The 66,245-nt window shown below is 35.8% G+C and overlaps 1 protein-coding gene across 1 annotated transcript; it reads left to right on the top strand.

Annotated features, from left to right (window-relative positions):
• Positions 1 to 14,230: 14,230 nt before the first annotated feature.
• LOC308563051 (transmembrane protease serine 11C-like) lies at positions 14,231 to 64,934 on the top strand (the record flags this gene model as incomplete). The annotated part of the gene is made up of 9 exons (XM_081149724.1): positions 14,231 to 14,286; positions 20,427 to 20,545; positions 35,103 to 35,221; positions 37,861 to 37,928; positions 53,229 to 53,423; positions 56,402 to 56,536; positions 60,291 to 60,550; positions 61,683 to 61,825; positions 64,773 to 64,934. The coding sequence occupies 9 exons, from the start codon at positions 14,231 to 14,233 to the stop codon at positions 64,932 to 64,934; spliced, it is 1,257 nt and encodes a 418-aa protein (XP_081005850.1).
• Positions 64,935 to 66,245: the final 1,311 nt, after the last annotated feature.

Genomic DNA, 66,245 nt, shown 5'->3' with positions numbered 1-66,245 from the left:
CTTGATTACAGAGTGGAGATCAATAGCTTAAAATTTTATTAAGCCCCACTATGTTCCAGGCTTTCTACTACATACTGATGAAACAAAGATAAACAAGACACAGTCCCTGCCCTTAAGACACTCAGAGAATGGTGGTGTTGACAAACATATAACATAATGGAAGCAACAATAAGGGGTAGGATATTTATTATAGAATAACAAAAGAAGAGGGAGGTCCTAGAAGACTCAGAGAAAATATTTTATAATAATATCAAAAGCGAGTCTTCCAGAGCATCAATTTGCCATGAACCATGCTAATTACTCTGTGGTTAGAGCGAAGGGAACTAAGAACTTAGATTACTTTCATCTAAATCTGGCACAGGCTCTTCTTTACACGATGCAATCCCCATTTTCCAGTTTGCTAAATAATAAATGGTCTAAACAGATCCAAATAATTTTCTTTTTATGTTTTTCATATGTCTACATAATACAAATCTCAAAACCCAATCCTTTCCATATCTAATCAGTCAGTTTGATTAATCTCCAGTGGGGAAAACAGGTCATTTCCCCCCACATATTTCTAGTGATATTTCTAAAAAAAAAAATCAATTATCTTTTAAAGAAACAGGACCTTTATCATGGGAGATATTTAATCAAAAGCTGGATGATCTCCTCTAGAAATACTTTGTAAGATTTCTGAAATGGGTCAGGCCTCAAAGCAGGTCATTTCTATGGTCCCTTTCTATCTATGATTCTCCCCATGATACACAAATAGTTTTAAGGGAACATAAGATCTATGTGAGAAAGTAATTTCAGAGTATTGGAACACTTGTTTGCTTGTTTAATCTGGTGCACAACCATGAAACAAATCATCAAGAGTAAAGAAATCAAGCCAATCAGAATTCAAATTGAGTAGAAATTCATTTTGGAGAAAAAGGCACTGCATGAAATTGAAGAATTAATTTCAAAGTAAACAGAGCTCACAGGGCTTTTTCCAGGGTTACCTCTACATTTAACCTACCTCCAAAGATAAAAATTAGACTGAAATTACTAATGTAATAAAAAATAAAACATTTAATGTGTTAATAAATGTTCTTCCTCTGAAAAATTCACCCATCTAACCAGGCATTCATTTCTTTCATCCTTCCATTTGTTTATCAATAGCTTTATAATGCACCAGGCAGTATTCTGGAGTAGTCAAACCAGTTCTAAAGAAGAGGAAGCCAGGCAGAGGAAGAAGCAAGGCTAAAAGTCCTGAGGTGACCAGAAATCTGTGGGTTTAAAGAACAGTAAGAAGTCAACGTGGCGGGAGCAAAACTAATGAAAGAGAGACTGGTTAGATGAGATTGAAGAGATAGGCATGTAGGCCAGATGAAGAAGTTTTTATTTTATTCTAAATTTGAGACAAGATTTTGTGATCAGTTTTCCATTTTCTAAAGATTTATCTGGCTACTCTAAAGAGAAAGAACTACAAGAGTACGAAAGTAGAAAGGAGACGAGTCAGGGGACACAGGAACCAGAAAACAATGGGACAGACTTGGATTGAGGAGTGAGCAGTGAAGATGGTGAAAACCAGTTGAATTCAGGAAATTTTTGTAGAAAGGAACAATAGGAATTTCTGAGAGACTAGATTTAGGAGCTAAAGAAAGGGTGAGATCAAGGTTGACTCAAATTTTGAGCCTGAATGACTGAAAAAAAAAATTGGGGAGGAGGACTGGATTTAAGGGTAAGGAATCAGAGTTTCTTTCTGAATCTGGTACATTTGAAATGTACAAGCCAGCAGGTCAAGCAAACAACTGGAGCTCGGGGGAAGGAGTGAGGTGGGAAATGTCACTTTGAAGGCATTTACATTTTCAAGGAAGTAGGGGACAAAAGTCATATTGAATGACTAGAAGAAAAAATGGGAAAGGTAGCTTTTAGAAAATAATATAAGAAAATATCTTGGTGACCTCAAGAAATATCTTGGTATCTTAAGAAAGATGAAAAAAATGCTTTTAGTATCACAGCAAAAAGAAACTTAAAGAAAAAATGTTATATTTGAATTTATTAAAATTAAGAATTTTTTGTCATTCAAAGGACTCTATTAAAGGATAAAAAGGCCAAATGAGAGAGTGAGAGAAAATATTTGTAATACGCATAACTAACAAGTAGCTTATATCTGGAATTTATGGGAAATGACTACAAATCAATAAGGGGAAGACAGATAACTTGATAGAAAAATGGGCAAAAGATTGAAACAGGTACAGAAAAGGGGCTCACCTTATTACAAATAAGGAAAGTGAAAAATAAAGCTCCTATTATATACCACATTCACATACCAATAAATAAACATTGAAAGTCTGACAATATCAACAACTGGCAAGATGGGGAAGTATACACTGTTTTAATAAAGTTGGGTGAAAACTGGCATTATCTAATAAAGAATCTCATATGTGTATCCTATGACCTAGCAATTCCACTTAAAGTGAATAGTACTCGTGAAACGGGTGCACATGAGCAAGAATATGCAAGGCAGCATTATTCATAATAATCAAAACAGTAGAAACAATCAAACATTCAGCAGCAGTAGAGTAGGTAAATCAACTTTGTTATATTCGTACAAGAGAACATGATGCAGGAACAAAAATGAATGAACTAGAGCCTCACTTAACAAGGATGAGCCTTAAAAGCACAAAACCAGACAAAAGCAGCCAGTCCCAAAACACATGCTGTACTATGTACAGGGATGTAAAGTACAGCACAGGGAATATTGTCAATAATACTGTAATATAGCTATGTAGGTGTCAGGTGGGTACTGGACTTATCTGGGTGACCGCTTCCTAAGGTATATAAATGTCTAATCACTATGTTGTACACCTGAAACTAATATACTGTATGTCAACTGTAATTGAAAAATACCTTTTTCTATTGAAAATTACATTTTTAAAGGAATTATTTAGGAATTCATTCATACTCATGAGAAACTATAAAGAAACAAAGAATTTTATTACCAAAAGATACAGGACAATGTTTACCTGCAGGGGTGCAGGGCTAGAATTGTAATTGGGAAGGAAGGGCACAGAGCTGCTGCTTTGCTAGCAGACTTCTATGGATATTTGCTTCATGCTAAGTCATTAAGTTGTACATTTACATTATATATGCTTTCCTGAATGTGTGTTGTTTTTCACATCTCTGATACAGAACATTTGTGGGCATTCCCAGGCACTGTGAGGGGAAGCAATCAATAATTCTCAGGTCATTCAAGAAAGAACCTTTAAATATATGAAACTCATTTTTTAAAAAATATATATCATAATGGATAGCAGGAAAGTAATTTTATTCCTATTTATGATCAACATTAATATTTAATAATTATTTTCATCATTTAATTTTTATACATCTAGTAGGAGTGCCTATCAATGTTAACATTGTTAGTATACTTCAACATTTCTAGTTGCATAGTTCTATTCCAATATTAGGTTCTGTTTCTTCCACAATTAATAATTTTCCTAAACTATAAGTTTTTAAGGGCAAAAAAGATACATATAATCCCATTTTGTAACAAGAGACAAGCTGAAATGATTCAGACACTGTTCAACAAATATACTTGCAATAATAAAAGTGAAAATGTTTTAAATCATACAATGATGTGTGTGTTTGTGTATGTTCAAATAGAATACTTGAAATAACCTTTAGAAAAATAGTTAGGGAATCAATGTTCCCAGGTTTTCTTTGCAGGCAATTTTCTACTTTTCCATTTTTATTCTCTCTCTGTGAAAGATATAAAATTAAGATTAGCATTTTACAGCTGTTATAATTTGCAATGCTTTTATAGAGAAAGTCCTGAAGTAAACATCCTTTAATATTCTAAACATTTCCATTTTTGTAACCATAGCAATTTAGTTTCCTGTTTGGGTTCTACTAGTCAGGAAAATGTTCAGGGTTTGCTACCAGCTATTTCTTTATTTGATTTTTAATTGGGAAAGAAAAGTATCAAACTTAGTAAGTAACCAACTCTATGACTTTGAGATACTAATATATGTTCAGAAGAGATAAATTCAGTAAATCCCTTGAAGATTACTAGATATTTATATGTTTATACTAATAGTAGAAAATTTGAGAAATTTTACATAAGCTTCCTATTTCATCTAGTTTTCTGGAGTGTAATTGACTCATAATTTTTTAAAAGTTGGTTTTATTGCAGGTATCCACCCAAAAAAGAAACTTGAACACTGTCAGAGCCTTACAGATGAATTTTTAGATGGTAACGATATAAAGATAAATTTCATAAACAGCAGTGATGGCTATTAGTGTAACTATGTTGCAGAGTTGGATAACACAGGGGTTGGCAAAAGTAGGTTTGCAGTTGTGAGTATGCAAAACAGCTTATTCTTGTATTATTATTTACTTATTAACTATTGCATTATTAATTATTATTAATCTATTTTTGCCCACCCCTGTATTTTCACATTATCTGATACTTTTGCATATTGTTGTTTCTAGAAAAAGAAGGCATAAGGAAATAAACTCAACTCATAATATGATCTAATGATCACATTTAGTTGAAGTAGTAGTATTTTCCTTAAAAGTTATTTAAACTATGCAAAAGTTCAGAGAAGTTAATTGATGTAACCAAGTTCACACAGTAGGAAAAGGCAGAAAAAAATTCAATTGCTGGTTAGCTGATTCAGCCCAAAGTTCTTCATCACTGCCACCACCTCTCTAGCCATTCACACTCTCCCGCTCACCATGCTTACTGAAGGACCAAGGTGGATGGTGCCAGCGTTTCCATTTCCTTTTCTGTAAAGTGTCACGACTTCACAGGGTTTTACTTCACATAAGTGAGGAAATGTGAACATTTTATATAAAATAAAAAATATAAAATTTGGTATTACCAAAAAAAATTTTTATCGAATAACTGAGCCAACAAAAAAAAAAAATTTAAGTGGGAATTTTTGCTCTGAAGATATACAATCGGGTAATTTATTTCACAACCAACTATGCAGTCTAAAATTTTATTTTATATTAATCTTTAATTTCAATGATAATAAGACATCTTTTTCTAAAGATCTAAATCACTCGGAAAAGAGGTGCCATGCTTTAGCAGAAAGTACAATTTCATCTCGCATGTGGAGGATCCAGTCCTACTAGGCAAAGGATCTCGGTTACCTCCAGTCTGTCTGGGTAGTTTCATAAAGGCGGTCTGCTTTTTTGAATGATTGCACTCACAATTCATTCCACACAAAATCTGATCAGGAAACATTTAAAGTGCGAAGGCTTCAAAGTTCATACTCTCTTGTTAGCAACATTTACATTTTCTTGTTAAGTGAAGCTAACATTAAATCTTTCTTTTTACACACACAGATCAAAGTGCTTTCCTTAAGTTCGTGAGGGGAAATATAAGTTCTCATAAAAATGCCTTCTGGTTCTCTTTCTTTTATAAAAATGAAGCACACCTACAATATTATAAAGTGAACTTTTTTACATGATTACAAAACTCATTTGGATAGGACTCATAAAACAAACAATTTCAATGAATTCTAACACTAATATATTGAAAGTGTGGTAGTTAATATTTTCAGGCCTACCCTACTATTAAGCCTATAAATTATATAAAACTTCCTCTATCCTATCTGTTAAAACTTGCTCCAGATAAAACAGTTTTATAAGGATATCTGCTTTTACTGGCAGTTTTGCTAGCATACTCCCACATAAGCTGATTTGTTGGGTGCCTCCAGTGTAAACTGCTTTGTGTCTTCACCTGACCAATTTTGAAGTTATGCTTCAGCTAATAAAATTTATTTTAATCTAAAACTTAAATTTCCTCACTAGCTGTTCTACTTCATTGGGAGTATTTGTCTTTGGAACATAGAAACCATGAAAGCAAAAATTGCCTTTTTCCCCAGGACTTTTTAGGAAAATAATGTATGACAGTGGGCTAAGCAATGGTGACTGATGCTCTAATGTTGTTTTTAATCATAGCCTAACAATACTCAAATATATGACCAAATCGGTCGGGTTGCTTCCCACCATCAGGCAGCCCAGATATGGCTTTTGCTCAGTAAAGAACAGATGACTCATTCATTTCCAACCGATTACTTTGCCAATGTGTTCCCACATACCAACAAAGCTGTATCTGCTTAATATTGCTGAATATTTAACTCCTGAGATTGTTTTACAGTTATTATGAATAGCTGCTAATTTTCCCTTGAGAGACCATTTGTTCAGGTGTAACTATATATGTCATATATGTATCACATGCTAAGAAATAAAGTACAAAACTATGTAATAAAAATTCTCATTAGCAATGAGTAAAAGAATAAACAAATTTCATACCAAAAAAATCATGTTTTCTTATAGATCAAAAACCTTATCATTGAAATAATAACCTGAAATAATAAGAGTAATGATAAGAATGATAGTTATAAATAGTTGATACTTATGAAGCATTTGCTAACCACCAGGCCCCCATGGAATAATGTCAGGACAGATACTATTATTACAACTATTTTTAAGAGGAAAAACCTAAAGCTCAAAAAAGTTAAATAAATATCTAAGATCACAGGACTGACTGGTAAGTTGCAGTTAGGATTTCCAGGCAGGTTTTCAGATTCTAAAGGACTGTGTACTTATCCTTCAGACACTAATTGTTACCATAATTTTAATTTCTTACATATAAATGCTATTTTTATTTTCCTAACCCCATGAGTTTTCAAACTAAGAATCAGACCATCTAAATACAATTTCCTCTACATTATAATGATAGTCATATTCTCACAACTGCCTTCCACATTATGGGAATGACTATGGTCTGATGATCTAGATTTTCAAGGGTTATTAGGCATTTGCATCCCTTATTATCAACAAATATACACTGGCTTTCATTCAAATTGGAGCCTGCAGAATAATGACACTCAGATGACTTAGTAAATTTATGTTCTTCCCCATTTCTCTCTAGACACATTCTCACTCTTAGTGTGATCGTATACAACTTATGCCTTTTGAACCATGTTGCTCCCATCTGTAAGTACCACATAGAACCTGGCTTATTTTCCTCCCTTTCCCAGCCTCAAATATGCCCAGATCCTGTGCCCATGAAGCCACTCATATGTATAAGCTCACCACTGTAACCACCTGGCTTCCACATCCAGGCAACAAATGCTACCTGTGAAGATTTCCTAAACTTCTAACCCTTGGGAATGGTGGAGGTGTCTATGAAGGGGCAGAAACACTGGCTTCTCCCAAAGTCTGTGCCACACTTTTTCAACAATCATTCAACAATGAAACAGTTCTAAGGTGTCCAATGATTCAAGAAAGACCTCTTCAATAGTTCATTGAGCTTGTCCTAATCTTTCCTTCCTTAAAATCTCACCAAACTCATTTTAATAAAATGTTCTTCTGTTCTGAGCCTTGACCCCTCCAACTCTAAGAGCTGACAGTCCCAAAGACCTAAAGCATCCCCTGCACTCCCTCTGGCCACTGCCACCGATGCATAACTGATTCCTCTGGAGGAAAGAAAACTAAAGTTTCCATACCTATCGATGTGATGAAAACATATGCTGAGAGGGAACATAGGATGAAGGTGTGAAGTGTACTGGAAAAGGCTTCTGGGCTTTAAGTAGTGTTCTACTGTAGTTTTTAAACTACTGTATGTAGCTTTTTCTACACACGTGGTTAACTGAATCAAACACTATCTACAATTCTGAAACTCCTTTCTGGTTTCAATGCTGTCCTAACTTAATACCATTCATACTCATACCCATCATGGGCCACCTGAGAAATCCTGACTTGTGATCCTCTTGTGATGATTTATGCATCTCATAGTATGAATTCCCTGACATTGTGTTGGTCCTGAATAGGCTTAGGGTGCAACCTTGCTTCTTTTCATCTTAAATGTACCACTTTCTCCACACTTTTGAGAGTCAGAGCAATTGAATGAGAAAGGTATAAGTTTGAATGAACTGTCAAAATCATAAGCAATAAAAATAGGATTATAAAAAAACAACAATAGCTCCAAAGATATGTTCATACCACCTACTTGGACGAATTTAAAAAAGACAAACAAACAAACAAAAAAAACTAACATTATTCTACGATTTCATGGTCTATAAAATTATATTATTCCGGTAAAAAAACAAATCCGTTTGGTTTGTAGCTCTTATCAGAAGGTAACTCTTCTTCTTCTTCTTCTTCTAAAACTCTGAAGCTTTTTACAATCCTTTCTTTAAAACTTTTCTATTTAGAAGACTTGTCAAACTTGTTTTATATAAACTGCCTGTAACTTCATTTTTCTCCAAACCTGGCTTAGGAAACATCGATTGCAACATGAAATGCCTTTAATTTTACGGAAACACTTAACCCATAGTATGAGATTAAAATGAAGATTCTTTTTCACCAATTTTAGATACCCAGAGGTAAGTGCGACTTTCTCTTCTTTGTAATTTCACATAATCTGGGGGATAAATGCTAGTTTAAAAACATGTAATTGTAGGACTATCCTCAATGGCAAACATTTTAAAAATTATAAAATAAGAATAGCTCTCTAATAAGAAAGACCTTTCTAGTTAGAGAGATTCTTAAAACCTGCCTCCCAAAAAAGTGAGACTTATTATGCTCCTATAAAATGTTCTTAAATTTTAAAAGTAAAATTTAAAAATATTTAAATAATTTAAAAGTGAACCATATAAAAAGGCTCTGTAAATGAGACAAAAAAACTAGAGAAACAAGAACAAAAGCACCTAAAATCTGAGAATATTCTTCATGATAATGTTTGCTTCAAGCAGACTTGAAATTGTCCATCAATTAAAATATTTACTGAAAAGTGAGTATATATTTTAAATTACATACATATGAAAAAGTTCAATAGAATCCTATGTTTTGGCATACTGAATTTTAATTTTTCAGGGAAGATTTTAACATTTAAGAAAGCAAAATCTATGTATATGTATTTCAGGTTAGGTTTCTTGTGGAACTCAACAATATTGAATGATATAAATGAAATAATCATTATTCAGAAGACAAAAATATATGGCAATCAATGTTATGACCAGTTTATATCACAGCTTTCCAATGAAATTTACATGATCACACAATACATGTATACAAACTTTTCACTAACTCCTTATGAAATTTAAATTTTCAATAAATTAAAATATAGTTGACTTTTATCTCAGAATTCCCACCATGATGCATAACAGATAAAATACATTCAATGAATGTTTGTTGAATAAATGAATTAATGAAGTTTTAAAAATTGTAATGGCATTAAAAGGAAAATTAAATTTTTGCTCACAGTGGATGGAGATTGTAACCACAGGAAATTTTATCATATATGCAGCCATTTGTTATTATGACTTGCAAAATCAAAATACAGGAAAAATCTAGAATGTATTTGTTCTAAACTTTATTAAACTTTCTTTCAAATACTTTTTCTAGCATACAGCTTTTGTTGTTAAAGGTTACAGTGTTAATGGGTCAGTTAGGTACATACAGAGACACACAGACACGCAGAGACACAAATACTTTCAAACACATAAAATTATGAAACTTAAAGGAATTATATATACACTTATAAAAACAATTATACACACATCAACCAAAAAAGAATCAAAGAGAGTATTCTCAGGTAAGAATAATTAGAGAATTTAACCAATATTAGTTTTTGTAAGTTAAGCAATTTTTACGCAAATAGTTAAAGTATGAATTGTCAGCACTGAGTATACATATGTTCATTAACAAAATCCATAATACTGTTTCTCAAATTATGAATTGTATGTATTCCAGGATTACCTTTTAAACTAACTTTTTGGTATTCTAAATAAAAATGTTTACATAGAATAATGTCCTCTTAAATAGCTTACTTATTATGTTTAAAAACCAATATATTTCTTCTTTCCTAAGGGCCCTTTTAAACATTAAAATATCTTTATTTTTTATCCTTCGTGGTTTTATAAAATTTCTCTTCACAATGTTTCCTACTTGAAAACTAGATAGGAAAGTATATGACATATTTTACACTTTTAAAAGAGATCTATTTTAAGTTTTCATGTGAAATGTTAAAAGTGACTTTAAATGAATGAGCCAAAAAAATAAAGTTTCTTCATTTTAAAAGAATGAATTGTGTCAGCGATATCATAAGAGTGGGAAGGAATTCAAAGCTTTTAAAAAATCAGTGACACCACCAATAATCAACAGTAAGCAATCTTCACTTTCTTCCAGTTCACATCTAAATATATAATTTTACTTAGTTTATAATCATAACCGTTGGTTCGCAACTTGGCCCTGTACACAGAGGGCCAGGAGGGACAGAAGACAGGAACCACTCCAGATTTGTAGGTGGTGGATTTAATAAGCAAGGAAACTTACTTATGAGGCTTGGTTTGAGCGGCAGCAATACGAAGATCGCCACGCTCACCGCCAGAATTGTAAAAGTTTATCTCTTACCTGAGTTCAGTCATGTATTCAGTCTACATGGTCTCAACACACATTGCTCTCTCAAGGTCGCGCCCGTGAAGATGGCTCCCACCATGGAATGGTGGGCAGAACTTACATCCCAAGGACAGGGGAGGGGGTGAGGAGCTTCTGATTGCTGGAGTCCAGCTCGTGAGTCAACTCATGGTCCTATCCTCTCAATGACATCCTCCAACAACAGATAAAACCATTTTGTATTCTGCTTTATTCACTTTGTTTTAATGTCATTTTATACTGCTTCATGATATTGTCAAAAGGCTTCAAGTTCAGTTTACATTTCAATATATCAGTAGTTAATATTCATTTAAAAATTAGCTTTTAAACCTGTCTCACTTGGGACCAATGGTTGGTTGTTTGATTTTTAGGGATAGCTTTTAAAGTAGACACTTAGAATTGTAATAAGAAAAAGAACAGGAAAAAAAAGTAAAATATAGTTTACCCTTGAACAACACAGGTTTGAACTGAACAGCCAGGTTCATATGCTAATTTTTTTCAATACATTTGGCCCTTATATCCTCAGGTTTCACATCTGTAGATTCAACCAATCTAACAGTATTTTCAAATGCACAACCATAGATTCCTTACTGCAGATTGAAAATATGGTTGACCCTTGAACAAGGTGGGAGTTAGGGGGTGCCAACCTCAGAGCAGTGGAAAATTCACATATAACTTTTGACTCCCAAAAACTTAACTACAATCAGGCTTTGCATCCGTGGATTTAACCAACCATGGTTAGGAAATCACAGTTGTCAATGCGAAAATACTGTTTTCTGTCTGTCATTGGTTGAATCTATGGTTGCCAAATCTGCAGATACAAAGAGCCAACTGTATTTATCAAAAAAGATCCACATATATTTGAAACTGCACAGTTCAAACCCCTGTTGTTCAAGGGTCAACTACACTGTTTTCAACCCAAAGTTGGTTGAATTCATGATGCAAAGGGCCAACTATAGTTAAATTTGGGGAACTGAAAAGTTGTATGTGGATTTTTGAATGGAGAGGAGGCTCAATGTTTCCTTTGTTGTTCAAGGGTCAACTATACTTTTAGTTTTTTAATGTATTCTAGTATACATTTTCACAAATGTTACACATAAAATATGTCTCACTTTCAAACATAAAATTATGGAATTTAAAAAGAAACTTGGAGTTGTAACTTCAGTATAACCTCTTTGGCATCTTTCTTCTATATAATTTCTTAAAGCTATCATCCTATGTCTTTCCTTCATACCTCTAAACATCTTGTTGCTTAAAAACTAAAACTTTTATGACACCCCCTTTTTACATAACTTAAAAGCTACCTCTTTTTTAAGCTCATACTCAAACTTGCTGCTCTAGTTGGTATTATACATTCTTGCCATAAACTCGAGTATGCTCCCCCTCAAAAAGTAATTTTCTTAATTACATCTTTCTTTCAAATCCCCATTCTGCCTAATGGTGGCACTGTACACTCTATTCTTGGTAGATGCAGTCATTTCAGAATTTCTTTAGACAGTTTGGGGTTTTCTCAGGCAAGTTACCATCTCTCTCACTTATCTAAGTTCCAGGTGACCTAGCTAACATAGTGCCAAAGCACTGGGGCTGAGGGGATGATCTACAGTCATCATATATCCAGACTGTCATCCCCTGAGAGGCACATTGCCCCATCTGGGGTGCAGGCATTATCAGCCTCCATCCTGTCCTCTCAGAAGTCGGGTGCCCCTCTTGTCTCCGACTCAGATTCAACAGATCATTCTAACTGCTGGCACAGTCCCCAACAGGTCAGCCAGCTTTCTCACACATTCATTTCTGCACACTTCTTAGAAGTATAGAATAAATGGACTGCTATCCCCCACTACTCTCAGTTCCCATCAAACTCAACAAGGCTGCCTCAGGGCCTCTGCCTCAATACACTGTGAAGTCTCTCTACCCAAGGGCTTAAGCACCACGATGGCACAAGGCACTCAGCAAGGTTGTCACTTTCCCACTTCATATGTGAAGGGGGACATGAGACATCTCTACTCTCAGATCCCACTCCCCCATACTTATTTGAATTCTATTATTCCTACTCTCCATGACTAACCCTGAATTGAGGGAGAAATATGAGAGGGGTTGAGGGGTCACAGGACTTTTTCTTAGGCTCTCGGTTTAGTGCTTCCTTCTGACTCTCCATTCCCTCTTCCAGTCCACAGAACTTTATGTAGTCTAGTCAGGTGGGGTAAAAATTTGCTCTGAACATTGAACTATTTTTTTCAATTCTACAACATAAGGTGAGCATCACCTTAAAATAAGAGTACATTTTATGTCTGGTGAAATAATATAGTATATACAAAAAGTAAATAATATATTGCTATAGAGAGTTTAAGTTCCCTCCATGTCTTTCCATGGTTTGATAGTTCATTTCTTTTCAGTCCTAAACCATATTCTCTTGTCTGGATGTACCACAGATTACTTATCCAATATATATTTTTATCAATGAAGGAATAAGGTATCCAGTATCAGAATATTTTGTTTCTTGATCACCAAATACCACTCTAAGACGATCATTTAGAAATTTTATCATTTGATGCCTGGTCTCATGTACCCCAAATTCTGTGTAGATTTTGTGGGAGATCCCATGAGTTTGTGGGCTTCTGATGATAAAGCGGTATATTTTGAGAGGCTCATATGGAGAAAGTAAGAATTAAGTTAACTTGGAAAGCTAAGTAGGATTTACAGACAAATGAGAGTGAGAACAAACTAGATATTTTCCAGACAAAGGTAAAAGCAGAGAGTATGGAATGATCAAATAAATACAATTAAACTGGAATTTTTTAAAGAATGTAAATATATCTGATCAAGGTCTTTTTAATAACTCATACAAGAACTGACATTATGATTCTTTTTTGTTTCAGTACAAATATTATTTTTCTGATTATCTTTCCTTTTACATGTTTTGGGTAGAAAAAAGATTGGATAGGTAGAATAATGATTCTACTTGATCAAACAATAAGATTGAGTCTCTTTAACAAAGACTGTTACCCATGGAAATCTTCTCTCCCAGCAAAACATGATTCTCCCTTACTACTGGTCTCTGGCCCCTGGCGAATTCTCTCTTCCAGGTGGCTAGATAGGATGTGTCCCATCTAGTCTCCACACCAATATCTAAGTTGGCTGCCAAGAACCACAATACTATCCAAAACTTTGAAAAATTACTAGTTAAACCTTTATTTTTTTAATTAAAAATCAACACCCTTTGGATTTCAGGGAATGAAATTTTTTTTAATGAGCACTAGTTTTAGGGTCACTGTAAAAATTTCAGGAAGGAATTCATCAAAGGATGATATATGGGTTGAAAGAGTCAAGAGAATTATGAGTTGGAGAGCATTCAGATCCTAATGGAAGGTTAGAACTTGGACAGCCATTGGCCTTCCACCAAAAAGCAATAACAAAACTGCCAAAATTTTTGGAAGTAGATTCAAAGGACTGAAAACAGCGGCTGCTTGCATACAAATTCACAAAAATGTAAAAACTGGGTGGGTGAAGGCTCACTATCCTTCTCAAACCAGGTGACCCCATTGCTTGGCCACTCACAACTGAGAGTTTTAAATTTTGCCTCCACTTGGGTCATGTGATTATTTATAATTTATGGAGCAGCGCCTACACAGCTCATGTTTTACTAATGTAAAATTAATTAGCAAATGTTCAGAAAGCACTTTGAAGATGAAAAGTTGTGTGACTGCTAAGTATTATCATTATACTATTATCATAAAACACATAAAAGTCACAGGATCTCGTAAGCTAAATAGATGGAGAATGACTGTGCTGCACAGCACTCGAGGAGAAGATGGCAAAGGAGCAACCTCCACGGAGGGAGCAGACATGGATACCCCTGCGGAACAGGTGGGCTTAAGGGGGGGGGGGGCTGCAGGACGGCCTGCCGGTGCTCCTTGGGTCAGCTTTCTGAAGGGACAACATTAAAGTAGCTTCATTTGTATTTTAAAGATTTTAAAAACAAGGTTACTCTCAACGTTTTTATGGAAATAAGAGTTATAAATCACAAAGGAAACGCAGGAATGAGTAAGATTGATAAGCTTTCATTATTAGATTGTTTTGCTTGTGAATTTTTGTGAAAAATCTTTCCATCACAATTAGACCATTCATGAAAAGTATACATGTAATTGCTGAAATTGCTGAAGTAAAATTGGAAGATTTTATTTTTAAAAAGATAATTTCACTTAGAAAATGTAAAGAATACAAGATAGTTACATCTATCTATTTCTAATGCTGTATGTTGATATAGAGACAATATTTGTGTTTATAATATGCTATTTTACCTATAGGAAGTGAAAGAGAAGAGTTTAGGTCTTAATTTTTAATTACTGAAGCACTGCAATGCTTCACTGCTACACAGTTTTACTGGTATGATTAAACATTGTAGTTGGAAACAAGAACAGCAACAAGAAGAGAGGATTTTATTTCTTTTTGTTAGCGGTGCCATATGTCCAGATAGCAATTGGCTTGAAAGTCAAGGAAGCATGTTGACTGGTGACACAGCACACAAAGATGTGTAAATAATTTTCATGTTATGGTTCTTAATGTAATCAAACTAACTCACAAATATAAATGTTCACATACACATTACAGTCCTTCCTGTACTCCAGCAAAATGCATGCCTTGATAAACCCTTTGAGCCTGACCCATATTTTTAATAAAAATTTTAGACGACTTTTTGGATTTTGATATTTTTTCAATAAATCAATTCAAGGTAAAGAGTATAATGTTGAGCAGAATGTAACTTCTCGATAAACAGTTTGAATAATCATTTTACACATTCACATTAATATTTAGCTTAATCTACTATAAGAGAACCTCTGAAATCTTTTACATCCAAGTTATAGTTAATCCTTTTATTTGATTAACAAAATATCTAGTAAAAATATCTAATCTTGGTTTCCAAGTAAGATGTCCTATGTCCTTCATGTTAACTGGCTATGCTCCTTTTGTTCCATAAACAATACATGAGAAATCAGACCCTGGTTTCATCCTTTGAAGGAATTTGTAATTTTTTAAGTACAACCAGCAAAGCCACTGTTTCTGAAATCCCTAAATAATCCTTGACATCCTTATTATCTTATCATTATTATCCCTTGTTTCAGGATATATTTGGTGAAAAAAATATAACACTTTGTAAAATTAAGGGACATTGCTGAAATCAAAACAAATTTTTCTATTCCTCAATTTAACTCCATCCCAAGACCCAATTTCTGTTGAATAATAAGTATATTTTTGACCAACATTCCACATAATAACACTTTGAGAAAAATGGAATTTATGTCTGACATTGTTTTTAGAGAACATTTTAAAGAAAATAACCTAAAGGATGACAAAGTTGAATTTTCCTTTTGAATTAGAAATACACACACACATACACACACACAGGAAAACTTCAGATCGATTAAACCCTTTGCAAGTAGGGAAAATATCTATAGTTTAGAAAACTCAGGTAAGGATGACAGAAATAAGCACTTAGTTTGCCTATCTTTAAAATTAATTTTTATTTATTACCATAATTTTACCTTTATGAATTAAGATGGATAAGTCACTGTAGTAATCTTAGATTTTGGCTGTAGGATAAGTGAAAATTACAAGTTAGAGTGGCCTATATGATTTAATTTTCCTTCTGGAGATGAAAAAAAAAACCCTAATCTTAACTCTAACCCAAACCCTAAATATACTAATAATAACCAGAGGAGAAGTTACTACATAGAATCCATTATTTTTCCTAAATTTGAAATGGCCTAAAGAGAAAATATTGTTTTATAATTTTCCCTTCTTTAAAATTAGAAAACCAGATCGGTGATTTGCAAAGTTCCTTCTACTTCCCAAAAGCTATACATTCTGGAACTATGTGTTAGAGGGGATCCTGAAGTCAGCAATACTCCCTAGTAAATAAATTCTGGTGTACAAGAATCACTGCTACATTACAGACAAATAAGAAGGAGAAACAATAAATGAAGTTTCTCTGTGTATCTATAGGCTGAAATATTGTGACATTTCCATTATTCAAATTTTTTATATACAAACACAGCATTTTTATATAGTTTAATCTATTAGAAGGACATGGTTGACAAGAGTAGGAAAATGTACTCCAAATATTTGCTATATCAAGTTTCACACTCCATTTATCACATTTTCTTTGACACTTATCCTGTGACAAACTGTGTTGACTAAAATATACAGACATATACCTGTGGTATGGAAAAGGTTGCTTTAGGATAACATATTCATCTATAGGAAATTAAGGTACCAGGGTGTTACTATATCATTTAGTCAGTTATCTTTCCAAAAACTTTAAACACTATTTTAGACTCAATAAGTGAGTTGGTCAGATTGGGAGAAAGTGTTTTCTTCTAAATTTTTACATAGTGAGATTTCTTTTAGGTGTTTTAAACTTTATTTTATTATAGACCCAAAAAGTTCATGGGTATTGGATTTCTACAGATATATTAAGATATTCATTTCATGTGCAGGGTACAAACATAATTTGGACAAAATGTATTTAAATTGTCAAAGTTTTTAAGAGTAAAATGAAATTTCTAAAAAGATTTAGAATTGGAAATTCCACCTGCATTGGAATGTAGTTAATATTATCTGTTCAGGAAATATCACCTGTTCAGGAAATAACTAACTAAAAAATAAATTTCCTAAAAGATATTTAATTCTGTTTGCAAATAAAAATCAAATTAATATAGGTTTTTCAAACTGATTAATATTTAGTATTGTCATTTTAATTTATGTTGATTATATATATTTACATTTATATAAATTAACAGAATAAATAAAGCTATATGCAATATTGTACATATGGGTATATAGTATACAAAATATTTAAAATATAAATATGAAGAATTTATGTTATATTAATATAAAATATATATACAAATATAAAATATAAAAATATATATTGTGGGCTAAATTTTATTCCTCAAAATTCATGTTGAAGCCCTAACCCCTTGTACCTCAGAATGATTGTAGTATTTGGAGACAGGGTCCTGAGGAGGAAATAAAGTTATGAGGTTATTAGGGTGAGCCCTAATCAAATATGACTGGTGTCTTTATAAGAAGAGGAAATTAGGACACAGATATGCACAGAGGGAAGGTCATGTAAAGATACAGGGAGACAATAGGAATCTGTAAGCCCAGGAGAATGGCTTCAGAAGAAACCAAGTCTGCTGACACCTTGATCTCAGACTTCTAGTTCCAAAATTTGACAAAATAGATTTCTGTTGTTGAAGTCACCCATCTGTGGTACTTTGTTATCACAGCCCATACAAACTAGTACAATATTTATTATTGTATATAAAACCAAATTAATTTTACAGTTTTCACACTTAACATTAGTAATCTTGCTCATCACTGTAAACCCCTTGCCTAGTCCCATACCATGCTTATAGAAAATGCTCAATAATCATGAACAAAATAAATTACTGAACTTCTAAAGAGAAATTTCTTCTGTTTATGCCAAAGAAAAACATTATTTAACAGTGTAGAAACATAGATATATTTGAATAAAGTTGCCTACCAATTCCTAAATAATATGGTAATTGATTATAAAAGTTTTGCTTCCATTTAATGCCTATGAAAAAACCAATGAGTTTATGAATAATGATGTATAAGCCCTCAGAGTTTCTGAAGGCTGTTTTAAGGTATTAAAAAGGCTGACTTGAGCCCTAAAATATTAACAGTTACTCTAAATGTAAATAGTCTAAATATGCCATTAAAAGACAGATATTAACTGAATGGATTAAAATATATAACCCTGTCATATGTTGTCAACAAGAAACTCACTTTAAATAAATATGATGATAAAGGCAGGTTAATAGTAAAAGGATGGGAAAAGACCAGTCATGCAAAATTATTCAAAGGAAAGCAGGACTGGCTATATTAATATCAGATAAAGTAGGCGTCAGTGCAAAGAAAATTACCCTACAGAGAGAGACACTGTATAATGGTAAGAGTCAATCCACCAGGAAGACATAGCAACCCCAGAAGTGTATGTGCCAAACAACAGGTCAGCAAAATATGTGAAGCAAAAATCAAAAGAACTGAAATAAAAAAATTCAAAATTACATTTGTAGACTTTAACAACCCTATCTCAATAAGTGTTAAACAACCACAGAGAAAAACAACAAATATACAATAACTCAACAACACCATCAACCACAAGATCTAATCAACATTTATAGAAAACATCACCCAACAACAGTAGAACCTATTCTTTTTAAGGACCCATGCCAAGATAGATGATGTTCAGTGCCATAAAAAAAACACACACAAATTTAAAATAATTCAAATCATATACAGTACATTTTTCACCCACAATGGAATCAAACTAGAAATCAAATTTTAAAATGATAACAGGGATATCTTAAAACACTTGGAAACTAAAAACATTTCTAAGTAATACATAAGTCAAAGAGAAATACTAATGGAAATATTTAAAATACATTAAATTACATAAAAATGAAAATAAAACATCAAATTTCTGAGACAGCTAAAACAGTGCTGAGATGGAAAACACAGCATTAGGAGATCAATGGGGAGGGGACATCTATAGTACTTTCAACAACAGAGATAAATTTTAAAAAATTAAATTTAAAAAATAAATAAATACTGCATTGGAAAAGAGGAAAAGTATCAAATCAATAATCTAAGCTCCCACTGCAAAAATCTAGAAAAAGAAGAGCAAAGTAAACCCCAAGCAAACAGAAGAAAGGAAGTAATGAAGACAAAAGCAGAAATTAATGAAAACAGAAAAACAGTAGGAAAAAAACAATGATTCTTAGAAAAAAATCAATAAAATTGGCAAATCTCTAGGAAGACTAACAAAAGAAATAAATTAAAAATTACCAATATCAGGAATTGAACAGTCTAGATCTACCGTAGACATCAAAATGTTAAGAAGGGAATACTACCAACTCTATATGCATACATTTGACAACTTAGACAAAATGGACCAGTTCCTTGAAAAAGCACATGAATTCCTATCAACAGTATACTCAAGATGTATCCAACTTCAACCCCTTTTCAGTTCCTCCACCTGTACCACCCTGGTTCAAGCTCACATCATTTTGTACCTGGATTATTGTAATCATGTCCTATATTGCTGTTCTGCTGCCACCCTCGTTCTCTATAATTTACTCTCCACAAAGCAGTCAGAGGGATCCCATTAGGAAATTAGGCCAGATCATCATAGTCTTCTGTCCAAAAACCTCCAATAATCCCATTCACGCAGAGAAAAAGCCAATATAATTACAACGACGTACAAGGTCCTACGTGATCTGGGCCTCGGTAGCTCTCAGACTTAGTCTCTTACCACTCTTCCCCTCATTCACTGCTAGAGCCACACTGCCCTCCTAACACACCAATCACACCCTCCCAAAGGCCATTTGTCAAGTGGTTCCCTCTGCATGAAACATTCTAGAAATCCGTATGGCTAACTCCCTCACTTGTTTCAAGTTGCTTAGATTTTACCTTTTCAGTAGGCCTAACCTGACTCTTCTGTTTAATACTGCATCCTGACACCAACACCATCTCTCACACACTCTCACATTTCAGATCTTCTTTACCTAGCTCTACTTTTTTCCCTGTAGAACTTAATATTGTTTAACCGGTCATGAAGTTTATTAATTATGCTCTTTGTTTGTTGTCTCTCTTCCCTCAGTAAAATGTAAGCTCCATAAGGAAAGAGGTCTTTTTTTCTACAACTCTGCTTACCACATAGTAGGACACCTAAAAATATTTGCTGAATAAATGAATTCTGATTTTAGTATTACATTATTCATATGTGCTAAAAAAATAGGCAAGCCAAATATTATATTCACTAATTCTACATGTTGTCTTCCAAGCTCAGCAGTCTACCAAATTCATAATGAAAAATAATATACTTTGAAACTTAACATTAAATCCATATTTATTTCTGAGAGAGTTCTATGTCTTACTCATATTAACACTTGCTTTTCCATTTTTTTTGTGCTCAGAAGAAATGAGTCAAACACAAAAATGAAACTCACAAGATGTGGAAAGATTACCCTGGGTATCATCGTAATGGTGATTGCTGCAGTAATCATCGGACTCATTGTTCATTTCATCACTTATGGTAAGTGCTCATGATGTCTGGCTTTCCAGTCACATGGATTTAATTTCCCATCATTGGAAAGTTAGGAACTTTGAGACTGGGGGAAGGAAAGGAATCAGATAAGATTATTTGGCAGAGATAATTTCTATGGTTAATAACATTTATTGCAGTCTTTGTTCTTTAGCAACATTTGGCATAGGTCATTCTGACCCCGGAGATGTGGTATGCACTTTTTTAAATTCCTAGTAAAGATTTAGGAACTGGGAGTACATTAATAAATAAAGTAATCACAGTCTTTCACTGTTGAACTTACATCTTTCTGAAGAGATAATGAATGCATTAGCAAACAAATATAAAAGCCTACAATCTAGAATTCTAAGCTTGATTCATTATTTCAAAACTTATTATTATTCTCTATACTAAATTTTCTTCTCATAAAATTCTCTCTAAAATGTAGATTATTTTCCATTAACGGGGGATGAAAAAAAAGAACTTACAAATTTTTGTACATATTTTTCATAAAACAGAAAAAAGTATGGGATCCTCAAGTCTGATTTTTCTTAAAAATAGCTTTTTGTGCCAAGTTCTCTGTGTCTGAGCTTATTACTTTCTTTCATCTACTCTTTCCTAACCTTTTCAAGGATGAGGACTTCTTTATAAAAAAACAAACTCCTACATTTCCATAAGAGAATAATTACTTTGTTGAATAATAAAGATAAACAAGTACTGTAAACTTAGTAATGCTTTTAAACACACGTATTTATTTAATTAATTACATCTATCTATATCTGAAAATCAGTAATACATATATGTACAAGAAGCACACATATATTGTTTATTACACCTAGAACAGCAATGTCTGGTGTGTATATATGTAAATACTTTCCCCTAGAATCATCTCTGCTGCCACCATGCCCCTATGCTATATAATTCATGGCTCACAGGTTGTGAACTACTGCTTTAAAACATAGTATTTTCTTAAAAAGTTAGAAAAGAGGCTGTCTAGCTAAATAAACATCTATTTCAGTTTATAAGGAGAAAAACATTTACAACGAGAGAAAAACTAAGCATCTACTACTGTCTACTTCATTTTTCCACACACACCCTTCCAGAGATACAGGCTGATGCCGGTGCAAACACAGTCATTAGGTACATTGTAATGCCGGCTGCTACCCTGACAGACCAAGAGTCATAGTCATAGCATATGCCAATAAACCTTTGAATAAAACATGCTCACCCAAGACAGCCACAGAGCCTGCTGCCTTTCATCAAGAGTGCAAAAGTGCCAGGCACTGGAGATTTAAAAAAAGATATTTGAAGAGGTTATCTTTGGAGATAGGTAAGCTGTGATTTCTCATACTGATACAACCACCCTGGTATGTGGAGTGATTTTCCCTTCACATCAAGCTGAGAGATGGGCTTTGAATGAGAGACCAATATGACTCGAAGGAGACCCTTACAGATTCAGGAGCACAGTGGACTGAAGTCTGACTCACATCTGGAATATCTAAAGGGCAAGAGAGTTGGAGCTTGTGTAGCAGAGTGAAGAGGAGGTGGTACCTTGGGCAGTTTGAACAACCAGAGTCTTTGAGACAAATAATGCATAAGTGTTTCCTATGAAATGGACATAGACCACCCAGAAAAAAAGGCTCCATCATCTTAGGACCTGTCCAAGAAGCCACCTTGAGTGATCATCAGATTTCAGGTTAAAGAATGGGAAATATCTCCAGCTGTCTCAATGTTGAAGAAGGAAACTCAAACTGGAATAGTTGCATTTGTCCGTGAAAGGGAGCTGTAGTAGAAACATCTCCAGCAATCAGTGAAACGGGCATTTCAAAGTTCAGTAAAACCCAGAAGGGCCTTAATTTTAAATATGTACTAAGTTCATAGAACACCAAAGCTAGATGCCGAATTCTCTAACATTCAAGTAAGGACCTAGAGGGATCCAGATCCAGTTAACAAAACAGGAAAGGAGGAATAGCAGGACTAGTGAGAAAAGGCTTGGGGAAGGAGAACTCTCAATTTTATATCAAGCTCAAATTTTTATTATGATACAGACCTGCGTATTTTAATTTCTGAATTGAGGCCATATTTTGTGATTAACAGCAGCCACAGAACTTTTTTTACTAAAGAACTTTAAAAAATGGTTTATGGTTACCTCCTATGAAATATACTTGTTTGGAATACCAGTTTATATATATTTGTGCAGATGTATATAATCATCACTTTTGTTTTATTCTATAGCAATTCAACACAGATAGTTTCAGTGGGCCCAGGAGAAACTAGTCACGTGAGAATGAATATGGGTCCTAATATATTTAAGATCTCACTCTTGGGTTTAGTCATAGTAATACCCATTTCCCAGACATTATAAATATTAGTGGGTTATAAATACTTCTAAAAAGAAGGAAAACAATCCAAAATTAAATACTCCTGTATCAGAACAATGAATAAGTTTCGTTAATAATGTAAGTATCTCAAGTCATAGTAAACCTGTAGAAACAATAAGAGAATCATTTGAGACTGTGTACTTTGATAGGGCTTCCTAAGTCCTAGAGTTTATTTCCTTTTAAAAGTTCTTAAATGGTTTGCCACCTTAAGTCTGCCTAGCTGATGCCACTATATCTTGTATGAACTAAAAATTTAAATAAATAAATAAGAAAGATTTTTTTAAGAATCTATATATTTGTCACTAAACAAAAAAAATCTCAATCTACCTAAATTGTATACTTTTTTAAAAATATATATCTTTATTGATTTCAGAGAGAGGAAGGGAGAGGGAGAGAGAGAGAGAAACTTCAATGATGTGAGAGACATCACTTATCAGCTGCCTCCTGCACGCCCCCAGCTGGGGATTAAGCCCAAAACCCAAGCATGTGCCCTGACCAGGAATCAAACCACGATCTCCTGGGTCCTAGGTCGATGCTCAACCACTGAGCCATGTTTGGCCAGGCCTAAATTGTGCACTTTTAATCCAGATGCTTTGACATTATATAGAGGCAGCCTATGATGCTCCTCATTTAAATGAAACTTTCAGTATCATTTTAGATTTTCTAGTTCACTATTCCAGACTCCAAAGCAGGGAGCAACCAATCATCTCTTCACAATAACTACTCTTACCCTTGGGATAGTAATTACTTAAACACAGTAACTGGACAAACCAAAGCACAGCACAAATATTCACTCCAAAAAGTACCTTTTTCTACTTCACATGACTCTATGTAATGGTAATGTCATATTTTCTATTTAGTTAACATTTTAAGAGATACAAAGATAATAGAGAAATAGATGGGTAAATAAAATGGGAAAAAGAATAAGAGTGTCTAAAACTATACACAGATTCAACTCAACAGGCATTCACTGGGTGACTACTATGTACTTAATGGCAGGTACTAGGCTAGGCACTGTAATGAGAGGATAGCAGTAACGTTGGAAAGCTACTAGAGCATCGCCTTAGTCCTTGCACTAAAATTGCTCAGTATATAAAGCAGAGTCAGCATACATTCCCTGCAAAAGACCAAACACTGTATATTTGCCTCTTGGTGGGCCATTATAGTCTGTCTCTATTACAACTACTTGAGTCTACTGTTGTGGTGCTAAAGTAGCCAATACATAAGTAACTGAATGTAGCTGTTTTCCAATACAACTTTATTCATGGACACTAAAATTTTAATTCCATATAACTTTACATGTCTCATATATTCTTCTTTTGATTTTTTTTCAACTTTTAAAATATATAAAAACCTTAGCTCACAGGTGGCAGGCTAGAATTCACAATTTGCTGACCCCTGATCTAGAGCAGTGAATTTTAACCCTGGCTGCACTTTAGAATCATCTGTAAAGCTTTTTTTAAAAAAATAAGTGTACACAAGCCCACTCTCAAAGATGCTGTCTAGAGTGGAAATTGTCATTTTCAAAGCGCCCAGGGAGTTCTAATGTGCAACCAAGGTTGAGAATCACTGATCTAGCGGGAATCAGATAGACATAAGATTCAGATACAAATAAGTTCAGAGGTCAGTGACCCAGGTTCATATGTCACTACAGGATGGCAAGGACCCAGGCTCCTTCTAATCTCTTTGCCCTGCCATGACCTACTTTGCCAAGATCATCTCAATGTCCTAAGTCACTGTGCCAGTTCTGGCCATCGTGTTCACATTCCAGCCAGACAAAAGGTAGAAACGGAAGTAGAAGTGCATGCCCTCTCTAAGTAAGAAAATATCTCAGAAGTTGGCACATAGCACCTTCCCTTTCATTCCATTCGCTAAACCTCAATGCACTAGATGTAACAGAGGCAGGAAAGTGTAGTTTTTACTTTTGGGTAGTATCTTCTCAGTTAAAAGTCACAAATTGCATCACTATAGGAAAAGGGAAGAAATTATATCAATAAATAACAGGTGTGTGGTGTTTTCCCCCTCCAGAGGTTAAATGCTATTTCAGTAGGTTAGGCTCTGAGTGATTGGTGAGAAAATTGACAGATGAGACTGCCAGTAAAGTTTCTGTATATGCATGGAGAAAGTTCATCTTTCTTGCTGATTTTCTCACTACTACTATTTCAGAATAATATTTCCAAATCTTACTATGCTAACTATAAACTGTTAGCCCTTAAAATAGCAACTTCACTTTCAAGGAATAGGAAACAAAGAGTCTAGGCAGAAATAATTTCCTCTCAAATTCAAACTTATTTGTTTTCTTGCTTTCAAGGGCATAAGTGATAAATATGTGAGGTTCTTTTCCTGGAGTGTCTCTTCAGTGCCTAGATTGTTAACTCTAATAGATTCTGTAAAAGGCATCTCTTTGACTCTCCGGAGGAACGTATGGGAAATCCTGGCCTGGAGAACTACTTTCAGCAAGTCTTAAATGTGGACAACCGAAGCCAAGGATCGAAAATCTTTAAGGTGATTCATTTTTTAAGATAGCAGCAGCCAAGAATGGGAGCAATTAGTTGCCACTAGACTGTTTAGAGCAAATAATTCACCGTATGTGAGAAAGAGCTAAGTGTGGAACCATAGATACAAGGAGAATTTCACTGACATTGTCATCATTTCATTATAAACTCACAATAAATGTATAAACCTGACCACACACACACAAAAATTATATTTCTCATAGGAAAAATGGCATCTTAAAAAGAAAATTCAACATCATTCAGAGAGCACCTGACCAAGTAAATCAGTTAACATCAGCTATAATGGGACAAATTGATATCAGGTGCCTAATGTTTGCCAAAGGATGCATAACTACTGTGATATTATTGGCCAGGAAAACAAGAAAAACATAATCTAAATCTAATCATGAAAAACATCATGTTTATGCAAATGTCAAGCCACACAGAGCACCCATTTTCTGTAATCGTGTAGCTAAGTAATTAATCTGTAGCATTCTAGAAAACCCATCGTTCCAATTACTCTTCTTTTTCAGAAATTTGAGTTATTCTGGACCACTAATACCACCCTGTTTAGATGTGCATTTTCGTAACTGTGGTCTACATAGAACTGATAGAACATTCAGATGGGACCTAACACTACCTTCCCCTTCTTCACTGATATCCCAGGACCCCACCTGATCCCACATAGGAATCTTGGATAGCAATACCTTCTTCCCAAGTTGATCAGTCACAAAGGGGATATTTGCAGTAGTTACAAAGAATTGCTCATGGTGGGAATTGCTCAAGGCATATCAGAAGCCTGAATGGAGAAAAGGCTCTGGGATTTGGGCAGAAGTGTGCTAAAGAGCTACACTTGACTGTCAGAGTTCAAGAAAGAAAAAAGGTAGTTAAAAACAAACTTGTTAAGCAGAAGCACCAGAGGTACAGTTGTAAGTGTCTGCATGTTCTAAAACCATGGCATTTTAGAAGAAAAAGAGGGCAAGGCCCCTAACCCAGGACACAGCATTTACCTGAGAACCTTCCATTTCTTCCTCTTTCTCTTTCTTCTCTGGTTTTTTTTCCCTCAGGTGAGATTACGTGGAAAAATCACATCTGCATTTTGAGACTATACCTTTAAAGGCTTTGGCACAGACCCTTCACCTGCTACCACAATAGCCACAGGCAGAAGGGCCTTGAAATTCAGGAAAGTTGCCCTTCCCTGTCCTTTTCACAAGAGAGATTCAGGGACAATGAGCTCCTACCTGGAGACCAAACTTTTGAGTTTCTCCATTCCTGTCTTCAGGGAACCTGCCTTCTCACAGATGCCAAAAAATTCTGCTACAGCAAGGACGATGTGGGCTGTACTGACTTGCTTCTTCTACCAAATCCATGTAGAGCAGATCCTGTAACCTCCCTTTGGACCAAAAACTAAACTCAACTCTCATAAATATACTCAGGAGTCCTCATACTTAACCCTGGCCTCACCTTAGAATCACCTGGCGCATTTAATTAAAATAACATTGATGTTCCCACCAGAACAATAGACAGGCTCTGTGGAACAGGGCACAAGTGATGATAGTTCTTAAAACTCCACATGTGATCCTAATTAGAAGCCTGGGCTGAGAGCCACTTATCTAAGCCTTGCTTCTCAAGCTTTAATATGCATAAAAAAATCACTTCAATGGATGTTAAATTTACTGTGGTGATCACTTCAAAATATATGGAACAGACTGACAAATCTCAGAGGGAAGGTGGGCAGGGGCGGGGAGAGATTAACCAAAGAATTTACATGCATAAATGCATAACCCATGGCCTCTGACGATAGTGTGGTGAAGGCCTGGGGCAGGGGGTGGGTGTGGGGTAGATGGGGCCAATGGGGGGAAAAATGGGGCATCTGTAATTCTTTCAACAATAAAGATAAATTTAATATATATATATATATAAATATATATATATAAATATATATAAATATATATATATAATGTGTGTATATATATACATACACACACACACACATATATATGTAGACCAAACCATCGTTATACACTTGAAACTAACATAATGTTATATGTCAATTATATCTCAAATTTTTAAAATCACTTGAAAATCAAAAAAATAAAAATATATTAAAATACAAAGAGGAGAATTAGTCAGGGTGTAGTCCTCCCTAGAGATCTTAACCCTAACCCAGAATGTGGCTGATTATTTGAAAATATGACTCTTCTAGGAAGAATAAAACCAATGAAAATAACACTTAGAAGAGATCCTAGGTCATAAATTTATCTGCTCAAAGTTTAGGTTACATTTGAATATGAGCTAATCTTTTATTATGATAGTCTGTTAGTTCCTCTGAAAGCAACAGTACCTTTTACTCAGTTTACCACTGTACCTTCTAATTAAGGACTCAGTGCTCTACTAGGATAACAGCTAGACAATGGCTTTCCTCTTTAGTGTTTGAAATTTATTTAATAGTCCAACAAGTTAATACAACCTAATATAGCTTCAATGCTCTAGATTCTCAACACTGGTATTCTAATAAAAAAATAAAGAGTCATACAATATATGAGTAAAAATATACAACAAAATGTTCCTTTGGAATTTTCTTTTTCCAGTTTTATTGAAATATAATTGACATATAACATTATGTAAGTTGAATGTGTACAATGAGTTCATTTGATTCCCTTATATATTGCAAAATAATTACCACCATACAATTATATACTATTTTAGATGTTTCCTTGTTAATGTATAAAAACACAACTGCTTCCTTTTTGTTGATTTTCTATCCTGCAACTTTACTGGGCTCAATGAGTTCTAAAGGTTTTATGGATTCTATAGGATTTTCTATATAGAAGATTATATGATCCGTTTTACTTTTTCCTTTCCAACTTGGATGCCTTTTCTTTCTTTCTTTTGCCTGATCTGGCCTGGGCTTCCAGTACTATGTTGACTAGAAGTGGTGAAAATGGGAATTCTTCTTTGTTCCTCACCTTAGAGAAAAAACTCTCAACTTTTCATCATTATGATGTTAGCTACGGATTTATTATACATGGCCTTTGTTATGATGAGGTATGTTCTTTCTAAACTTAATGGATTTAGCATTTTTATAACATGAAAGAATGTTGTATTTTGACAGATGCTCTTTTTATATCTATTAAGATGATCATATGATTTTTCATATTTCATTCTATTAATTTGGTGTGTCACATTTATTGATTAGTATATATTGAACCTTCCTTGCATCGCAAGGATAAATCCTACTTGATCGATGTGTATAATCCTTTTAATGTATTGTTAAATTCAGTTTTCTAGTATTTTGTTGAGGATTTTTACACCTATATTTGTCAGGGATATCTGTAGTTTTCTTGTAGCGTTCTTATCTGGCTTTGGTATTACGGTAATGCTGGCCTCATAAAATGAGTTTAGAAGTATTCCCTCCTTTTCTATTTTTAGCCAATTTTGAGAAGGATTGACATTGAACCCTCTTACATGTCTGATAGAATTCACCAGGGAAACCATGTCGTCCTGGGTTTTCCCGTGTTGGGAGATTTTTTATTATTGTTTCAATCTCCTTACTCATTATTGGTCTATTCAGATTTTCTATTTATTCATGATTCAGTCTTGGAAGGTTATATGTGTCTTAGAGTTTATCCATTTTCTATTGTTACTGTTTTTCAGCTTAACATGCATTTTGTCTAAGTATAGCTACCCCAGCCTGGCTACTGTTGTTTTTGTCATCTTTGACAATTTAATCCAAGAAAAATGATGTCTTGGTTTACTTTGTGTTTGATTATTTATGAGTGTGCAGGAAATATTTTCTCTAAATAATTAACTTCACTGACATAAAAGATTTTCTTAGAGTGTTACAAAATGTTTTTACTCCTCCGTCTCTCTCTCCTTTCTCCTTTCTTCCTCTCTTTCTCTCTCCCCTTCCCCCCATCCTCCTAGTCTATGAAGCAGAGGGGTACAATGGGACCTGAGCAAAGTTACAAAATTTTGTTAAATTTCTATCATTTTGATGCATTAAAATAGTACAGTATGAATAGCCAAAGCAACCCTGAGAGAAAAAGAATGAAGGCAGAAGTATCACACTCCCTAACTTTAAATTATACTACAAAACAATGATAATAAAAACAGTATGTTATTGGCAGAAAAACAGACACACAGACCAATGGAGCAGAACTGAGAGCCCAGAAATAAACCCACATGTATATGGGCAAATAATTTTCAACAAAGGAGCCAAAAACATACAACAGAGAAAGACTCTTCAATAAATGGTGCTGGGAAAACTGGAAAGCCACATGCAAAAGCATAAAATTAGATTGCTGTTTGTCCCCATATACAAAAGTTAATTCAAAATGGATCAAAGACCTAAATATTAGATCTGAAACAAATTACATAGAAGAAAACGTAGGTACTAAATTTGTGGACCTTAGTCGCAGAGAACATTTTATGAATTTGACCCCAAAGACAAGGGACTATATAAAAGCAAAATAAATTAATGGGACTATATCAAACTAAAAAGCTTCTGCAGAGGAAAAGAAACCAACAACAAAACAAAAGGCAACCAATTGAATGGGAGATATTTGCAAATCACAGCTCAGACAAGGGGTTAATATCCAAAATATATAAAGAACTCATACAATTCAACACCAAACAAACAAACAATCCAATTAAAAAATGGAGAGAGGACCTGAACAGACACCTCTCCCAAGGAGACATACAAATGGCCAACAGGTGTATGAAAAGATGTTCAACTTCACTAGCTACTAGGGAAATGCAAATCAAAACAGCAATGAGATACCACCTCACACCTGTTAGAGTGGCTGTTATCAACAAGACAAGTAGTAACAAGTGTTGGAGAGGCTGTGGAGAAAAGGGAACCCTCATTCACTGCCGGTGGGAATGTAGACTGGTACAACCACTATGGAGAACAGTATGAAGGTTCCCCCCAAAATTAAGAATAGAGTTACCGTATGACCCAGCAACCCTCTTCTATGTATCTACCTGAAAAAACTGAAAACATTTACTCACAAAGACATATGCACCCCTATGTTCATTGCAGCATTATCCAAGGTGGCCAAGACACAGGGTGGGGCAAAAGTAGGTTTACAAAATAATACAATAATTAATAAATAACAGTACATGTGTGTTTCATGTACTCATAACTGTAAATGTACTTTTGCCCCACCCTATATATACAATGGAATACTAATCAGCCATAAGATGAAATACTGCCATTTGCAACAACATGGATGAACCTTGAGAATATCATGCTAAGCAAAATAAGTCAGACAAAAAAGTTAAAAACCATATGATTTCACTTATATGTCGGATATAAAACTGAAGGCAACAAATGAACAAACAAGAAAAACGAACAGTCCTGGCTGGGTAGCTCAGGTGGTTAAAGCATCATCCCAATATTCCAAGATTGCGAGTTCAGTCCTGGGTCAGGGCATATACTTGAAGCAACCAATGAATGCATAAGTAAGTGGAACAACAAATCAGTGTTGTGCTTTCTCTCTTTCTCTAAAACCAATTTTTAAAATTTAAAACAAAAAACAAAAAACAGGACAGTACAGGAACAAGATGGCAGCGTAGGTAACAACTGTACCCGCCGCCTCCCACAACCACATCAAAATGACAACTAAAATCCAGAGCCACCGTCACTCAGAGCCTCCTGAGATCTGGCTGCACAGAAGCCCCACAGCCAGGGAGCTGAGGAAGCACCGAGACCGGGAGGAGGGGTGGAGACGCGGGCGGGTCGGGGCTGGATCCAGAGACCAGGCCGCGGGCCCACACCCGGTGCCGCGGGGTAAACCCGGGAGGACATATCGGCAGTGGGGGTTTCCCGGAGGAGCGAGGGGTCCCAGCCCCACAGCAGGCCCCCAGCCCAGGGCCGGGAAGAGACGTCCCCACAACTCCAGGCTGTGAAACCAGCGGGGACTGTCCCCGAGGGTCTCGGAGGCTGCGGGAGCCCCAGCAGCTCCTCTAAAGGGCCCGGCGCGGACTCACTCGGACGCTCCCTCTGAGCCCAGCGCCGGGAGCAGCCTGAAAGGACCCGGGACACCCGGGGAGGAACTAACCTGCCTGAGATCCGGACGAGAGGCGGAGGGCGGCTTCCTCCCGGGCAGAAGGGCTGGCGGAGGCCATGGCTCCCTTGGCGGGTCCTCCCCGCACAGCCGGCAGGCAGGCGCCATGTTTGAGTCCCCAGCACCTGACTCACACCTTTGGCCCCGCCCCGTGATCCCCGGAGGCCCCGCCCCTCCCCACCTGCAGCTCCTCCGGGCCATTTCCAGGGGCTTTTCTATGCAAGTGGCCTCTCGAGCCTCATGCTTAGGACTTTCCTAAAATCTCTCAAACAAGCAGCAGCGGGCCCCACACGGCTTGATAAGCGGCCCCAGGCCTGGCACTAGCGGCAGCTGCATTGGCTCATAGCTGGGCCTCTCCTGGGCTCCTCCAAACCCAGCACAAGTAGCAGCCAACTACAGTTTGCGTGTAGCTCACGCTGGGGGGCCCTGGGCAAGGCACTGGCACAGGCTGGCTTTCACCTCCCGGCAGGCACCGGAGACAGTGCACCCAGTGGTCAGACTCGACCACACTGGATTACAAATCCTATCACATCCATGAGTGGCACACTCAAGGGGCTCATTGGTGAGCACCAAAGCCCCACTGAAGTAAATCCTGCTCCATAGGGGTGTCTCCAGCACAGCAGCTCTTTGGCTATAACTGCAGCTGGTCCTCACAGCTGATTGGCCTGGGGGTCAAGTCCTCCCAGTGATGCCAACAGCAACCAAGGCTCAACTACAACAGGACAGTGCACACAACCCACACAGGGGAGCACCTAGAAGGCCCAGCTCAGGTGCCTGGGGAGGCTGAGCCACTGGGCCCTACAGGACACCTACTACACAAAGCCACTCTACAAATTCCAGGAGACATAGCAGCCCTACCTAATACATAGAAACAAACACCTGGGAGCAGCGAAAATGTGGAGGCAAAGAAACATGTCACAAAGGAAAGAACAGAAGAAATCTCCAGAAAAGGAATTAATGAAATAGAACTAAGCAAGCTACTAGACACAGAGTTCAGAATAATGGTTATAAGGATGCTCAAGGATCTTAGTAAGACTATTGAGAAAACAACTGACACCGTCAATGACATAGTAAAGTACCAATCAGAAATGAAGGCTACATGAACTGAAATGAAGAATAATTTACAGGGAATCAACAGTAGAGTACAGGATGCTGAGAATCAAATCAGCCATTTGGAATACAAGGAAACAAGAAACACCCAACCAGAAGAGTAAAAAGAATAAAGAGTCCAGAAATATGAAGATACTGTAAGGAGTCTTTGGGACAACTTAAGGGGCCCAACATTAATATCATTCGGTTGCCAGATGAAGAAGAAAGAGATCAAGAAATTAGAAACCTATTTGAAAAAATAATGAGAGAAAACTTCCCCTACCTGGGGAAAGAAATAGATTTACAAAGCCAGGAAGCACTGAGAGTCCCAAACAAGAGGAACCCAAAGAGGCCCACACCAAGACACATCATAATTAAAATGCCAAAGGTTAAAGACAAAGAGAGAATCTTAAAAGCAGCAAGAGAAAAGCAATTAATTACCTACAAGGGAGCACCCATATGACTGTCAGCTGATTTCTCAACAGAAACTTTGCAGACCAGAAGGGAGTGGCAAGAAATACTCAAAGTGATGAAAAACAAGAACCTACAACCAAGATTACTCTACCCCGCAAAGCTATCATTTAGAATTGAAGGTCAGATAAAGAGCTTCTCAGACAAGAAAAAGCTAAAGGAGCTCATCACTGCCAGACCAGTGCTACATGAAATGTTGAAGGGTCTTCTTTAAGAAGCAGCTAATGAACAAAAGAATCTGACAAACTAAATAGATCTAGAGACACTGACACATGCAACAGACGATCATATTTCAGAGGAAAGAGGGAAGGGGGGTGGAGGGTGGAAAGAGATTAACCAAAGAAGTTATATGCATATATGCATAACCCATGGACACAGTCAATAATGGGGTGAAGCCCTGGGGAGGGGGTGGGAGTGAGGTGGAGGGGGTCAATTGGGGGGGAAAAATGGGACACCTGAAATACTTTTAACAATAAATAAAAAAAAAATTTTAATTAGATTGGGTGACTTTAGCACTGTCCAATAGAACTTTCTGCAATGATGGAAATGTTAAAAAGAACATTCTCATTCTCACTGTTCAGTATAGCAGCCATTAGCCACATGTAGGTATTGAGCACACAAAATGTGGCTAGTATGACTGAGGATCTGAATTTAAAATTTATTTAATTTGAATATATTTATATTTAAATAGCTAGTAGCTCCCATATTGGACAGTGGAGTGCTGGACCAAAATTCAGTATATTCAAAACATTGAGCAAAGAGAGAGAGAGCTCATGGACATGGACAACAGTGTGGTGGTTGCAGGGTGCTGGGATGGGGGGAGGTGGAAGAGGGTATATGGGGGATAAATGGTGACGAAAAAAAGTAAAAGAAAAGAAAAGAAAAAAACTCATTGACACAGACAACACTATGGTGGTTACCAAAGGGAAGGGGGATGAGAGCAGCAAAGGATAAAGGGGGTTAAACATATGGTGATGGAAGGATTTGACTTGAGTGTTGGGCACACATGCAACATGAAGATCATATATCCTAGCAATGTACACCTGAAACCTACATAATCTTACTAACCAATGTCACCCCAATACATTTAATAAAAAGAAAAAAATTACTCTATAGTTTTACAATAAATAAATAAAAGAGTACAGTCTAGTCTAACCCTCAACTTTATCTTTTGCTTTTGCTTTTTGAAAGTTGTAGGTTTGATTTCTTTGTTCTGTTTACTTAATTTGCAGTACTTACAAGTCATACCTCATTTCACTTCTTTATTCATTTCCATTTCCTAGGTACTTCATACCTGATTAAACTTGGGACTCCACTGATTTTCCTAAATGTAGTCTGTGATGATCACAAAAACTAAAATAATTATCTATGCTTTAATATAGTTTCATTTCATAGTAATATATCTGCCTGCAGATTGCCCAAACTTGAAAACTTGCTATTGAAATTTTACATTAAAAATTCTGACGACACTCTTGGGTGAAGTTATAATTTAATAAACATTCCTCTGTCAAAGTTATTTCAACAGTCACTAGGAATCAAGATTATTTAAATGTTACATTACCTGAAATTTTATCATAGTATTATATTTCACATTATTTTCTTAAGAATAAAAGCAGTTACACAATCAACTATGCTAAGTGCAATAGCCGGTCAGAGAAAGACATGTACCATATGATTTCACTCATATGTGGAATCTAATGAAGAAACCGAACTACCAGGCAAAATGGAGACAGACTCATAAACAGCAGGCAGATAGCTCTGGTGCTGGGGGTAGAGGGAGTTTTGGGGGGTTGTGGGATAGAGGGATTGAGCAAAAGAGAGAAAAAAGAGAGAGACAGAACTCATGGAACTGGACAACAGTGTGGTGATTCCAAGGGGGAGGGATGCGTCGAGGTGGAAGAGGGGATAAATGGTCATGGAAAATAAAATTAAAATAAAATAATAAAATAAAATAAAATTAATAAAATAAAATAAAATGAAATAAAATAATAATAAAATAAAATAATAAAATAAAAATACACAATAACCAAAGTCAGAACTATTTTTTCTTTCCTTTCCTCAGGGCAGACACCTCTCTACTATCACATCAGCTTTAAAGTCAATAACATTGACTATGACAGCAAGTTGGAAAAACAGTATTCACAAAAATATATGGACCTCAATGAAAAGATAGTGTCTTTGGTAAGTTAAAATGTTTTTTCTGTGCATTGTGTTTTTTTCTCAGTTGTGATATGCAAATGATATGTTACTAAATCCTTGCAGATCTATAAATATCTGTCTTCTGACTTGAGATTATATCTTGACTGGGAATAGGATGGTTGAATTGTAAATTTCTTATCTCAGAGTACGAGGATATTATTTCACCAGCTTCCAACTTCAAATGTTACAAATGAAATTTCTGATTCTATTTTTTCACCAACATATATTTTTTTTCTATATAGAAGCTTGTAGGTATCTTTCTTTGTATCTAAAATTCAAGAATATTCCCCGAATACATTAAACATGCCTGAAAGTCAGTCTACTCCTTTGAACCTACAGGTTTTGATCTTTATTTAATTCAGGACAATTTTCTCCCATTATTTATTATAATTATGATATGTCATCCATCTCTTTTTTTTCTCTTTTCATACTCCTACGTTTTATAGCCACTTCTGGAACCAAGCTCTCAGTATTTTGTTTTCACTCATTTTTTTCTTTTTCTTTTTTAATTTTACTAATTTGAGATATATATATATATATTTTTGGCCTTCTAGACCACAAATTTGGATCTCAAGGGTGATAATCATCTTTTTAAATTGACTACTGAAATTTTTAACTTGAAAGTTGTATTTTCTAGTCTTTTTTTTCCTACACCTAAGTGCTCTTATGTGTGCTTTTTTTCCATTGTTGTTTAGGTTGCTGTTTCTCCTGTTCTGTTTTGATGAGCACTTAATCTGTTTTATTTCCTTTCTCTGGCTGCTGGGCTCCTTTATTTGCATTACCATTTTTCCTTGTTGGCTTATTGGGGCCACTGTTTTGTTACTTGAAGTAGTCCTACAGGTTGAATGGTGAGATGTTCTTAAATCCTGTGGCTCAGGGTTGAGCAGCAATCATTCTCAGGTTCCCCATTTTCTGCCCACCATCCTAGCTTAGTCTCAGGAGTAAGGAGTCTTCGGCACCCTTTGCAGTTCCTTCTTGGTCACGGTGGGGCTATGGAAACCCACTCACATGGTCCAGTCTCAAATTAATCCCTGGGCATACACAAACCTCTGTTGGCCAAGCTCTTCCCAGGGCCTGTTGTGATTCCATCTTTGCACAGGGCTCTCAGGTTGTTCTCTAGGTTCTTTCCTGACCCCTGGAAATGAAAGCTCCTCATCACCTCTATGCTTCAGGACTCCCATTAAACCCTCACTTAGCCCCAGGAAAGGAAGATATATTGAACTGGGACTAGAAGAGAAATATGACCTCATTCAGTTATCATCTTGTCAACATCCTCCCATTCAGTGTATTTAGGAATTATATCCAAACTCCTTACCATGGCCAACAAGTCTCTCTGTAATCTTTTCCCTCTCTACATGGCCAACCTCAACTTACACACTCTCTCCCTTGCTCACTTTACTTGAGTCACAGCAATTTGACTTCTATCCCTCAATTATACCAGTCTCATTTTTACCTAGGGCCTGCTGTTCCCTCCATCTAGAATACTCTTCTCCCCTTGGTTGTCAACTTTTCATCTTTCAGGTCTCACTCAAATATCACCTCTTCAAAGAGGCCTGATTTGGTCATTCAAATACTGTCCCCCAAATGAATCTATCACATTATTTTATATTTTTATATTACCTAATGCTATCTCAGGTTATCATATTTACATATTTATTCCTTGGTCTGCTTACTATCTGTTTCCTCTTTTGAATCTCTAAGAAGAATGGATCTATCTAATTAGTTCATAGTTTTATTTCAATAAATATTTATTGAATACATGAACACATTCCAATTCCTTTGGAGCAAGAGAAAAAATATTAATTAAATCTTTGCAATTTCAATAAGGAATCAGTTTTTGGAGGCCTGTCTTTGCCAAAGTAAGAGTTGTGGGCACTGCAATTTCTTGTCTGATGCTATGCAAAGGTCCTACAGTGGGAAATCATCCTTTAGGCTGAGATCAGGAGCAGTTGAGAAAATGATTCTTTCATAAAATTTCTCTGAGATTTCTACATATCCCACTTTGAACCCATCAGTAGCATATAATTGAAATATCAGGCTAAATGGTTTTCAGTCCAAACATGAAAGGAGACTGCCATAGTACACACACAAAAAAAGAAACATACCTTCTAGGGACATTTCTGTATGTGTTATGACATTGATGCTCAATAAAAGGCTGAACAAAGAAGATAAAATCTATTAGTTGGTCTTTTGAATTCACCTCTTCAAAATGAATATTCTGATATATCATGCTACCATTAGAAACAAATATTTTGTCTCACTGTGCCACATAATTTTTTTTATTTAGAGACACTTATGAATAAACTGAGCCAGTACAAAGATAATTTTCAAAAAGATACATATTTAACACATTGCATCTTCTTCCTAAATGAATTATGATATGGGGAAATTTTAATACTATGTATTTGATGATACTGAAGAATTAGTTAATTCCTACGATGGTAGGTAGTAGTGAAATGAAACCACTTTGGCCATTTATTGACAGTTGGTATGGCTGAATGACGGGGACATGGGTTTTGTTACACTATTCTATCTGCTTTCACGTACGTTTGAAGTTCTCCACAATGAAATCTTAAAAATAAAAATAAAACATAATCATTATGCATTTTACTTTTTGACAGATAAATGAAACATTTCATGGATCCAAACTGAGAAGACAGTATATGAGGTCTCATGTTGTCCAAGTAAGGTATATGAATAGCCTGGGAGGCACAGAGAATAGACTTTTTGTTTTTTCCTTTCCCACCTAGTACGAGCAGAATATCTTTGCTTGGTGTGCAATTGAAGGGTTGGAACAAATTTGAATTTGGGGCTTCAAAACCACCAGAATTTTCAAAAGTAAAAAAAAGGAAAAAAAGGGGGGAAAAAGGTGTTCAAGGTCTATTGAGAAATTATTAAATCAGAATCAAGAGTTCCTGTTGGTTGTGAATTTCGAGTAAAGAGAAATCTAAAATCAGTAGATGATTTCAAGCTAAGGAAAGAATGGGTAAGATAAGAGAGCCGTGAACAGAACGTCTGACCCAGGACTGGCAAACTAGTAGCCAATGGGGTAAATTTAGCTTAGAGTGTGGATTAAATGTAAGAGTTAGAAAATTGCACATAAAAAAAAAGAATTTTCAGAATGTTGAAAGCTCAAAAGATCTGACAATGCAAAGCCCACATTCCCACATGACAACAAAGCACTGAAACTGAGGCCGTAAGGTTTGCAGCAGTCCCAGACACTCCTGTGACATACACACATGTACTGACACCAACCAGCTTCATTCTTTTACCTTGTCTTCCTGCCCCTCTAAAATTCCAGTTCTACAGTTGTTTTCTAGCAGTGAAGATGTTTATCCAAACACTGGGGAGGAAGAGACAACCTGCAATAGATAGGAAAAGAAGAATAACTACAAGCACAAATAGAAATGTTAACGTGCTTTGGAATCTACCTCTCCTTAAAACAAGAACTGGTGCTATTAAACTTTCTTGGTTTATTTTTATTTTTTTATCTTGGTTTATTTTTAAATAATTCATGTTCTTAACCAGTACCCCTAGAGAACTTTTTATATATTAACCCATTTAACCTGATAACAACGCTGTATGGTTTTATATATTAGTTTCCCATTCTACAGATGAGGAAACTGAAGTAAAGGCAGGTTAAGTGACTTGCCAAAGTCACACATTTAATAAATAATAAAGCTGTAGTTTGAACCCAAGCAGGTATATCTAGATTATTACATCAATTTGGCTAATCATCTTTCACTCTTGCTCCACTACAATCCACTCCCCACACAGCAGTCAAAGTGAGTTGGAAAAGCATATAATACCCTACTTAATATCATCTGATCATTTCCCACTAATTCCATACTCTTTATATAATCCACGTGACCCTACCTGACCTGGCCCTTCCTCTCTCTGACATCTCATACCCTTGACTTCAACCATGACTTTATAGTCATACTACTGACCTGCTATTATTTTTCCAATAAACATGCAAATTGCATCATTGGCTTTGCCCAAAGAAAACTAAACTCATGTCTTCATGACAGGAGGTGGTTTTACAACTTGGAGTAAGGTGCCCACCAAGATTAGGCTTTCACCTTCCCACTGAAACTGAGAGATAGAGGGGCTACCACCTTTGATGGTTACATTTCAAAGAGATGGCTTTCAGGTCCTTGACAAAAACATTTCTGGGGTTAAACTGCAAGAGCCTTTTGAAAGGTTTACTTATAATTTGAAGGGCAGAGAAATTATTTACATTTACAAGTTTTCTAAAGTAAATGATCTAAAAGGGGGGCTATCGGGCACCTAGAATCACGAAGAAGCCTGTCAAATATTTAATAATGCTGAGGGGAATGGTAAGGCTATTTTGGTCCAGGTGTTTACACTTGATGTTCCTTCTTTCTGGAACATCCCTCCTTCAGATCTTAGCATGACTCACTCCTTGTTATGAGGCTCTTACTTCAAAGAGGCTTTGTATAATATTCCCATCTCTACCCTTCAAATCCTTGCTCTATTTTCTTCATAGAATTTATCATGAATATTATATTTCTTTGTTCTCTTGTTATTTCTTTGTTTCCTACTAGCACAATAGTAGGATCCTGTGGTCTTACATGAGCTGATACAGTGCTGGTACCTAGAACTATGTCTGGCATATTGCCTGGACTAATTAATACATGTTTGTTTAATTAATTAATTAATTAAAAGTTCAGGAATGTAAAGGAAAACATGCATTTGTCATATAAAACTAAAGAGTGTTTTATGAGTCAAAAGAAGGTAAAATTAAAATAACTTTTAGTTCATTCTTTCAGTAGAAAAGATCATTTTACCCTAATGATGTCAGATTAATAATCCATATGTCTATATTTAGTTTAATTTTAGATTGTTATTTGACACAGGATAAAAAGTCAAAGTGACATCCATGGTTTGACAAAATCTTTAAATAAACAAGGTAATTCAATATGTCCTTGTCTATTGCATAAGAAATAAAGAGTTGTCCCTACAGATCAGGGATGAAAAATTAGCATTGCACCTACATAAAAGCAGAAGAGGTGAGAATACTTAATAAATTGGCATGTAATAACTAATGCTTAATACTGTATAAAGGAAACAAAAATAGTTCATGTGTAGTTCTCAAAGGAAAAGCATATGTACACATACCCTAAAACATAAAGTAATAAGGAGTGATATAAAAATTAGCTAATCCTTTAATTTAGAATTATCCTGGAAAAAAAATATTAAAATAATAAGGCTTCATAATCATTTATAATCTTAGATATTGGCCATGGTTTCTGTTTTTGATCATTAGTGTTATGAAGGTTTGAAAGCGGACGTTTCCAGGATCTTTCTTGAGTCTCATAAAGCTTCGGGGTGGTTGTGGATTTTCAAATGCACAAGTGCAGAGTAATACCTAGAGAGGTGAGGGGCCACAGAAAAGAGAACAGAGCAGAAGACACGGTCCATCAAGTCGGTGGTAGTTACTCCTTTTAAAATTTCTGGTTTGTTTATTTGTTTTTATTTTGTTTATTTTATGTATTTGCATCTTCAAGTCAGAATTACAAATTTAATAAATCTAGTCTGTTTTTCGTTTTGCTCAATCATGATTTCCAACAGGTGAGAGATAATTGGCCCACTCTTGAAAATTCTGCTTCCACTGAAAAAAAAAAAAAGATAACTATTCTCTCATCTTACCTGTAACACATCATTTTATTATTTGCTATTGGCCCTTTATACAGAGTCCATACTGGATTTATAATAAATAGATACATTTATATTAATAAATAATTTCTGCCCACTACTCTAAATTTTTCAAAATACATCCATATGCATTATCTTATATGGTATTTACAAGAACCCAGTAATAATATTACCATCCCCATTATAGAGATGAGGAAGTTTAAGTACAAAGAACGCCAACAGCTTGCTGTAGTCAAGGAGGTGGCAAACGGTGAATCTAGAAGACAAACTCAGTTTCCCTGCGTCTAAATCACGCTGTCTTACTGTTCACCATGTCCAGAAAGTGCCAGTTCCACGCCCTTGGGAGAAACTGAAATAGCCGCCAGGAGCTCTGCTTAACATAGTATAGAATCCCTCTACTAAGAATGATAGAGACTCAGTAATAAAAGCATAATTTATTTGTCCACTTCTGTTCTGCAGCCAAGCCAAAGGGAAAGTGATAGTACATTCTGTGCTGAAGTTTACATTCTGCTGTAAAAATAAAGCAGCAAAATGTCGGGATAGGATTGAAACCATTTTACATCAGATGTTAAATGGTGAAACTGGATGTTTACATATAGATTCTTCTTCATTGAAAGTCTCAGGTAAGCATTTTTCTATATGGCATAGAGTGATTTTCAACTTTTAATTTGAATATAGTATTGTGTTATGCAAAGGAAAACAACACTTCTCTCTTTAAAGCATCATTTTATATACAGTTGCTTTTGATCACTGTTAAAGTATTCAAGGTTCATTTTAATCAATTTCTTGATATAATATCACCCTTGTACTATTGGAATTAAACCTCATTCAATAATAGATTTTAAAAAATTAATCAGGTTCCCAAATAATGTTTCTTTTCAACACAAGGCAACCTTTAACTTTCAAACTATTTATGACTCATTCTGTGGGTCATGATTTCTCTCTCCATTCTGTTGGATGTCTCAAGAATCTAGGCTTCTAAATTCCAGAATTTAGTTTGAATCTCTTTAACTTGCTTCTTTATAGGCCTTTAATAGACTTTGTCTCTTACTCTTACGCACAATCTAATTCTTATTCTTGTTCACCTAACACTATTATAAATGGCAGCTTCTAAAAGGTAGGGACAAATGTGCCACCATTCCCAGGAAATGAGTGTTTCTCTGGTCTTGATAAAAAGTACAGCTAAGCAAGGCTATCAGTTCTGTGGTACAACAAATTTGACAAGGGCAGAAAAGTATCTCTACCCCTGCAGGATGGACTAAAAGGACTAAATGTTTGGGGGTGCAGGGAATCTAGACCAAATATTCATTTGCCTAAAACATCAAAAGGCTCAAAAAGCAAAACCTGAACCTGCTTCTCCTGGATAAGAAGTCATCATGTGGTTGAAATGACTCTCCTCCCATGATCTGATGCCTTCTCTTAGAACCTTCCTTATCACCCAGCTTATCCTGTGTGTCATGACCTCAAGACAATACAGAGAAATAAAACAGCTCTCCAATTTATAGAGAAGTTTCCAGCAAAGATGTATTTTGGGAAACTCATGTGCTAAAACCATGAACTCACAAGTTAAGAAACAGCATTATATTCCCTGTATTTTTCCAAACTTTAAGAACATTATGTAGGATATCAGGAAAACAGACTTTCTGGATGTCTTCCAGATTTATGATTTTTCTCAGTGGCTTTATCTATTACAGTGCCATCCTACAGTTTTATGAAGAGCAGTGACTGTTCAGTGTAATACACTTAAGTATAGATGGTGCTTCGGTGTTGTCCTAGCCTCTTCCTCTTGCTTAGAAACTCCCTCTCCCTCCTTTCCCACCTCTCAGCAGAATGTAGTGTCTCCTGAAACTGACTGGGGGGTCACAGTGCAGGATCAAACGCAGCAGCCAACTGGGCGAGTCCTCCAAAACCACAATGAAGTAAATTGACACAAAGCGCACATTCAGACAGCTCGTACTTAAAGGTAATGTGAATCTTCATTGATCACCACATAAAGGGGTCTCTGGCTTAGGGATCTACGGAAGCTCATTTAGGTAGTCAAGGTCGCTGTCGTAGCGTCTTATTGAATAGCCGGACGTCCTTCTGTTGCCTGGTTAGTTCAGTTACTTAGAGCCTGCTTGTGAGGATGTCAGGGTTGTGAGGTTCATTTTCACACAAACTGTTTAACATAGTGGAAAAAGTCACACCTTCCTATACTGGCCAGTGATGTTAGTTACAATGAATGGCTGGCTGACTACAGCACCAGTGTTTCTGTATCATGATGCCTAGAAAGAAGAGATAGAGAATAGTGGTTAAGGTCATGGGTCCTGCTATGAGATTTAAATCCCAGGTCCTCTTCATATTAGCTGTGTGACTTTGGAAAAATTACTTAACATTTCTGGGCTTCAGTCTAACTATCTCATCATGGGAATGATGATAATAATAAAAAAATACTTCATATGGTTGTTGTGAGTATTTAAAGTATTTAAAGGACCTAATGTATTTAAAGTATTTAAAAGACCTAATGCACTTTTTATTATTTAATTTTATTAATTTTTTCCATCACCATTTATCCCTAAAAAAGACCTAATGCACTTTAAAAAAAACAAGACCGATAAGAGTAAGTATTATTAATTGTTGGGCTTTTATGTGGAGAAAAAGAAACACTCAAAATATATGTCATATGGATTGTAGATTTGAAAGTCATCTGCCTCCATATATAGATAGTAAGAGAGATTACAGATAGATTTGACATTATTTTTATTAATAGCCTGTCTATAAGCCCAAACTCAGGCTCCACTATGGGTGAGAAGAAGGAACTAGAGGCATTTCTAAAGGAGAATGACCTCCCAGAGCACTAGTGCAGTAGGAGTAACTCCACATCCGCACCCCTAAGCCCCCTACAGAAACAAAGCATTTTGTCTCTTAAAGCCTTACTTCCTCATCTTTAAAGAAGACTGTGGTTCATATGCTTCATAGAGTTTATTCTGAAAAATAAAATAAAAATGAGCACATGCATCTAAAGCCCTTAGCGTAGTGCCTAGCATAGAGCAAGCACTTAATAAATAGTCACCAAGATGATTTTCTTCTATGTATACAAATTTACAAAATAATATTTTCCCAACCATCATTCTTCTGATAATTATATACTTGGATATTCACTGCACAGCCAACTGAATCTTAGGGATGATACCTATGTGCTTTTTATGTATGAATTCAAAACTAGGCAACAGCCCATTTTAAAAGATTTTACAAGTCTCAGGCATAAAAAAAGAAAATCAGTGGCAATTGAGGCAAGGGATAAAAATTATAGCTTTTGTAGAAATAAAAAGTTAATCAATTAAAGTGTCCATTAACATTTCAGTACTTAATAATTATACTTACCCCAGGAAAATCACTTTATGTAATTTTTAGTTATAATACCAGGAAATCATTACCAGGAAATTTTTAAATCATTATTGGCTTAATTTATTTATTCATTTGTTTAATAAAATAGTGACTATGGCTGAGGAAATTTGGATAAAATATTACTTTATATTTTTTTATTTATACTAACATTAAATTCATTTTCTTTTCCTATGCACATACCAAATGATAGTGGAATTAGTATCTAAAAAGAGTATTGTTTGATGATATTTAAAACATTTGCCATGCATCATCCTGACTAAGGAGTAAAATCTCACAGTATTTTCACTTAGAGTCTGTAATCTCTGTAACAGCCATGCATGTTAAGTTATTTACCCCAGATCAGTGGCAAAATCCGGAATATTGAAAATAGGTTACTGGGTTTTGGTCCAGACCAAATCCATGAAAATGCATTATTCATTGCCCAGTGGACATTTGAAAGACCTTAGAATTGAGAAAGACCATAGAGATCTCTGGCCTAGTTGTCTTATTTATAGGTAAAGAAGATTCGATAAAGTGATTCATCCTAAGTCATAAAATAAATAATGAGAAGATCCAAGACTTGAACCCATGTCTTCTGATTCTAAGTGCTCTATGCATTCTCTACACTATTTTATGAATCAGTTTAACACTGAGAGATGCACTAAAAATCTAATTTAGCTGCAGATTTAAAGTTCTTAGTGGAAAAAATTTCTGCCTTCTTTTTCCAAATGTGCAGTCAATCATTCTAGATCCAAATCTTCTACACTCTGTCCTCAGTTTTAAATCAATGAAGAAATTATGTAAATCCATATCTAACTTAGAGAATTGCTGAAAGGAGTTAAAATCAAATATTATAAAATATTAACTTTAATAAATGATTATGAAGTACCTGTACAAACACTTTACTAGGCATGATGGGGAATTCAGAGAGAAAAGGGGATTGCCCTCTCAGTAAAGCTCACACTGAGTTAGTGCATGAGACAAAAGGCACAATTAGTAGCCTTATTTCACAAACATATCTTAAGCTCTTCCAGTGTAAACAGTGGGATGCGGATTGGACCTGACGCTGTCGTCAGTTGGTAAAAGCAAACAGCAGCTGTTCACAAGCTGCTGGACGAAAACAGCTGAAAACTGGACCACATCTAAAGCCCTGTTTTCCAGTCCGCTGGTCTCTATGGCCTCATCACCACTTTGGCCAACACTTCCAGGGGAAGTTATATTCCTTTGACACAGCTCTCAGAGAGCTCCATTCTTTTCCTTCATAGCCCTATCTCAGGTTTTAATGATATATTCGCTAAAGTGATTATTTTAGTCCTGACTGTCCTATCAGATCATAATCTCCATGAGAGCAGAGGCCATGTCCAGCTTTGCTCACCACTATATTTTTAGAGCCTAGCATATAGCAGTTAAGGAGTTAATGGTTGTTTGGTGAATTAATGAATTCCATAACATCAAAGCTGTAACTGAAAACCAGAAAAGGACTACATATATCTATATCTATATCTATGTCTATATCTATATCTATATCTATTCTATATCTATATCTATATCTATATCTATATCTCTATCTCTATCTCTATATCTATATCTATATCTATATCTATATCTAATCATCTATATCTATATAGATGCTTTCTCAACTGAGGTTCCGCGAAAGAATTAATCCCTAGAGAAAAGGTATGTGTGACTGTTTTCAGTTCTTCCAAGAATGATACATAATTAGTACTATTCCAGATGCATAAATTAGAAGTTCATTCATTTCATAAAAATAAAGCCCTCTAGGGCTTTAGAGCTTAATTATCTTCCAGAACACACTTGAACAGGGCTGGTGGCAAGTTTGCCACATGTCTGTTATTAGTAGACATTGCTACCCCAGACTTAGGATGTAAAGAGTGCTTCGCTTATTAAAACCCATGAACATAATTGTAATTAAGTTTTCCTCTCACTCCTGAATTCCATGAAAAATGGCAGTGCTACTATGTTCCAAGGTACTAACAATCAATGAGAAACAATGTCTTCTCCACCAATTCTAAACTCACTAAAATCAGAATATTTTCAAATTGACTAGTTAGCATAAACCTAGAAAACCATAGATAGTATAGTTTTTCCTGCCTGTGAAAGAACAGTTTCCTGAAAAATCTCTCAAAAAGAGAATTTCTCAACCTAATATCATTGGTGTCAATGGGGAACCATTTTATGCATTTCCAAACTCCCAAATTTATATTCATATATGCTTAAATAATACTACAGTCCTTTAAAATAGAGACTAGTTAAAATTAGTAACACAATGCTCCTTTATTTTATAATATGACTGCTTACATGATCTCATTATTTTATAGCTTAACAATCAAACCAAAACATATTTATGATACTTAATGTTTATATAATTCGAACTTTAATGCAAAAAAAAGGAAAGAAGGAGAGGACAAGTTAAACAACTCAAGTGATATCTCATCAAACAAGTTGACCTCATGGCATGATGCACTTGACTATCACTGCCATAAACTCTCAAGCCAAAAGCTGAGAAGAAAATGTAACACTAGACTAGTTGTATCAACTACACAACCGCAAAGATGACCACATGGTGGCTCTCTTCTGGAAGCTCTGGGAGGAAAAAATCCAAGTCATTCCTTGTAAAAGTTAAGAAATACCTCACAAGCTAAAGTGAGGGTTTGAAATAAAATGCCTTAAAAAGTTGAATACTCATAACTTTAATGGCCATATTTAAGAGTATCACTGTAATTTGTCTTAAATAATAGTTTCCTTAAAAATGCCTGTACATGCTGGTACACACTTAACCATCCATTGAATAGGTATGAAAAATATTTTAAATACTTATGCTAAATTATAATTAGTTAAAGTAAAAACTCAAATTATGTTGAAGTAATAAAAAGAATAATAACATAGAACTTCATACAGATGACTGTCCTGACCCACTATTAAAAGATTTACAAGAAAAATAAAGCTCTGGCCTAGCTCTAATTTGTGAGCAGCTGGCCAACACTGACATACGGATTATTAGTAGAACATACCTTTTTCATGTGGCTTGATCCTGAGACAATGCATGGCTGCATTTGTACCATGCTTTAAGCAATTGACTAACCAATCACTCTTTGATAAATCCCAGAGGACATTTTTTAAAGCATATTGTTGCCCAGAGTGTCCTTTCTTAACCAAGAACTAATCTTCGGCTCTATAAACCTATTTTATCAGCAAAATTTTTCTTAAAATATTCTAAGTAGTATAAGATCTTGACCATTGATGATTTATTGTAAATAACTCTAAGTAGGCCAACTTTCTGAATATTTTATCTTTTTAATAAAATTCTCTTTAACACAAGTTCTCTTTAAAATTATATTTTTACAAAATTCTTTCTGAAACTTACCTACTTTTCTGACATTACTATAGACATCCATCACTAGAAAGCTATGCTGAGTGAAAGGAGCCAATCCAAAAAGTTACATACTGAATTATTTTACTTATGTGAACATATGACATTCCTGAAATTAAAACAATTATAGAATGGGAGAACAGGTTAGCGGTTGTCAGTGATTAAGGAGGGAATAGGATGGGAGGAAGCAGATGTGGCTATAAAAGGGCAACTTGACAGATCCTTGTGATCATGGAAATGTTCTGTATTTTAATGGTATCAGTGTTAATACCCTGATTATGATACTGTACGATATAGTTTTGAAGATGTTACCTTTATAACATCTTTGCAAGATATTACCTTTGGGGAAAACTGGGTAAAGACTGCATAAAAATTATTTATTACAAATGAGTCTGAATCTACTATTATTTCATACTAAATGTTGAAATTTTTAATTACATTACAAAAAACATATACACGCAAAATTTGGGGATTAGATCTTTACTATCCTGATGAACCTGGCTCCTGATCTCTCATGTTCTTAGATCTCTGGTTACTGTCCTAACAAATATCATTTAAATGAATTACAGTGTGAGTTTTTCTAATGGTTTGAGAAATTTAGAAACCTTTTCATGACTCTGAAATATAGCATTATAGAGTTACTCCTACTAAAACATAATGATGATAGTTCATCCTCCATTTCAGCAGCCTGAAATCGTTTGTCGCTCGTCAACGCTTTAGATAAGATCGTGGGGGTACTAGAGCTACTAGAAAAAAAACACTGATTCTTCTTTTAGGACTCTTTTCTGCTTCTCTTAATGCAAAACATTTTAAATAGTACCATATAATAAATTCCAATTTTCCTTTTTTTCCCTTAAAGTGATTTATTTCTCCTATAAGATACATACCCAAGAGCTTTTATTAAAGCTTATAAAAGCCAACAAGGGCAAGAAAAGGCATTCAAAATATTAATAGCTCTATGTTAAAAGGAAAGAAATATTTTTACCAAGTCTATCAACTAAAGCCAGGTAGAAATTGAAACTTAAAGACTTCAGAAATTTCTCCCAAATCAGCTTTCCCACTCTTTGTACCCCCTACATTGTGTCTCTTCTGTAGAAGTTCTGAAGAAACACAAAAGAATTCTGTGTGTTCTGAGTTAGAATAGTTGTGGTTTGTGTTTAATGACAGCTTAGTTGTTCAACTTTAAAAACCATGTAATTGTCATGAATTCACTCACAAGTATTGCATAAAATAAGTCTATAAATTCTGTTATAGTTGTAATTGGGTCTATTAACCACTGCCTAAATATTTTATTTTTATGCAGTTTTTAAATCAGTATAGTTCCCAGAATAAATTTTTTTTAACTATAGAAAAGATACGTTTAAAATAAGCATCTTGAAATAAGTTCCAGAGAGAAAAAAAATTTTTTTAGAATGAACAAGTGACTATTACCAGGTGATGGTTATTTTGCATCAAAAACTTCTAAATGCCCATTGTCAAGGGAACGTGAAGCTAAGGTATTTACTGAGAAGAGGGAGATAAGAAGGAAAACTTCTTGGAGAAGCTACCTCTTAAGATGGGTCTTAAAGAAAGCAATGGGCATGAACTGAAAGGAATCACAAAGTGTCCTTTGCTGGATGAAACTCCAGAGCTGCGCCATCAAAACGCAGACCTTCACAGGGTACCCAGGATTGCCAAGCTGGGAGCCTCCCAAACTGAAAGTGCTAATCCTAAATACTAACTTCTTGTCCAATGTGCGTTCTAAAAGGCCCTTTAGAAACTTAAGGATCTCATTTCAAAAGCCTAAGACAGTTTATCTCTTACATTGTCCGGTGTTCACTACAGCAATCCTCAGAGGCATCTAAACGTACTCCTCGGCACCTGTCTTGCCCTCTCTTCACTGCAGTCGTCTTTTGTACTGCTTCCAAAGCTCAAGATCAACAATGGCAAAGGCATAGGAAAAGCATATATTACCAAATAAAAAGAAATATTTCTGGTTTTTCATGTTTCTTAAAATCTGCATAAAGGTAAAAAAAAAAAAAGTTGGGGCACAATTCTACCTTAAAACCTACCACCTGCATATACAAATGGTTATTCAGTTTAACCAACATAAAGTTTTAGTTAATTAAATCTTAAAATCTTTTTTAAAATTTTATCTTCAAAGTCAAAATGACAAACATATTGAAGATATGTACATCACTCTGAAGAGCAACAAATGATATTTAATATCTAACCAGAGATATAATTTCAGTCTAATTAGAATCTTAAAGAAACCATTGATTGTTAAATATGCAGCCAGGTGACTAACCAAAAGCTGCAGTGACTGGATTCAGATTCTGATCAACCGCAATCCAAGTCCACACTCTATTCCTTTGCCTTTTAATGCAGGCCAGTCATATTAATGTTCTGGAGTAGCTTTTTTTTCCAGTGAAAATCTTATGAATGAATTTCCACGATAGAAAATGATCATTTCTGTGTCATAAAACAATTTTATCGTAGTCACCTTGCTTAGTAACTACACATACATTTATAGTTTTAAAGTTGTCAAAAACCTACCACATGAACATTTAAAAATATTCCATAATTACATTCCATAAGAGACTTCAGCTGATCTTCTCTGTATTTTTAGTGCTAGAACCCTAGGAAAGCTATCTGAAAATTAGAAATAATTAACTAATTTAGCATTTGGACTTATGAAAAGTAATAAATTCACCTGAGTTAAAACCTGCAGTATATGTAAAATTTATAGTATAAATGTATCTACCACTACTGTAAAACTCTTCTGTGTACTTTAGAACCACAGCTTAGTTTATTACTATGTTTTAGACTTCTTTTTTCAAGGAATAAAATATTCACTGGTTATCAGACTTTTAGGGAGTTCTCATTCTTTCCAGTGCACCAAAGTTGCATTTCTTACTTTCTAACCCCAGGATGCACCAAATATGAAACAATTACAGATTCAAACACCCATTTAGAGAGCATTTAAGCATCTTTTTAAATCTAATTTTCAAGAGTGAGTGAATTATAATTATTTTTCCCCCAGTAAAATTAATTTCTCGGTTAATTTTGTCATCAGCTATTCCTATTCCCCTATCACCTCTCTGTGCTAAGTGACTTTTCTTGGTGCACTAATTTTCTACACATACATTCGCCGTAACACTTATCACATAATATTAAATTTTCTACTTAGTTGTATATCTCTTCCACTATACTCCAAGTTCACTGAGGGCAGGGGCCATGACTGTTCTTCTTTGATTTCTGGCCCTTGGGAAAAGACCAATGCACATTTGCTGGGCTGTTTTTAAAACTGCTTTGTCTTATCCATCAATGGAATCTCCTTTTTGGCAGGGACAGTGCTATTTTTTTTTTTTTTTGGTCACTTTCTTTATATGGTACTTTGTAAACAGAGAATCGCTGGTTATAGGGTTGACTCCTTAATTCAGAAGTAAATCCATAAGAGTTCCAGCCTTTGAGTGTGAGCCAAGAGACTTAAAAGGAAACAGTGACTCAGACCAAAGGAGTGACTGTTAACATCATTTCCCCATTCATTGTACCCGCCTGTCTTCCACCAACTCAAGTGATAGTTACTCTATTAAGTTCTAGGATAACTCAACTATTAAGAGTAAATTATAAGTCAGAAACATTTCTTTCCTATAGCAAGTCATGCATCAATAAAGGAAACCTCAAAGAAAGAGGAAAGTTCTGCAAACATAAAAGGGTTCCTAAATAATTTGTTCTTAAGTTATAGGAATTAATATTTTTCCAGTCAAGTTAAATGAGTTTATTTCCCAAAATCTTAATGTGGTTTGAGATATCTTACCAACCACAAAAAAAAAAAAAAACAACACCCTCAAAATTAAACTCTAAAGGCACTATGTTGAACAAAAACTAGCTTCTGGAAGGCAGTTATGAAGGATTAGCTAGAAATATGCTACCTTTCTGTTTTAGTAGGTGTGGCACATATCTACTCACAGTCCATCTAACTGCTGAATTGCTCCTGACTTTTTGTTCAGACAGGTTGACTTTTTGGTAAAGAATTCTTTTGTCCCCTGGTTTGTTGTGCAACCTAATATAAGAGTATGTAATTGTAATTGGCATATGGAACTGGATACTCCCTCCTGGATACTTGGGATTTATAGAAACCCAAGAGCATAATAAATGAACCTACATTGGCAATTATATTATTTAACTTATAGAGCAACTAGAGATTCTTTTTTGAAGAGAAGCTCTTAAGTAGAAATGGCCAGTGGACTTAATATTTCTCTGCATCTGAAATTTGGACACTATTGTGATTCCTTAGTTCACCCTCTCCTCACACACCTCCCTCATAAACTGAACAGGTTTACAATTTTGCATGGATGTGAAATTTTGCAGACAATTTTGCAGAATTGTGTGGAGTAAATGTCATCCTGTAATATTCCCTGGATGCTAGAAATGAGTAGACAATGTTAAAGTCTTCCTCATTACTAAAATAAAGTTAAAAAATTTTTTGTTATCCAAAAGGGATGGAAAATAAATGGCATACTTAATTAAATGTTCTGAATAATTGAACAAAGGGTGTTAATTGGATCAAAATATATTAAAATTACTTATGGGGAATTTGAGAGTTTTTTTAGAAACAAAAATGAATACTAAGATTGTATTACTTTTTACGCTAATCTATAAACATACAAATTATGTAGTCAAGATTGAATAAATAATTATACCTACATAAAAGTGTATTCCCAACAGCAAAATAATTAATATTAATTAATATTAAAATAATGTATTGTTAAATGTAAATATTTTCTTTTTTTCCCCCTTGACTTTTAGAAATGGAAATGCCGACAGCAGAAAATCTTCTCAATATCTGTAAGTTCATCACCAAAGACTTCTTTTCTAGTGAATCTTAATTCCTTGGGTGGCAAAAAGACCTCATCTTTGTAACGGGAAGCTTGCTTTTAGGAACTTGTGTGAAGGTGACTGTAGTTGGCCTTAAAACAAATGATATCATGGACTTAAAATGAGAAACACATTATCACATGCCAAAATGGCAGAGGGGATCTAGGGGTAATTAAGAACTTAGAATCTAAACCCAGCTACACATCAGTTTGGAGCCCCAGATCTGCTATTTACCACTGGATGAATTTATACAGGTTATTTAACCCCTCAAGCCTTTCGTTCCAAGTTGTGGTGAAGAGAAAAGAATGTAGCACAAGTAAAGTTCCTTCAAGAATTAAAATGCTAATGTCACCCCAATAAATTTAATAAAGAAACAAAAAGAATGAAAATACTCCTGTCTTTTCCAACTGCATAGCTGTGTGAGGCCAGATTTTCTTCATATAGTTTGACCAAAATAACATATCACATTAGATTGAAACAAAAAGTAGATATAAGAATTGAGCCATCTTTTATTAAGACAGACTTGCAAAACATAAAACAATGCTACTCTTTCCCTGAATTACACTGTTTTGCAAATATCGTTTTTCAAATAAAAATGTCTAATTTGTGCTTTAGAAAAAGGTTATATGGCTCATCATAAGCACTCACTAGATGTCAGCTGTTTGATTTCTATTGTGCCTGTGAAAACTTCAGGCCGAGGGTCTCACCATGGACTTCTGCTGCTACACGCCAAGCCCAGGGTGCCCAGAAGGAATCTGCACTAGGGGCCGGCAGCCTGCTTGCCCGCCCAGGCTTCCGCTGCATTCTCCTAGCAGCCGCCCCGGGACATGTGACCCCCCAGGGCTACCACAGCCTGGCCGCCAGGAGCAGCACGCCCTTATCTGCAGAGTGAGACCCACTGGGGTAGCTAGACTAGAGCCATCTCCCTCCAGAGCCAGGTGACACTGGCCCTGCCGGCTCTTACTACCCTTCACTCACCGCATAATTATTTCTGAGCAACCTGGGCAAAACTTAAACACAAAGCTGTATTAGATTACTTTGCTCTCTCATATATTTTGACTGAACAATCCTCAAATGACTTAATAAGACATCTTAAATCACTTATTCCAATTAAAACTTCAGTACTGATGTAATCAAAATCTACAATTAGGAATTTGAATAAAAGCAGTGGTAAGAAAGATATCAGTCAATTTATCTAAATAAATTTAGCTGGGGCACTAAACAACCATCTAGATCAGTATTCTGAATTTGACTTGGCCTGTCTGAGATTTTGATTGTACCTTAAATGAAAGGGGAGAAGAGGCTGGCAAGCAGAACCAAACAGGGTTAAAGAAAAAACAAAGTTTTGTTACATGACATAAAGTATTTAAAGTGCAGCAAAAGGCAAAGTAAAAGTTAGAAGAACAGAGAGGCTGTAAGAACTTGGTAGATTCTCTGGTGCTCCTGAAAGTATCAGCCAGAAAATCTTCATTATATTCCCAAATCCTTGAAATTTACCGTAGGACCTCTTTTTACATAACAAAGGTAACAAGGTGCTGGGTAAGATTTCGGCAAGGTAGTAAGGCAATACTGCAGAGGTAGCAACGGAAAGCTTAAGAGAGAACTCACAATGGCCGGGGATGAACAATTAAAAATTAAATTAAAATTCTGAGTAAGAGCAGAAGCAGGGAAGTTAGAGTCACCCAGGGGAGGTCCGCAGAGCTCACGGAGAAGCCTCTTTGTTTTTACATCCCTCTGGAGGAAGCTGAATAAAAGCCAACTTCCTTTAGGAGTTGTCCAAGCAGAAGGCAGGATAGGCAGGAACCGGGCACCTTTGGGCTCCGGATTGTTTGTTTTATCTTCTGCAGGGGCTATGATTAGGGAGCGGAAAGACGGGGAAAAGAAAAGGGAGTTACAGTCGATGAGTCAATATGAAAGTTCTCCCATCACAAACAGCAATCACAAAGGCGCTGTTTCAGCTCCGTGATTTTTGTGAAGAAGATGCCTTAACAAATGAGGTTCAGCTTGCATCAAAGAGAACAATGTGGAATCAGAAGCAATATACAAACTTGAGGACATCAGAGGGCTAGTAAATGCCCTTTAAAAAGTCTCCACGTCCCTACCCTGTGCTTCTAATTCCTTTCCACCCTCAGGAAAAAATATCTAAGATACATCTTGTCACATATAATTAACATTATCTCTGTAACACAATTGACCATCTAACCTTTCCAATTAATTTAAATCTCATTCTCAATACAAATTTCTTTCTCTAACTCGGAGATAGTTTCTCAACTTTAACACTATTGACATTATGGGCCAGATAATTCTTTGTTTCAGGGACAGCCTTGTATATTATAGAGTTTTTAGCAACATCCCTTGTCTCTGGTACCAATACCCACCTCCCAATTACTGCAACCAAAAATGTCTCCAGATATTGTCAAATTTCTCCTGGGGTTGGAGGGTGGGGTGCAAAAGTGTCCCTGATTAAACCCACTACTTTAATCAATGCCCACTGCATTGATTATGGCAAGTTTCCAGCACTCTCTAAATGCTTTAGGAACATAACACATTACAGAAAAGAGGTTTGCAGTCAAATATCATGTTTATTTCATTCATGGATTAGTAGACTATATAGACTTAATTTCTACAAACATTTGTTGAGCTCCTTTTATGTAGTAGGTTCCCTGGGGTAGCTTATGGCGATACATTTTTTTCTAAAGATATAGTTCCTGCCCTCTAAAAATATTTACTCATGAGGCTGACAATATTTAGTAAAAGATATCATAAACTGTTAAGGCATAAGCTCAGTGCTTCATTTGGAGTAACATGAGATAGTCAAAAGAATTAGAGACATAAAATAATAGTGAAGTTGTACTATTACTGACAATTTGCTTTAAAGATTTAAGAATCTATGCTAAGTGAAACAAGCCAGTCAGAGAGAGTTAAATACCATATGATCTCACTTATATGTGGAATCTAATGAACAAAATAAACTGGCAAAAAAAAATAGAAACAGAGCCATAGATACATGGAACAGACTGACAGAAGTCAGAGGGGGGACTGGCTGAAAGAAGGTGAAGGTATTAGCCAAATAACTATATGCATAACCCGTAGACACAGACAACAAGGTGGTGACAGGCAGAGGGAAAGGAGGCTAGGAGCTGGGTGGGGACTGGCAAAGGTGGGAGAATGGGGTCATCTGCAATAGTGTCAACAATAAAAATAAAGTTTAAATTATAAAAATTTTTAAAAAGAATCTAGCAGTTTCTCTGGATCCTAATTGACATGAAAGCAATCCTGATTCTGAGAAGCATATAACTCAGAGAAAGGGTTGACCATCTCCATGTGTTATTCCTTTTATCCAGGTATTGTGTATCGTAACTTGAGTATGAACAAATTTCTGTCTACTCTGTCTCTCATAAATATATCATTCATATTTACATTCATTCACACTTTCTTATGAATGTTTCCTAGCAATGATTACTCTAAACAACTGCTCATGAAACTAAAAGAGCACACATTTCCTTATGCAACTTCGTAACTGGTTGTACAGTTATTATCTCCCCAATTCCAACATGTAATTTCACCTACTTCTTACAACAGGCAAGGCCACACAGACACAGAGAGAGTGTATGTGCGTAATGAGAATTAGGGAGGGAGATGTCAATTTATTTTGAATGCTCAGGTAATTTCATGTCAGTAGTGAGTTGGTCCTAACTTCTCCAAGACTGAATTTTTTCTTTATTAATAGTTAACAGTGAAATGTATTATGGGGAATTTGTCTACTATAGCAACGTATGCATAAGCAATATGAATATCACAATATGCTAATAAGTTCTATTTTGAGCAGGTTGTGGACATCGCAGAATAACTTTCTCTGGCAACAGGATAGCAGGGGGCATGGATGCCGAGGTTGGGGAATGGCCCTGGCAAGCTAGCCTTCGAGAGAACGGTGTCCACCGATGTGGAGCCACTCTGATTAGTAACAACTGGCTTGTCACTGCTGCTCACTGTTTCATCAAGTAAGCTCTGGACCACATAAAGGCTTCAAAGCACTCAAGAACCTAAAAGTTTGATACATATCTTTCAAGAATATGACCACACAACACAACCTCCAATTGTTCAATACTATGGAGTATAGCCTTAAAATTACTCAATGAATTATCAGTTAAAAAAATAGACATATTCATTCTAATGCAGATTTGTCAGCAGTGACATTATTGACATTTTAAGTCAAATAATTATTTGTGGGGTTTTTTGGGGGGTTGAGGGGTGCTATTCTGTGCATCAGAAGGGATTTAGCAGCATTCCTGGCCTCTACCCACCAAATGCCAATAACATTTCCCTAGGATTGACAAGCAAAAATGTCTCCAGGTAGTACCAAATGTGTCCCGCAGGGTAAAAGAGCCTTCAGTTATGAGTCACTAAGCTAGATTCACTTCATTTAATTTTATAAAGAAACTTTAAACCCCAAATTGAGCACAGGTCTTCTATTTCTCATCACTATTACTTTTGGTATTATTTAATCATAAGTATTTGAATTCATCTTGAATCCTCCCATATATATTATATCCCTATTTAAAATAGTTATTTCTTTAAAGGACATATTATTACATCAAAAGTTTGCCTTTCTTTTCTAAAAGTGTTTTTACCCTTTTGTTTCATGCTTCATTTTAATAATTTCTATTGGTTTTATATCATATTTATTGGTTTTATTTTTAAACAAAAATCCCTCTCAAACTTGAGAGGTATTCAAAATGTTCCAGAGTACTATTTTTCAGTGCTTAATATAAAAACAATTTTTAAATTTATCTTTATTGTTTAAAGTATTATAGGTGTCCCATTTTTCTCCCCAATTGACCCCTTCCACCTTGCTCCCACCCCCTCCCCAGGCCTTCACCCCATTATTGACTGTGTCCATGGGTTATGCATATATGCATATAACTTCTTTGGTTAATCTCTTCCCACCCTCCACCCCCTTTCCCTCTTTTGTCTGAAATATGATCATCTGTTACATGCATCAATGTCTTTGGATCTATTTAGTTTGTCAGATTCTTTTGTTCATTAGCTGCTTCTTAAAGAAGACCCTTCAACATTTCCTGTAGTGCTGGTCTGGTGGTGATGAACTCCTTTAGCTTTTCCTTGTCTGAGAAGCTCTTTATCTGACCTTCAATTCTAAATGATAGCTTTGCTGGGTAGAGCAATCTTGGTTGTAGTTCCATGTTTTTCATCACTTTGAATATTTCTTGCCACTCCCTTCTGGCCTGCAAAGTTTCTGTTGAGAAATCAGCTGACAGTCATATGGGTGCTCCCTTGTAGGTAACCAATTGCTTTTCTCTTGCTGCTTTTAAGATTCCCTCTTTGTCTTTAACCCTTGGCATTTTAATTATGATGTGTCTTGGTGTGGGCCTCTTTGGGTTCCTCTTGTTTGGGACTCTCTCTCAAGCTTCCTGGGCTTGTAAGTCTATTTCTTTCCCCAGGTAGGGGAAGTTTTCTCTCATTTTTTCAAATAGGTTTTCAATTTCTTGCTCTCTTTCTGTCACCCCAATAATATAAATGTTGAGCCTCTTGAAGTTATCGCAGAAGCTCCTTATACTATCTTCATATTTCTGGATTCTTTTTTCTTTTTGCTCTTCTGGTTGGGGGTTTTTTGTTTCATCATGTTCCAAATTGCTGATTTGATTCCAGCGTCCTCTACTCTACTGTTGATTCCCTGTAAATTATTCTTCATTTCAGTTCATGTAGCCTTCATTTCAAGTTGGTCTCAGTTGTTTTCATAATAGTCTTATTAAGATCCTTGAGCATCCTTATAAACAAAATTCTGAACTCTGTATCTGTTAGCTTGCTTGGTACTATTTCATTTACTTCCTTTTCTAGAGATTTCTTCTGTTCTTTCCTTTGTGACATGTTTTTTTGCCTCCACATTTTGGCTGCTTCCAGGTGTTTGTTTCTATGTATTAGGTAGAGCTGCTTTGTCTCCTGGAATTTGTAGAGTGGCTTTGTGTAGTAGGTGCCCTGTAGTGTCTAGTGGCTCAGCCTCCCCAGTCACCTGAGCTGGGCCTTCTAGGTGCTCCCCTGTGTGGGCTGTGTGCACTGTCCTGTTGTAGTTGAGCCTTGGTTGCTGTTGGCATCACTGGGAGGAAAAGACCCCCGGGCCAATCGGCTGTGAGGACCAGCTGCAGTTATAGCCAAAGAGCTGCTGTGCTGGAGACACCCCTATGGAGCAGGATTTACTTCAGTGGGGCTTTGGTGTTCACCAAGTGCGCCCCTTGAGTGTGTCACTCGTGGATGTGGTTGGGTTGTAATCCAGTGTGGTCGAGTCTGACCACCAGGTGCACTGTCTCTAGGGCCTCCCGGGAGGCGCAAAGTCAGCCTGTGCCAGTGCCTTGCCCAGGGCCCCCCAGCATGAGCTACCCAGCAAACCGTAGTTGGCTGCTACTTGTGCTGGGCTTGGAGGTGCCCAGGAGAGGCCAAGCTCTGAGCCAATGCAGCTGCCGCTAGTGCCAGGCCTGGGGCCGCTTATCAAGCCATATGGGGCCCGCTGCTGCTTGTTTGAGAGATTTTAGGAAAGTCCTAAGCATGGGGCTCGAGAGGCCCCTTGCACAGAAAAGCCCCTGGAAATGGCCTGGATGAGCTGCAGGTGGGGAGGGGCGGGGCCTCCGGGAATCACGGGGCGGGGCCAAAGGCGTGAGTCAGGTGCTGGCGACTCAAACATGGCGCCTGCCTGCCCGCTGTGTGTGGGGAGGACTCGCCACAGGAGCCATGGCCTCCGCCAGCCCTTCTGCCTGGGAGGAAGCCGCCCTCCGCCTCTCGCCCGGATCTCAGGCAGGTTAGTTCCTCCCCGAGTGTCCCGGGTCCTTTCAGGCTGCTGCCCGGCGCTGGGCTCAGAGGGAGCGTCTGAGTGAGTCCGCGCCGGGCCCTTTAGAGGAGCTGCTGGGGCTCCCGCGGCCTCCGCGACCCTCAGCCACAGTCCCCGCTGGTTTCACAGCCTGGAGTTGTGGGGGCGTCTCTTCCTGGCCCTGGAGCCCTGGGCGGGGGGCCCAATCTGGGCCTGGGACCCCTCGCTCGTCCGGAAACCCCCGTCGCCGAGATGTCCTCCCAGGTTTACCCCGAGGCACCGGGTGTGGGCCGGCGGCCGAGTCTCCCGGATCCAGCCCCGACCCGCCCGCGTCTCCGCCCCTCCTCCCGGTCTCGGTGCTTCCTCAGCTCCCTGGCTGTGGGGCTTCTGTGCAGCCGGCTCTCAGGAGGCTCTGAGTGACGGTGGTTCTGGATTTAGTTGTGACTGTGATGTGGTTGCGGGAGGCAGCGATTGTGGCCCTTACGTACACCGCCATCTTGTTTCTTCTTAATATAAAACTCTTGATTAAAAAATAATAGTAAAGGTAAGAAATACCTTATTTATCATTTTAATGTAATGATATGAGGATTTTATATTTCCTTAATTTCTATGTTTACTCTGTCTCAAATGCTTGCCAATTTTTTATTTAATCGTTTTAGCTTGTGTTGTCATAATGATCTTTCTAAATCACCTTGAGTCTTTTCTGGACAAAGCAAGAATAAATTGTAGCTTCCATGAATTATCTTTTAAAATATAGCTTATTGAGTAATTCAAAATCTATCTGTGTTATTATTTTTTATTTTTTTGCAATTCAAATAGCTTTAATTTTGGGTGCTTATATGCACTATAGGAATTCAAAACATATCTATTGTTTTTAAAAGCATAAGATATTAATTCCTACAGCTCCAACTTTTAATAAATAAATGTGCTTTCTTTAGGGACAGTGATCCCAGACAATGGAGTGTTAGTTTTGGGCTTCTTTTAAACGATCCACAATTACAGCGAAAAATCAAGAATATTATAATTCATGAAGACTACCATTACCCTGCACACGATAATGACATTGCTCTTGTGAAACTGGCTTCACCAGTATTATATACAAGCAACATTAGAAGAGTATGTCTTCCAGAAGCTAATTATACATTCCCACCCAATTCAGATGTGGTGGTCACTGGATGGGGAACGTTAAAGTTTGATGGTGAGTCCCTAACCTTCCTCCATTACATCGTTTGAGTTTTAGGAGTTAAAAAACAGTTACACAGAATCACAGCTAAACCTAAGAAGTACTTTCTCTGAATCATTTTAAAAAGGGTAATGTGCAATCAATTGAAAATTATCCTCAACAGCATTCGTACAAAAACTACAATTTCATAGAGCTGTTTACCTTAATTTCCCTTAATAATAACTGTTTTTACAGAAATATATTACTTGAATAAGTAATTCATTTTCCTCCATTTCCTTAATTAATTCATTCATACATACATTCAATAAACATTTATATTGATTGCCAGCTTTGTTCTAAACACCGTCTATTAACATATTAACATTAATATATTAATATTGAGTATATTAATAAAATAAGCAAATATTCTTACCCTCATAAAGTTTACATTCTTAGCAAAGAAAAATAGATAATAATCCTGAAATATAATCAATAAGGTGATTATACAGCATGTTTTGTGCAGGTAAGTACCATAGGAAGAATGAAGACTATAGAGGACTGAGCATTTTTGATGGGATGAAGTGAGTAGTCCTTTGTGATAAGGCAACACCTAAGCAAAGATCATTTGAACATGTGTATACTGCCCTAGCTATGGAAAAAAAGATCCTCAGGTGAGGATTTAAAAAAATAATAAATAAATAAATAAACAAACAAACATGTGCATCCTGATGACCCTAATAATGTAAATATTTAATAGCTAGTTATATTCATAAATGCATTTGAAAGCAGAAGAAAGTGAAGCTATAATTAATTCTAAAATTCAGAATTATGGTAACAGCAGAAAATCTAAAAAAGATCATAAAATAAATGTTTCTGGAATATGAATTTTTCATTTTGTTTTATAAGGCATACATATAATAAATATAAAATTCAAAAAATTTTCAAAAGGGAAAAAATCCCATCACATGGGTGGACACACTATTTCGAAATATGATTATTCTGTGTTCTTAACATTATTTCTTACTAAGAAAGGAGACAAATAAAAGCTTAATTAAAATGTCTGTTTTACATTGATTTGAAAATTGTACATAGTGTTCAATACTAATAACCTAGCCAGAAAGACTAATATTGACTTTAGGAAAAAATATATAATTTCTTCTTCCTTTAGGAACAATTCCTAATATACTGCAAAAAGCAGCAGTGAAGATTATAGATAATAAGACCTGCAACAAGGCAGAGGTATACGGTGGTGTGATCACACCTGGAATGTTGTGTGCGGGGTTTCTGAAGGGAAGGGTGGATGCCTGCCAGGTAAGTCTGCCTATTCCATTTTCAAAAAGATTTATTCCTTATAGTTTTTAATTTTCAATTAACCAGCTCAGTTTTCTCAAAAGATTGACAATTATTAAAAGCTTAAGTATGTTTTATGGTGAAAGTAGCTAATTAAAATGATACTGCTTTCTGATAGGTCCCGTTAAAGTACTAAAGTGCTAAACCACCCTTACTATTATAAAAAGCTGAGTGGGAGTGAGGAAGAGACTCAATTTGGAATAACAATAAAGAGATGAAAATGGAATATATTGGTGACTTTAGGTCAAACGTCCTATTTCACTGAGAATCATTCAACTGAGTCCAGCACCAAATCATGGAACTTTCTTGATTTAAGATCTGTTTTAAGACCTTTACAAATACTCATTCAAGTTGTGACAGCTCTGTGATTTATGTTTATACTGTTATAAACCTTACTTCTCAAATAGAGACTGAGACAAAGAGAGCAAGTAATTTGTCTAAACTCACACAGGCATTAAGTGGCAGAACTAAGATTTAAACCCAGGAAATTGGGATCTACAGCCTGTGCTCTGAATGATACACTAAGCTGCCTTTCCTTATGCTTTATATGCTTCAAACACTCTTTTTTTTTTTTTTTAAATATATCTTTATTGATTTCTGAGAGAGGAAAAGAGAAAGAGAGATAGAAACATCAATGATGAGAGAGTCATTGATCGAGCCCCCATCTGGGGCATGTGCCCTGACCAGGAATCGAACCCTGATCGCCTGGATCCCAGGTCGATGCTCAACCGCTGAGCCACACCCGGCTGGGCTGCTTCAACCACTCTTGATGCTATTTATAAGCAATCATCAAAGAGCCAACAAAAGTGCTACCGTAGTTATTTAGGCAGACAGAATCAGTTATAAATCCAGGAAGACCCTTACTTTATTAATTCATTCTTTCATGTAATGATTATTTATTGACTACTAACAATGTACCAGACCATGTGCTAGGTGCAGGGAAGTTAAAAGTGAATACAGCATTATTCCTGACCTCTGGAGCGAGAAGACATGCAAACAAGTACTTGCAGTACATAATTATCATCTCTAATTACAGATCCCCAGCTTTCCAACTGTCGCACTAAACCTATTCTTCCAAGTCATGACAAGCTTAAATCCCTGTTTCTCTCCATTTTCTCTCAGTTAATCACTCTCAGCTCCATGACTCTCTTCTAACTTTATGCATTCTAGAACTCATGTTTTATTATTTCAACCACTCTCTTGACACCACCCTCAATGACTTCACCATATTCTACTTCCCCCGCACACATCCTAATAATCTCTAACCACTGAGTAGTCTATCTACTTTATTTGCTTTTATATGCAAGCTCCTTAACACAGCTAGAAAAAAATCGTGTAGCTTTGTAAATTGGTGTCATAATCACAGCTGTGTCTTTAACACACTCTTTAATGCATATTTCTTGGTGCTATATCAAATTTCATTACATTGTTTGAATGTATCCCACCATGCCCTTATATTCCTTAACTTATGACATTTCCTTCTACTAACTAGAAGAAAAAAAGTGAAAGCGATCACATGAGAACTCCTTTAATATCTTTTTTACCTGATTTATATTTGTACTTCACCTTCTAGGCTCACAATGAACAAGTTTCTCCTACTGTTCCAAGCTAATCTCTTACCTGTGTTCTTCATCCACTCTCTTTCCATCTACACAGATATTCAAACTTTCTATTAATTAGAACTTTCTTCCATATTTTCTAAACTGTTCGACTCTAATGGACTTTTCCACATATTCTGTCTCATTATTAGGTCTCTCCCTCAATATATCCTACTCAATCTTTCTTTTCTCCTTCTTGGCCAAATCTCTAAAGAACAGTTTACCATCACTGTTCCACATTCTCCATGTACTCACTCTCTGACTCACTGCTTTCAGAGCACTGAAAGTACTCTAGTCAAAATAACGAATGATTATCTAATTGCCAAAGCCAATATACGAGGAATGGAAGACAGACGGAAAGCAAGTCAGATAGAGATAATATGATCTATTAAAATATTTTGTCTGAGAAAGGTAATGAGGGCTTCAACTAATGCACAGTAGGAATGAAAAGACTGAGACAGTAACAGTTGAATAGACAAGATAGTGGGATGGATTATAGGTGAGGAAGAGTGAAAAGTAGTGGAATGAGAACACTGAAGGGATAGGCACATGCAGTCATAATGCTGAAAACTGGCATTGCAAAGGTAGAGCAGTTCCAGGTGATGAAAATTTTGCCTTTTGCTCCTTTCCACTCCTGTCTGGGAGTGACATGGAAATGCTTAATAAGTATGTGTAGATTATCAGAATTGAGGAAACCAAGAGACTGTGGTTTCATCCAATAGATGTTGAAATTATCCAGGATGACACAAACGATTAGAGCAAAGGAAAATTCAAATGCCAGTGTGTTCAGTCATTCTAGGAAAGTGATCTAAATATCAGTAGGTAAAAACCATAAGGAATGTAGAGGGTTGTTTAGCCAAATTACACAATTCTGAAAATTGGAGGAATATTTATACAAGAATGGAAGAGCAGTAGTCCAGTGCTGGTGGTGAGTAAATAAAAACCTTCCTTTTTCCCAGCATCTGCCTGAAAGTAGGAGAGTTTGGGGAGATAATCAGAAAATTCCTCAGCATACTGATGATTGCATAAGCAACAATGCCTTTTATATATCTTTGGGTAATAATTGAGTTGAAATTTTTCATACTTGTTTTCCATTATTGTATTTTATATCCAAAGACATAGACTAATATCTTTGATTTAAATAAATGACTAGAGAACACAAAAATATTCAAGACTAGAATCACTTTAATATTAAAATACTTAGGTTTTTTTTCCCTTCTTCTGTGCCTCCCTATCTTTATTACAAAAGAAAAAATACGCAGTATGCATTTTTAAATTATAGTAATTGTATATACTCATTTTCTTTCTAGGGTGACTCTGGTGGACCTCTGGTTACTGCAGATAGTAAAGGCACTTGGTTCCTTGTTGGTATTGTAAGCTGGGGAAATGAATGTGCACTTCCAAACAAGCCTGGTGTCTACACTCGAGTGACGTACTATCGAGACTGGATCATGTCCAAAACTGGTCTCTAGTGCAGAAGCTCTTTGTATATTAAAGCTTGATGATTATATGCTTATTAAGTGTTGTAATTCCCAAACTACATTTAACTAAGAATCACTTTATGCACATTTAATGTTGCAAATTTTAAAATATTCAATTTTAGAACTATGAATGCTTGGGTATTAGATTTTGACAAAAGTTTAGTGAAAGTAATGACACAGACATACAATTTTCTAATTTACCCCTTTCCAGACTGAAGACAATTATATGAGTAAATATGGATTACAGTTTGCTAAGGAGGTCTTCACTGCTGATTAGAAGATCCAGTTCCCTTGAGAAATCCTAGAATAGTTCACAATAAGCTTCCTTCTGAGTGTAAAGATAATCCCCTGCTGACAAGCATGTGGATTCCATGAGATCAACACATTAACTGGTTGTAGCCTAGTGAATTGTAGTAACAATGCCTATAAAAACTTCCCTGAAAATCTGTCTACCTGTTTCCTTTCTGGTCTGTGCCCATGATAACCCCTGGTCTTTTTATGACTTCCTCCAAATTGTCGACCAGAATAAATAATATGGGAATTTTGCTTCTATTTCACTTTCCCATTCAGAAACATCCTAGCTATCTTCGAAATCAATACCATTTTATTCAAAATTATATTACTTCACAACACACAAAGATTTTATACTTTTATGTGTTTACTGTCTTAATTACAAATCTTGCATAAAGCAAAGTCATACTATGTATATTCTGGTATTTTGGGGAAAAAACATGATGGACTGATTAAGCCACCAGTACTCTTCTTTACCTAATTTCTTCGTGTATGGAAAATGTATAAAATTCCTATGGAAAAACAGTACAAATACCTAACTTTTATTTTTGAAAATAATTTTACATGAAGACAGGTATGTTAGGTAAGCACATTTATGAAGTGTGCCACTTCCAAATAGGGCTGATTTAAGTGAACCAACCTGCATAATGATATGTTATCTGATAGGCTGCCTTTCCTCTCTATAGAGAGACAAAACAGTAAGTAATGTCAGTTATAATGGTGCCTCCCCCCTGGGCAATAGTGTCATAACTACTAGGTCTCTTCAGATCAGGAATTTCTTCTACAAATAGTATTGGCAAGATTTCATGATGAGAACTTTCAAACAATAGTGAAAACTCAATACATATAAATAAGTTATTACTAAGTTTATTAAATAAGTTAAATATACAAATAACACTAAGTACTGTATGTTGAAGTCTACTTTTTCAGTTAATCCCTCCTTTCTGATAAACTAGCAATATTTTCATGAATTTATAAGGTTCATATCTCAATTGGCTTCTTCTTGCACCT

The sequence above is a fragment of the Miniopterus schreibersii genome, assembly GCF_964146895.1.
Source record: "Miniopterus schreibersii genome assembly, chromosome: 1".
NCBI lineage: Eukaryota > Metazoa > Chordata > Mammalia > Chiroptera > Miniopteridae > Miniopterus > Miniopterus schreibersii.
Note: the sequence above shows the minus strand (reverse complement) of the source record. Positions and strands in the feature narration are given on the sequence as shown.